Source organism: Equus quagga, chromosome 8 (assembly GCF_021613505.1).
Source record: "Equus quagga isolate Etosha38 chromosome 8, UCLA_HA_Equagga_1.0, whole genome shotgun sequence".
NCBI classification, from domain to species: Eukaryota; Metazoa; Chordata; class Mammalia; order Perissodactyla; family Equidae; genus Equus; species Equus quagga.
In genome coordinates this window covers 80,490,611-80,562,699 of record NC_060274.1, presented here as the reverse complement: position 1 = coordinate 80,562,699, position 72,089 = coordinate 80,490,611, and the positions used below count along the sequence as shown (strand labels likewise).

At 41.2% G+C, this 72,089-nt stretch overlaps 1 protein-coding gene across 1 annotated transcript; it reads right to left on the bottom strand.

Annotated features, from left to right (window-relative positions):
• Nucleotides 1-26,359: 26,359 nt before the first annotated feature.
• On the bottom strand, nt 26,360-33,603 carry NPY (neuropeptide Y). Its single transcript, XM_046670684.1, has 4 exons — nt 33,538-33,603; nt 32,435-32,622; nt 28,385-28,465; nt 26,360-26,492 (listed from the first exon to the last, which is right to left on the bottom strand). The coding sequence occupies exons 2-4, from the start codon at nt 32,620-32,622 to the stop codon at nt 26,468-26,470; spliced, it is 294 nt and encodes a 97-aa protein (XP_046526640.1). The 5' UTR covers nt 33,538-33,603; the 3' UTR covers nt 26,360-26,467.
• Between the last annotated feature and the right edge of the window lie 38,486 nt (nt 33,604-72,089).

The following is a 72,089-nucleotide window of genomic DNA, read 5'->3' as shown; positions in this document are numbered from 1 at the left end:
TACATTTTTAACATTTCACAGGAGTGCAATGATGAGGAAAGGGCAACCCGAGCAGGCTCAGGGTGGAAACTCTGTGGTCAGCTCAGTGCCCCCTCCAGCTAGGCACTCAGCCCACAGACCCTCCCAGCTGTCCAGGGAGCTCGTCCTCAAGTGGCCGGTCAACATGGACCCAATAGTCTCCCGTACACACTATTAGTTCCACTCGTTCCACTGATAACAATTGTGAAATAACAGAGAGAACTCAAAAGGAAATGCTTTATGTGCAAAGCTCTTTTGTGTAAATTCAGCCTCAGTGCAGAAAATGCCTCAGGGAATTTCAGTTTCTTCAGCAGTAGTATCAACAGCTAAGAAAAAAGTGTCTGGTAGGTATGGAGTAGCTATCTGTGTCAGGCGCTGTTAGGTCTATTGCAAGCAGTAGCTCACTTCATCTTACCACAGGCCAAGTAGGAGGCCTTATTTTTAGTTGGGTTTTTTTTTTAAAGATGTGGAAAGGAGGATCACAGCACTCATGAGGGTGAAGCTGGAAGGTCAGCTCAGCGTCTTACCTTCAGTGCCCAAGCTCTCAGCCACGGCCACGGGCCCCAGGGAGCAGCCAAGGGCGGATGAAAAAGTTATTTAGGAAAAGGTATCTTTTTAGAGTAAATTGAAGCACCATTTTTTTAAAGACTTTAGAACAACAGAAAACTTTGAAGAAACTGTAAAGTCTCCCGCTGCTAAAAGAAGTAAAATATACCATCTTCCCATTTTGTTTTTGAAGCATTTGTAAAGAAAAAGATCAGAGAGAAGGACGCTTGACCGGTGTAAGTACTCGCAGGTGCTGGGGATTCAGGAATGAGTGAGACAGACACGGTTCTGTCCACGTGCAGCTTCTAGTGTAGTAGAAAGATGTTTACAGAATACTAACTGAAAACGGCAGGTCACAAAATGCTATGTAGAGTCTGAACACGTTTTGATTTAAAAAAGAAAGAGCCGTGTGTTTGTCTCAGTCCATTCGGGCTGCTATAACAAAATACCACAGACCGGGTGGCTTACACACAACAGAAATTTTTCTCTCACAGTGCTGGGGGTCAGGAGGCCCAAGATCAAGGTGCTGGCAGATTCACTGTCTGGTGTCCCATTTCCTGGTTCATAGGTGGCTGTCTTCTCTCTGTGTCCTCTGGCAGAAGGGGAAAGGCGCTCTCTGGGGTCTCTTTTATAAGGGCTCTCTTCTCATTCATCAGGGCTCTCCCATCATGACCTAATCAGCTCTCAAAGGCCCCACCTCCTCATACCATGATGTTGGGGGTTAGGATTTCATCACACGAATTTTGGGGTGTACACAAACATTCAGTCTATAGTAGTGTGTGCCTGAAAGTGAAAGAATATTTATTTATAAAAATATTCTCATCAGGTGGTAAAATGGAGCTGATTTCAGCTTTATTCAATTTGCTTTTATGTAATTTCTAAATTCTGTAGAATAAATGAGTGACCAGGAACTCTCGAGGCAGGAACTGAGTCTTCTTCTTTGTACCGGCAGCATGGAGCCTGGTGCTGGATAAAGTGGGCACTCAGGAAGTGGTTGTTGACCCAGAGAATGACCTGCACTTTTCAATGCCCACCGTTTCAGATGGCCCGTTCCCCAGTGTCCACGCAGCTGGAGCCGAGTTGTATACAATATCTTCCTTTCTTTTCCTGGCTGGTTTGTTTGAATGTGCTGGGTGGATTAGTTGTCTGACCCAGGCAAAAGCAGAAGAGAAAATTCTTACCACTGCATGAGGCTCTGACTGGGTTGAATCTTGCTATGACTCTGGTTGGTTTCCGGAGTTTTGGACTCTTTGCCCTTCACACTGTGGTGACTGTTAAATTCTGCTGAGATATGGTAGGTGTCCTGAAGAAAGGGAGATTGCATTGGACTAATAGCAATGTTAATGGATTTTGTCGCTTTGTTGAGTTCCTCAAATTATACTATTAGGTATAGAACATTATTTAGAAATGGTTAAAACATATAATTTTGGTCCATTGATTTTATATTATCCATACCCGTAATTTGTATTACGGATTTGTTTTGTTCTTGTGCAGGCTCTTTAGAGCCTGGGAACAGCAAAGAACAAAGTGTTATATATGCACTTGCTGGTATGTGAAGGGCTGTGAAACGTAGTCTGGCTTCGACAGATAAGCCAGTCAATTTAAGTCAAATAAAATGAATTCACTTTTTAATAGAGCTTTAATTTCACCCTGGTTGGAAAGGGGCAGGGATGATAGAGTGAAATTTTAAGTCTGTAACAGTTTCTTTTTAGGACATGCTTTTCCAGATTTGGGTCAGGAGGCAGCACACGATGATCTATCACTGTCAGTGCTGCGGGGGTTAAAATAGAATCTCAGTCATTTACATCAATCCCAGACTTTCTCCTTCCCAAATCAGGTTTTACCTGGTGTCTTCTTCTCTCTTTTAATTCCTATGAGTTTTTATAAAGCCTTTTATTTTTAAATTTTATTATTGACTGGTGATCCACAAACAGAAAAAGAATTGTGCGAGTAATAAGTGTGCAGCTCAGTTAATTAACCCAAAATGAGCACACTCATGCAATCATTACCCAAGTCAAAAAGTAGAATATTACCAGCAGCACATCAGCCCCCTTCATGCCCCTCCCAATCACTCACCCCTCTCTTTTCCCCAAAGATAACTGCTATCCTGACTTGTAACATCATAGAATAATGTTGCCTGATTTTGAATATCAATCTATTCATCCATGTGGTTGCGTGCGGCTGTAGGTCATTCATTTAATTGCTGAGCAGTATTCTCCTATTGCTTGGCATTAGGTCTATTTCCAGCTTGTGGCATTATGAATCTTCCTGCTGTGCACAATTCTGTTCGTGTCTTTTGAGTCTACATGCACACCTCTCTGTTGGGTACATATCTAGTAGCGGAATTACTGAGTCATATAGTATGTTTTCATTCAACATTGCTACGTGATACCAAACAGTTTTCCAAAGTGGATACAGTCCCATATACTTTCCAGTAGTGTATAAGAGTTCCCATAGTGCCTCATTCTTGCTCATGCTTGGTCTTGTCCATCTTTTTAATTTTAGCTATTCTGGTGACTTTGTTCTACTACTTTGTTGTGAGTTTAATTTGTATTTTCTGGATTACTAAGGAGGCTGAACACAGTAGAATATGTTTACTGGCCACTTGGAGTCACTTCTCTATTTTTCTATTGGGTTAATAGATCCATTGTTTTATAGGATTTTTTATGTTCTACACATAAGTTATATGTGTTGCATGTTACTTCTCTCACTCTGTGGTTTTCCTTTCTACTCTCTTAATAGTCCTTTTCTGATAAACGAAAGTTCTTAATTTTAGTGTAGTCCAGTTAATATTTTCATTTATTGTTATTTTTGTGTGTCCTGTTAAAGAAATCTTGGGGGCTGGTCCAGTGGCATAGTGGTTAAATTCTCACACTCCTCTTTGGAGGCCCAGGGTTCATGGGTTCGAATCCTGGTTATGGACCATGCACCACTCATCAAGCCATGCTGTGGCAGCATCCCACATACAAAATAGAGGAAGATTGGCACAGATATTACCTCAGGGACAATCTTCCTTAAACAAAAAGAGGAGGGTTGGCAACAGATGTTAGCGCAGGGCGAATCTTCCTCACCAAAAATAAAAGGAACGTAGAAAAATATTTTAGAAAATATTTTCCCGTGTTAGCTTCTAAAAGCTATATGGTTTTACCTTTTGCATTTAAATCTATGATCTTCCTGGAATTGATTTGAGAGTGTGATATGAGAGAGAATTTTGCAAGCTATATCAGGCTTTGGAGGTCCCACAGCTAAATAGAAGCTTGCTTTCTATCACTTAGAATTGTTATTTTATACCTGCTGAAAGAGATCTTTTGGATATACTTAGAGAGATTTTAAAATTGTGTATCACTCTCATGTATTCATAAAAACAAAAATGTAAGTAATATACAGGTTAGTGTATAGGTATCTACTGCTCGACCCTCCAATTCACCTTTTACGCTTTTCATTACTGCTCTATGCTCTAGGAGGCTGAACTGTGTGGATTTTATGAAAGGGCTGCTTGCCATTTGGATTCTGCTCAGGTCAACCAATAGGCAGCACCAGAGGGAGCTCAGAAAGTGGAAGGTCCATAAGGGTGGAGTATTTATTGTCCCAGGTCCCTCCCTTCTAGGTCCCTTTCTTCTACCAAAGGCCACAGCCTGCCAGCCACCCTCTCCATACTACCTTCTCAGGGTCTAATAACCACTTCCTCTCCTTGCTGCTTCAAGCAAAGGGGTTGTAACTGCCCTCTGCTCTTCTGGTCCAGAGGTACTCCGCTATCCTTTGCTGTTGTCCTAAACCCTGCCCACACGTTTGTAAACTCCTCCCTTATTAAACTCTCCTCAATTCCCCAATTTGAGTGTACTATCTGGGCCCTGCTGGGACCTTGGATGATACAGTAATGGTATTCCCCAAACTTCTTCACCCACTGAGAATTCGACGCTTCTGAATCACTTTTCAACTTGTAGTCATCAATATCCATGCTTTTCACTGTAATATCATCATCAAGTGCGGGCCACCAAGGGGATTCGGGGTGCTGCGTTTCTTAAATGAGAGCTCCACTACAGTTTCTGGGATTTTCTTACAAGCTGCTGACACCCATTTTGCAAGTTTTGATGCAGAAACTATGACAATCACATCACAACAGCTGTCTGGCCAACAGCAGCTGTTAGATGCTTCCTGATTACAGAGATGTTAGAGTTTTTTAAGTGTGTATCTTATTATCAATGAAATACTATAATGATGATGATGACCACAAAACCTACTAGGATCTTTACATACACCATTATCTCCTTTAATGCCAATACCAATCCTTTGCGGCAGATATTATTATCTTCTTTTTACAGGTAGGGAAACAGACTCAGGAAGGTTAAGCAGTTTGCTCAGGATCACACACCTGGGCATGGCAGAGCTGGGATTCAAAGTCAGGTTGATCTAACGTCAAAGCCTGTAGTCTGAACCACTTGCCTCTGTGGCTATTCAGCCACCTAGAGGTGATGAGGGAGCATGGTGCATGTAATGAACTCCTAATGAACTGGCTGATCCCTTGAGTTCCTTCCTGAAACTCCCAATAGCCCCCACCCCCAATTCTAGCTCTTCTACTTTAGTGGCTTTGTCATCAGCTCTACCAAACAAGCCATACATGAGAATAAAAACTGGCTGTGACAGCATTTGCTCTCATCATGTGGCAGCTCCCACAGACCCTTCACTCAGTGGTTGATATCCCTCAGGCCAGATGGACCCAGGCACGCTGCTGCCTTCCAGTGTGCCCGCAGTATTTCCGACTTCCATAAAGGCAAAGCATCGTTTCAAGCAGCCAGCTGGGAAGCAACTGCCCACCATGAGAATGTGGAAAATAAAGGCTGTGGAAAGACATGGCACAGCTCTGAACTTGGATAACCAACGTCAGCCCCACTCATAATGTCTTTGAGCAACATGTAGAAGGGCTTCTGCTCTGGGAGTCACAGTGCAGGTTCTGAGGAGGTGGTTAAGTACCACTGAACAGAATGAGTACATGTTCCCATCACCGATGGTTCTCAAGCATCACACTTGAAAACTGTTCTAGTCTCAGCCCTTCTCAGGTACCCTTGAAGCCCTTGACATCTCTTTCTTCAGGAAAGTTGGGTATACAGCAGTGCTACTCAAAGTCAGGACAATGGACCAGCAGCAGCAGCATCTCCTGGGAATTTGTTAAAAATACATATTCTCAGGCCTGATCCCAGATCTGCAGAATCAGAAACTCGGAGGGTGGGGGTCTGGCAATCTGTTTTAATAAATCCCCAGGTGATCCTTGTGCACACTAAGTTTGTGAAGAATGGATATACAGTAATTTGTGAAAATTTGGGGGTCTGTATGACTTTAGTATACTTGCAACTGGGATTTAATTATTAGATTAAAAAAAGAAAATAAATATTTATTTTTGCACATTAGATGTTACAAAGATGTGTAAAATTCATCATTTTCTCCTCTCCAGTTCTGATCTTCAGAGGTAACCAAGGGTTTAACAGTAGGCAAGAATCCATTCACACCAATCTGTGTTTATTCTCACATATACGAACACATATACTCCTATATGGTTTTTTTCTCCCTTTCTTTCCACTTTTTTGTTTGCTACAAAAATGAGTTCATATGCCAATACACACACTACTTTGCAATCTGCCCTTTCGCTTGGTATAACATGGACATCCCTCTGGGGCAGTACATGTAGTTCTAATTTTTTTTTTTAGGAGTTGTAGGATATTCCAAGGCATGAATGCTCCATATTTTAATCCAATCATTTTTCATTGATAGACGTTCAGTATATTTTCAATTTTTCATGGGTTAAAGTAGGGGGCTGTCACTGTGAAAGTAATCAGCCTTGGATCCAGTCATAGGCTGAGTCTGAAGCTGAGAAGGCAGATATGTAAGAGTATGCTTGTGCATAAAGAAGGGCCTATAAAGACCACCCGAGCTACTCAAGCCGGGTACCTCTGTCTTCCAGCTTTCAGCAAGCACTTGTCACTGTCTTTTCTGTGCCAGGCATTTGAGCTAGTTGCTGGAGATGCAATGGTGGATCTTGATCCTCACAGAACTCACTCTCCAGTGGGGTGATATATAGGCACAAAAGGCAATTATTGCAGTGTGATAAATGTCAAAAGAGGTGCCACATTCCTGGAGGAGATGCCAGGTAAGCTGAACAGGAGTTAGTTGGAAGAAGGAGGGGTAGTCTTCAAAATAGAGGGAGCAGAATGGTGAGTTTGGAGGAAACTCCACTAGTGTGAGGGGAGGAGAGACAAAGGTAGAAGTACAAGGAGGATCCTAGTCGTGAAGTCACTTGAAAGTTTCAACATTTCCCCCCCCCAAAAACAAGGAACTCTTTTTACTATAACAAAATGGTAGCTGTCCCTTCTATTATATAAGTACTTCCATTAGAAATTGGAAGAACCGTGTTAGGCAGAAAACTGAGGCAGGAAAGAGACTTGGACACATGAAGTTGAGTGTGATGCCAGACCTGAATACATAAGATAAGGGACATTCAATAAACCCAGGCATGGAGAACCCTCATCATGATCGTGGGTTTAGCCTAGAGTCTAGGGAAATCTGTGCTGACGTGCCTGTTGATTGTCTCTCACTGAAAGTACAACGTCTAAAATGTGGGAAAAGTACTTCCGAACAATATTTGCTGACTATCTACTGGGTGTTAGAGTCCAGGGATGAGGTGTAGACTTTTATTTGTCGTATTCCGTGGGGACATAATTCTCCTAAGAAGGACAGATCACATGTCTTGTGGACCCACGCCATGTGTAAGCTGAAGTATTAGGTGAAGAATGAAGAACATGTGAGACCACGTGTCTGTGAAGGAGCTACACGAATGAGACAGAAGAGATGACGTTTAGCGGCTGCCGTGAATGAGACAAGAAGGTAAAATGGATTTCCAGGAAGTCTTTTTTGTAAAACTCTTATACCATCACTTTATGGACAACCACAGTAAAAGATCTCTGGTATTTCTCAAGATTTTTAATTTGACCTCTGTTCATTTACGTGAGAAACTGCACTGAGCATGGGCCAGAAGGTGAGCGTTATATTTGGGTTACAGATCTGTTTTCTCATTTAAGCCCAGCCAGACATCTTTTGAATAGCCTGAAGTCTAAGTGCCCCGTCCCAGGGCAGGAAGTCATGCGATGAAGAGGACTACACTTACAGACCAAGGTGTGCTCTGCCCATTGCATCCTACTGTCTCCCGCCCATGTGAGAGCATCCCCATCTATCTACCCCCCACAGAGGTCTGTGACATGGCCTGAAGCTTGGCAGGCAGTGTGCCTGTTTCCGCAACAACCCATAGGACAGTTACACTCCCTCCCTACTCTCATCTCTGTCTCCAGAAAAGAGGCCACAGAGTTCCCTAATTGCATGCTGCACTTCTCAGTTCTGAGTACAGCCTCTTAGAAGAGGTTTCTTTCTCATGTTTAGCTAATATGTGCCGACTATAAAGCATTCAAACAACATAGCAGGATATAAGTTCACCGTGGGAAGTCAGGGCTCACTCCACCCCCGCCCTACTCTCAGAGGTAACCAATTTGATGCCTATCTTTCTACAATTGTTTCTACACATATATATTGTTGTTTTAGTGCCATCCAAAACATTGCAACTCCTAGTGACCCTGTGTACAGCAGAGCAAACCCTGCTGGTCTGTTTGCTCCATCCTCTCGCCTTCTGGCGCTGTATCAGACAATACTCTGCCGCTGTTCATAGGGTTTTCATGGCCAATATTTTCAGAAGTGGGTGGTCAGATCCTTCTTCCTAGAAGGCTGGAAGCTCTGCTGAAACCAGTCCACCATGGTGCTGTTTGAAATACCAGTGCCATAGCTTTCAGCATCACAGCAACACGCAGCCACCATAGTACGACAACCGACAGATAGTGGTGCAGTTCCCTGACCGAGAACGAACTGGGGCTGTGGCAGTAAGGGCGTGAATCTCAACCATCAGACACCACAGCTGCCTACACATATATAGACAATATACATTATTTATAACAAAAATAAGATTTTACTATACATTCCATGAGGTAACTGCTTTTTTTGAAACTTAATGTATCAAAGATATCTTTCCACATCAGTATGGGTAAAACTACCTTATTCTTTTTAACTGTTAGACATAGTATAAATGTACCAGAGTTTAATGAATCCTCTGTTAACGAAATGTAGCTTATTTTCCACTTTTTCTATGCAAAGGTCTACGGAGGTGTGGCTATAGCATCGTGAATGAATGCAATCTATTCTACAGGATAAGTTCCTCATAATGGAATTAATGGCCCCAAAGGAAAGCATTTAAAAACCTTTCCCCACACTGTTGCTCAAAGTGGACATTTCTAGTTAATCCTTTTCATCTGTGTCTTGCTTAGAGGAAGGCCTTTCTCACACCAATGTTATAACAATTTTCTCTATATTATCTATTATTATTATTATTTTTTTAACGCTAATGGTTTTCTAATCCAGAGGTCAGCAAATTACTACCAAATCCAGCCAGCTGCCTGTTTTTGTGAATAAAGTTTTATTGGAACACAGCTACCCCTACTGCTTTCGTGTTGTTGACGACTACTTTTGCATTACAATGGCAAAGTTGAGTATTTGCAGCAGAAATTGTATGACCCAAAAAGCTGGAAATATTTACCCTCTGGCCCTTTCTAGAAAATGTGCAAACAATGCCTGGAATTTACTTTATTGTTTGTTTGTTTCTGTGAGTCAGGAACTTACCTTTGTTGTATCAATTGATCTTAAACCATTCAATGAACGGTCCATCTTTACTGATAGGAAATGTCATCTTTGTCACATAACAAATTTTCATATCTCCATGGATGGGTTTCCTCCAGGCTCTATTCTGTGTCATTGATCAATTGGTCTTTTCCTGCAGAAATACCACACTCTTCATTTCTTTAGTTTTATAAATTTTTCCCCATAGTTTTATATTTGTTTTTATGTTTAGTAGGGCAAGTCCTTACTTGTCCTGTGTCAAAGAGATTTTTTATATTCTTTTTTATTTTCTCTTTCAGATAAATTTCAGAATCTGCTTGTGAAGATCCCAGTGGGGTTTGTTATCAGTATTTCATTGACTTTAATTGAGAGAGAATTAAAATCTTTACAATATACTGTGACAGTGACTCCTTCCTCATGGCCTCACCCACATCAAATATTATCATTTTTTCACCTTTGCCAATTGATGGATAATAATAGTGTTTTATTCTAATAATTTATAATGGATAAAAGCAGTTATTTTTAGCTTATTGTTAATTTTCCTCAGCTTTTTTTTTTTTTTTTTTTTTTTTACCGTTGATGTTAATATGAGGCATTGCTCTTCAACTGATAGAAGCAAAAGACAGAAATTTCACTACTTGGCCAGGGGTGCAGATAACTGTGCTCTAAAAATATTTTTAACGATTGGTCAACTGAAAGACATTGATCCATAAAAATCAGATCTTTAGCAAACATCCTCCCTCTTGACTCAACATTGCTGCTCCAAACGGCTCCACCATTTCCTGTTGCCTAAATAAATTTTTAATCAGCTACATGCTGAGTGAACAAGTACAAATAATCCTCCTCCTTATGGAGGCCAGGCCCACAAAGGGCGGCAGAGAGCAGCCGCGCTCCAGCTCCTCCATCTCACACACGAGGATGGCCCTGCTTCCCCGCGCTCTTGTGCTCACCAGTCAGCCTGGCGGGGCTGGCAGGCGTGTCTCGGGTTAGAATCCCTGACAGCCTCTGGGATGGAGATTTTCAGGCAGGAAGTTCACTGGGCAGTGTTCTTGTGACTGGACAGAGGGAGAAACTAAATTACCAGACAGTCACCGAAAAGGCCTCCACCAGCCTGCCGAGAGTTCTGGAGCTGGAACGGCCATTTAGAGTTGTCCCAAATTAAGGCAAGGGGGCCAGGTCTTTATACCTCTGCATTGAATAGCTGTGGATGGGGGCTGCCCCCAGAGAAGGGACATGACCATGTGGAAAACAATTCTCCTCAGCTAAAGATAATGCCCATTGAGAGACTCAGCTGAGGGCCATCATCCGCCAAGACGCCCAGCACCTAGAGAAATAAGCGCCTCAGTCCTGCAGTTGGGGGATGGGCAGCACAGCACAGCATCCTTACAGGGTGTTCTTGACCTTTCCTCAGACCTCCCAGCTTTCTTTTGAGCTGAGAACTCAAAATACTTTCAAGTGCATTGCTCAGCTTTGGTATCTAACCTTTCAGGCAAAACTCTCATGACACATGTCGGTAACATTTCATTTCTTCCAAGTGCATCACCAGGATTCAGAAGACAAACCTCAGGGACCAATGGCTGCAGGATTATGTTTTTACCAAAACCCCAAGATATATTATTCAAATAAATAAGAAAAAAGTATTCAAATTTTTTTAAAAAGAAAACCTTATACAGTCGATGAACTAGCATTATGTCATGTTGCCTTGGCACTTTTTTACATATAATATATGAAAAAAGTTTACAAATTACAAGGACATTTTGCAATGAGTCAAAAAATAGATCGTAAAATCACTCATGTGGTCTTCGATAACAACAACATTAATAGTTGTGACTATCATTTGTATAGGGCTTTAGTGTTTACAAAGTACTTTCATATCATCAACCTGCTGAGTCCCATGAGAGGCAGGAATTATGATGAAGAATCTGAGGCTTAGAGAGGTGCGGTAACCCCAGCCTCGTGCAGAGTCTGCAGTAGGCCATGGATGCTGCAAGTCTGGTTCATCTCTAGAGCTCTCCTCCTGCCCCCTCCTCAATCCTCTCCTCCCCAGCTCCACCCCACGCTCACCTGGTCCAGGTTCCAGGCTCATTCTCCGTTGAAACACTCTAAGCACCCATACTCCCCAACCAAGATCTTCCCTCCTTGGGAAGGACCTGTGTCCTGCTTTATCTTTTTCTACTTGTCTTATTAAACCTGCTCTCAGCTGGCTGTCCCTAGAAAAGGGACTCATAAGTGATTTCACACAAAGCTATTAATGCCCAACAATGATGAGTAAACTGCTTGTTGTACCCTCTCCAGGTATATATTACCCCCAGGTGTATATATGTCCCTAGGGATATATTATCTGCATTTTAGGAGAATCATATTATGTTGGCATAAGGAACAGGCTACTGAGGGAGACATTTTGGAGAGAGGATCTTTCCAACTGCCTGCCCCCCTCCCACCCCAGTTCGTGTCATTTTACTGCTCTAATGATGAGGCATTAATCATGTAGCCCACTGGACTTTGAGTCAAAAGAATTGGATTTGAGCCCCTGCTCTTGGGGAGATACTTAACTTTGCCTTGACCTCCTCACCTCCTATGTGAGAAGGTTGGATTGATGTTTTACTTTGCAAGGTGACTAGAGAGACCAATGGGCACAAAACTCTCAATAGTATAGCAGTTTTGTCAAAACTCTGTGGCTAGAGGAACTTGGAGTTGGAGTTGGTCTAGGGGTAATGCCAAGGATTCACTGCCCCATGGGCCTCACCTCACTGGCCACTAGGGTCCCAGGAGGTTCCCCTGGCACATGTGAACCGCACATGTGGACTGTGCTCTGCGAGCTGCATCAGCTGATACTGGTGACCAGCTCTCCCCTGTACACACAGTTGTCATTCTATGTTTTCCTTTGCCTTGTCCTTGAATGTGTGTCAGGGGCAATATCACTGAGATACCTCCTGAAGCATTTCTCCTCTCAGCTGTCCTTTGTCTTAAGGTAGCCCCTTCTGCCAGGAATGCTGTTTTATGGCTCTAGGGGAAGGGGAAGGTGGGTACTTCCCAGAACAAACAAAGTAGAAAAAAAGGGGGGGGGCATAGGGGCAACAGATAGGAAGGGTAAGTAGAGGTCTTTTGCCATTCAGATGACTCGGGTTCAGACGCTGCTGCTCTTTGGGGTTAACTCAGTGAGTATGGGAGGAGCTGGGGCGGGTGGTGAGAAATACAGAAAACTCAGAAAGACTGAAGGAGTTTGCAGGATGTCCTTCTCAAAACAGGTGTCCAGAAGTAGAAGACAAGCGGTAATATAGAATATTTAGGGGACAGGGGGATAAGACAATCCCCTCTGCTTCCCTGTGTTCTGAGTATGGCAGGGAAGGGATCTAGAAGTTCTTAAGCCACAGGCAAAGCAGCTGAGTACACTGGCTGGGACTCGTGTGCTAAGGTGAAGGGCAAAGTGTCCCTCTAGCAGAGGATTGAGAGTAGGCTGTTCAAGCTGCCAGTTGAATGGGATTCACAGCCAGGCCCCAGTGGGTTAGCAGCACAGGAACAGGCAAGTGAAGGCTCGGTCAGAGGGGACCCACCACGCTTGGACCACCCTGAGAGAGATCACGAGTTACTCTAGCCAAGAACACTTCAACAGCGGATGGAGTGAGGGCAGAGGCCACTGCTGCCCAGACACCAGTGGAAATAAATTGCAGCTTTTTGGGGGGCAAGGAAAAGGAGAAGGATGGCTCTTGGGCGAAGAGTCCTTACTCCAGCACCAAGCTTCTCGTTGCACTTAGATCATATCTTGGAAGGAGGAAGAGAAACCTTTGAAGGAGAAAAACAGTCCAGATATGGAGTTCAAAATTCAAATTGATTATCTACCTAAAGCAAGGCAGAGGAGATTGAATTACCTTTAACTGGAAAGTTTAACTCTCCTCGCCATCGTGGGAAGGATGCATGGTGAGGAGACCTGGTTCCAGTAGGGTGGAATAAAGAAATCCCCACCCCTCCCCCTGCCCCCCTATTTTTTTAAAATCTGGGACACAGTATGTGTCACAAATAAATTTCTTTACTAGAAGAGAAAAGCAGCCCACTTTTAACATTCTGGCAAATCTCAATCTTAAAAAATACAGTGTTAACAATGTAGAAGACCATTTTTAGTTCTCTAGTATTAGCAGTTTCTCTATAGCAGCTTCATTGTGCTCCTCCAGCATGTAATTACTATTCGTCCTATTGTTGGGAAAACCCACCAACCAGGTCTGCTAGGAACAGATACCAGGAGCAAGATTTGACAATTCCCAACAAGTTAATGATTTCTAAAGTCCCTTCTAACTCTTGATCCTTGTGGAATTCTGACATAGATTTTGTCAGCATGAAGGAATAGCCAGGGAAGTGTCTGTCTTTTCCACTACTGCCTCCCTTCATCCATTAACAGCTGAGATGTGCGAGAATAAAGGCCACATCAAGGAGAACAGCTCTACAGTTAAGCAAGGGCTTCTACACAGAACTCATTATTCCTTGATAAGATCAGATTCAACAGGAGTTTAAAGCAATGACCCCATTCAGATCTTCCAAACACAGTGATGACCAATTGTGTTAGAGAGATCTCATAATCTGAGACTCAGCACTTGTGAATCAGCAATGTGCTGGGTACTGTAAGTGAGGGACCAGTCAGGGTTTGCATCTTTATTGATCTTTTCTTTCCAATTGAATCCTTAAGTACTCCAGATTTCTAAAGGCCAGATTGGTTTTGCATCTAAATTAGCTGCTGAAATCCCTTGTCAAACCGTCTCTAATTGATGATATGACAACACGCACACCTATTCTCTCTGTCTTGGTGGAGAGAGGGAACTACAATTTATTGAGCACTCACTATCTGCCAGGTATTTTGCCAAGTATGCGCTCCTTCATTTTATGTACTCCTTCATTTAATTCTAACAGTTAGGCCGGGTTGATATTATTATTGACTTTTTCAGAAGCTGAAAGTAAGAGAGAGGTTGTGGCCCGCTCAAGGTCATCCAGGAGGTTAGGGAAGGAGCAGGAATATAACTGCAAAGTACCTCTTTTGTCCTCTATTTCATATTTCTTCTGTAGGAGCTGATTTTCTCACTACTCTGTGGTTTCCTCAAATATTTGAAGTGTAAATTTATGTGCATCTTCCTTTCTCTTTGATGACAGTCTTACTGATGAACTAGTCTAAATATATTTGTATAACTCTTTCACATATATGCCAAGGGATGGCTGCTGTTTTGGGCACACAGAGAACATAGCAGTGAGTAGAGTATTAGCATCTGCAAGATCCAATTCAGTCAAAACCAAGTACTAAGATGATGCAAACAAACAAGAAATGCTGAATAAAATATATAATTTAAAAAATGCAAAACAGAGCTCACAGAAAAAGGAGAAGAATTATCTAGGTACCAGAAATGAAAAAGAAACTAAAAAGCAAAAATTTAAGCAACTGTTCTTATGCTTCATCCTCTTTGAGATTGTATTGGGAGTAAGTTCAAGTAAACTAGCAGATTTGGTTTCAATGCCTAATGAAGGCAGTTGAATAGGCTTTCAGCCCAGGTGAAGTTGGAGGTGGAACTGAGAGTTTGGCATAAATACAGGACCCTCAAATAGCTGTTTATTGCAGATATAAGAAATAATGAAAAAATGGCATAGGAAAAACTGTGCCCACTGGCTTAGCTTGCTTACCGATGTCTAGGCTCTGGATGGGAAAAAAACGTCTCCACAGAAGTCTAAAACCCCAAGTTGTACATCATGTGGGTTGGAGAGTTAGATTTATTTTAACCCTATAATCCAGGAGCTACTAAGATAAGAAAGTCACATACACTGGGTGGTAATGCCCTTTGGGGCACCTGGCAGATGCAAACACAAATCTACTCTGAAGGAACACTCCCTCCCATCCAAGATCTATGGGGTTTCCATAGGCAAGAGTGACCGAAAAACAGGAGTGAGAGTGAGAAAATCCAACACACTCGGGCCGTAGAGCCTCAAGGACTTAAAATACAAAACAACATCTGGAAGGGTACATATATAGGATATTTAAAGTAATCAGAGACATAAAAGTGAATCAAAGTCCCAAGAAAAGAATACAGCAATATGAATAAATAGAAAAGATTCATAGAAACAAAATAGAATTTCTGAAAATCATAATTAAAAAGCTACAGTCATTAAAATTAAAACCCAATGGATAGATTAAGCAGCAGATTAGACTTGCTGAAGAGAAAATTAGAAATTAGAAGGCAGATTTGAAGAATTACAGTGTAGATAAATGACGGGAACTAGGAAAGAGATTTAAAAATTTGGAACATAGAATGAGAAGGTTTATTCAGCAGAATTTTAAGAATAGAGAAAATAAGAGAGAGGCAATATTTAAAGAAATAATGTCTGTGAGCTCATAAAAGACATAAATTCTTAGATTTAAAAGCACAATAAATCCGTAAAAGTATAAATAAAAAGAAAGTTTTACATCTGAACACACCATGGTGAAATTTTAGACCACCATGACAAAGACAAATTCTTAAAAGCAACCACAGAGGAAAAGATAGATTATCTACAGAAGGAAACCAATGTGAATAACTACAGACTTATGAAGATCAACAATGGAGGCTGAGAGTCAGTGGAACACTAGCTTCAGAGGTTTGAGAAAAAATAACTGGAGATGCATAATACTACATCCACCTAGAGGGCCGTTCAAGAGTCAAGGTGAAATAAAGATATTTTCAGAAAAAAATTCAAAGAGTTTACCACATTAAGACCCTGCATGAAAGAACTACTGAAGGATGTATTTTAGGAAGAAGGAAATTGAACCCAGTAAGAAGAAATACATTGAAAATAGCAACAGTGAACAAAAAATTGGAAAACATGGGTAAATATAAATGGTCATTGACTAGATAAAAGTACAGAAATAATAATGGCTAGCTTAGGAGGACAAAAACAAAATGGCTAGAGAGGGTTATTGGACTTGAACTCATCTAATGTCCTTATTTTGTTCAGGATAGAAGATATCACCTGCAAACTAGTAGAGGAAAAAAGAGGAGTAAGAAAACTTGATTTATTTTATAGAAGGCAAGAAACAGGAAAAAAGATGTGACAAAAACATGGTAAACAGAACAAAATAAGATGGTAGAAATAAATCTAAAGGCATCAGTAATCACAGTAAATGTAAATAGTCTAAACTTGCTAGTTCAAAGAGCTTACTACAGGCATACCTCATTTTATCATGCTTCACAGATATGCGTTTTTTAAAAAACCCTCTACTAGCAAAAAGATGACAACTAGCTGAAGGCTCAGAGGATGGTTAGTATTTTTTAGCCAGAAAGTATTTTTTAATTAAGGTATGTACATTTTATTTAGACATAAGGCTATTGCACACTTTTAATAGACTGCAGTATAGTGTAAACATAACTTTTATATGCACTGGGAAACCAAACATTTGTGTGACCCACTTTATTATGATATTCACTTTATTGTGGAGGTCTGGAACCAAACCTACAATGTCTCTGAGCTATGCCTGTATTTACTTTTTAAAAATAACTATTTTGTTATAAGAGATACAACTAGAATTTAATGGCTCAGAAAGGTTGAAGGTAAATGGATAAAAGAAGATAGTCAAATACCAATTTTCAAAAGGCTAGTGTAGCTGTATTAATATTAGGCACTCTAGACGTTTAGGCAAAATGCATTTTGGGGATAAGGGTGTTATTGCACAATGATAAAAGAATTAAGTCTTTTCTGACACCAAAGTCTATCTTAGCAGTTTTCTGCGCTGCCTGTCGTTTATGACCATTGTGATCTTATATAATGAAACAGTGTGTTGGAATTCTCCTGAGAGGCACACAATGATTTACAATCCCCATAGGTAAAAAGATATAATGCAAAGAACATGGGCTATGTAGTCAGACTGGCCTGGGTTGGATTTCCAGCTTCACCACTTGTCAGCTTTGTTGCCTCATTTCCTTTTACCTCTCTGTGCCTCAGTTTCCCCATAGGTAAATTGTGGTCAGTCATAATTGCCTCTCATGGTTTGTATGAGGATTAAAAGAGTTAAAGTAAATGAAGGGTCAGTTTACACTAACTTCTCAACAAATGTCAGCTCCCTCATACTCTGTTTGTCATCACAAAAAACAAAACCTGCAAAACTTATAACCACAGAAGGCAAATAGCTGTTTAGGATTTCAAGTAGAAACCATTTTTCTTATAAAGAGTCAATTATCCATGAAATTAAATATTTATGCATTCAGCAACCAATGTATTTATAATGTTAGAATATGAAAGTGGCTGGTCTAGAAATTACAAGACATTCTTAATGTCTTCACAGCTGATGTTTTGCTATCATGGGAATATTTTAAAATTACATTTTATAATTATCTAAAGAGACTAGTGTCCCATAAGGTTGATTAGGAAAATATTGCACTATTGAACATTTTTATTCAGGTGTGTAAATGCTGATGGCTGGTGCAGATGCTCACTTGTAAGCAGTTTGGCACCCAAAGCATATTTTTCCTTGAAACAAGATCACAAATAGTGGTGTGGGGAAAGGTTTCCTAAGTTGGGCGACCAACTGTCCTGGTTTGCCTGGAACAGAAGAGTTTCTTAGGATGCAAGTCTTTCTGTGCTAAACCTGGGAAAGTCCTGGGAAAACACAAATGATTGATCACCCTACCAGGCCAGCATCCCAAAACTGATCTGCCTGCATCAGCCACAACCACTGGAGCCCTTTGTGAAAACTGTGCTCTGCCAAGTGCCAGTTTCTCCTGTGGCTCTGCTGGGCATGGCACTTGATCTCTGACGGTCACCCGAACTCCCAGGTACTAAAGTTACTCCGTGGTCCGCATGTGGGAGAGAAGAGAATTGTCTCCTCTCTGTTATTCTTTGTCACTTAGACCCCAATACAGCCTATCCTATGCCAAGAATATCACTTCTTTCAAAAACATGGTACTTTTAGCTTTGTGTACTTACTCTTCTCATAATGTTACCCAAAATGAGTCTCTCCTTTCAGGATGGAGGGATGAGCATTAACAGGAGATCAGAATCCACCCTATCCCCTCCTTGGTCTTCACTGTCTCATCCCACCTCCCATGTGTATCAATTAAGACAATCAATGCTCCTCCAAGATGGATGGCCAATCACCCCGTCCCCAGACAGCCATCAGAAACCACCTGGACCTTGCTTAGGCACCTGCACAGCCTTTTTTCTAGGAATATAACATAGTTAATAATGACCTTGAGATCCACAAAAGTAAAGAGCAGCATACTGAACAATTGCCATTCACCAAGATCCACTTCAAACCACACTCCCCACTCTCTACACACTCCAGTGGAAATGATTTCTGCCTCCCCTGTTCTCTCATAGCAATTACTTTATGCTTCTGTTTAAACTTCAATAATGATCTGCCTTGTATTATAGTCACTTAAGCATGTGTCTATCTCCTTCATAAATTGTTAGGTCTTTGAGAGCAGAGAAACTGGCTCACTCATCTTTATATCACTCTTAGAACCAAGCAGAGTACCTGTCACAGATAGACTATTCAATGAATGTTTTAGGAATTGATAACATCTTTGAGACTTGAGAAACTCATCAGAGATCAGCTATCTCCATTTTAACTTGGTCAATAATTCAGTCTTTAGGAAGAATGGCTATATTAAATATGTTCTGCCAACATTGCTTATTCTTGCATTAAAGTTCACAGACCAGTTAATTTAGTAGGTCGCTATAAATTGGAAAGATTTGGCAGTGACAGAAAAGATGTAGGTATTAGAATAAATAAAGTTCAAATTATTCCAGGCAAACTTTAATTGAAAAATCATTTGAATGATGCTGTTCTCTGTAGTAGAGAGTACCCAAATAGTAAGATATTACTTAATGAGACAAAAGGGTAAAATGTGATTTTTATATTCTACTCAAAGGCTCTCATTTCAACTTTAAACCACCTCATGATACTATGGTATAGCAGCCAAATTCATGAGTCAAGTGAAGTTTCAAATACATACACTAAACAAATCAAGTTTCTAGCTCAATTAACTTCTGGGAAAATGAAAAATCTTAAAATTACGACTAGATTGGCAATTAAAGGAGTCCATATCTTGTAGATAAAACAGTTTTTAAAAAAAGACCCAAATTCTTTACAAGTTTAAATATCAAAATAATTTGCCTAAGGACAAAAACAGCTGTAAGATGCTCTCCAAATTAGAGTCATTACACTAGTAATATGTGTAATATGCTAAAATGACATACTAGTAATATAATAATTTACAAGAACTCCAAAATTATCATTAAACTCAAAGCCAGAGAAAAGTTACAAGTGACTCAAAAGTTATTTGAGGGGGTTTGGTTCCACAATATTCAAGGTCGACAAAAAAACTTTTTTATGAACTTCATACTGAAGGTAATCAAAGGTAATCAAACTTCTGAGATGAGGAGAAAGAACTGTCTCTTCAATGAGCAACTTGGAGAGCGCCAGGAAGCTCTGGCGAAATAAACTCCTGTGCTTTTGTCAAGGCCCTGGATAAATGGTAGCTGTACCTCATGAAAGGATCGCAAAGAATCCTTTGAGGTCGTTCACCAAACGTTGCATTTGTTCTGGTTCCTCTGAGATCTCCCAGTCGTCACCACAGCTCTCACTGAGCACCAACTACACATCAGGCGACAAGGCAGGGATCAGCACACACGATCACCCCATTCCCATAATTGCAAAGTGTTTTAGTCCTGCAGCAACAGAACAGGTTTAAATTGGTAGCTATTACTTAGCACAGTAAAAAAATGAGCCCGGATGACACATATAATTAATTACATGTTATTCCACTCCGATTTTAAAAAGAGAGAAAGACTCTGTGTGATTTCACATTGTACTAATTTTTCTAATAGGCAGAAGAAAAGGCAATCATTTAGTTGTGACAATATCATAATCTTCCTACCCACGAACCACAATAAAAGTATATTCCACTGAAACATCTCATTCAAAAGGCTGGTTTCCTTTATGATGATAGAAAAGGTATTTGTTTAGTTCTGATGATATCGTGACTGATTCCAATGTTCTGCATGGAGGAGAAAAACCATTTTCTGTTGCCTACATGGCAACAAGTAACCATATCAACAGAGTGCATGTGTGTTAGAAAGAAAGAGGGGGATAATTAACTGCTGTTGTATTTACTTTCCTGTCTTCAGTAGCCACAGGGTCTGCATGTGCACCCAGCTTCGGAAAGGTGTCCCAGTCATCTTTACTTAATGGGAAGCGCTGTGCCGTGATGTGGAACTCCCAACCAGTGCTGATTTTTCCTTCTCTTTATATCTGCTCCTCTGTCCTGACCCTTATCTAGGCAGGGGAAAGAAGCTGAAAAATATTAAGGATGCTAAAGTATTGCAAAACAAATAGTGAGTCCCTTCCTTCCTGAATTAGGGATAGAACCAATCCCACAACATTTATTCTCTGGGCTTGTGAATCTGTCCACAAGATCATGGTTAAGAGATCTCAGGCTGAGAAGTCTAGTCGTGGTTTGGCTGAATGAAAAATATTATTAGAGGGGCCAGTTTGCCCCTGGAGCCAAGACTATAGGAAAAGCAGATGAGACTGGGGGACATGATTTCATCCCAACTGGGATTTTCTCTTTAGAATAGTAAACTTGTGGTCCAGGCCTAGCACATAGTCAAATTCAAAATATAGGAATCAAGAATAATTAAAAAGTGCTCAAAACATGTATTGCTGTCTCATATCTGCATGTCCTCTACCTTCTGTCTCACATTCTTCATCTGGCAATTGGCGCTCATCCTTCAAACCTCAGCTCAAGCATCAGCAGCTCCAGGAAGTCTGTCTTGTGTCCTCTGCTCTCCCCAGCCTGGGGTGGTGCCCCTTCATGGCTCCTGTATCACCTCGTGCCCACTTCTTGTCAGGGAGGGAGGAGATAGCTCTGTTCCTAAAATAGGGAATAACAGCTTTGAACACATTGAATTTGAAGGGCTTAAGTTTTAGCCTTGGTCCAAAGAGGTTTCGGACCCCTTCCTCTCTTCTCTGTTCCTATCTCCCTCTGCCTCGGAGGGGAGCTGCTGTTCTGATTGACTCATTAGACCACACTGCACCGTGGACAGGGACGCTGTATGTGAAGGGTATGCACAGTCATGAGTGCCCTTCTCTTCTTCCATCTGCATCCGGATGTGGCAGGCTGGCTCTTGTTGTCTATGTGGCTGTTTGGGTGAGTGGATTTGGGAGGCCGCCTCACAGACCTCAGTGCTCCTGTCACTCTCTACAAGGATGCAGAGATTTGGTATGGGGGCAGGGTTACTCTAGAGGCTCGGGCCTCAGCCAGGCACCCTGACTCAGCTTAGGGCAGCCCTGCATTTGGCCTCATTGGACACTTGCCCATCCTGCACTTTGTTCCCCATTTGGTAATTGATTCACATATTGACAGATCCTTTGTCAGGAAACTGACAAAGGGAAGCACGATGAGGGGGAAGGAAGCACCTGACTACATCCCAAACTTCTAACACTCCCATCTCTGTGCTTCCGACAACGCACAGTAATTACCTGTTTCCCTCATTAGGTGGTAAATTCCCTGAGAAACTACTATTGATCTTTATATCCCCAGTGCTTAGTACAATATCCAATACATATTAGATGCTCAAAAAATGTCAAGTGAGAGAATGAATGGGTGAATGAGTTTGGCGATTCCTAGACCTACTTCATCAATCCAACCTCTGGCCACTCTGCCTCTGTTCCTGCTGGGTAGACCCCTGGACTTCTCCTACACAAGCTGTGGCTGATCCATCTCTGCGTTTAACCCAGCTGCTCACCTCACCCAAAATGTCCTCCATCCCAGCTCAACATTCACATTCTCGATTAAGCCTCTTGCAGCTAATTCTACCCACATTCACTCCCTTTTCTAAATACCTTTTGCACAGTTTAGTACTTTGTTATTGTCTAATTTGTTTTAAGTGGGCCAGAGTTATATTCTGAACTGGATTATATCCGACCTGGTCTTGACTTACATCTTCCACAAGACATCATCAGGCAGGGCAAAGTCTGCAAGTAGAGGAGCTGCTGTCTAGTCTCTCTAACTGGAATGAGGTGGAGAAAGTCATGTATTTTTCCTAGGCCTCAGTTTGCTCATCTGTGAGAAAAGGGGGAATAATTATTTGCTTGAATGTGTCATGGCATCGTAAGGATCAAAATAAAAACACAACGTCATCTGCAAAAAACTTATGCACAATTTATACCTCTTAGAATGTAGAGCAGAGTTTGGATCAGAGGAAAGCTAACAAATGCTTATAGATTTACTTGCTAATGATTATGTTGCTTACAGGCATCTCGTTAACGAAGGCTGAGTCACTCTTGTTGTAACTTCAGGGAGGATTATTATTATTATTTGCAATGACAGGTGGGTGATCTGGTGCCTTTACACCTATTCCAAGGAGGCTGGCAGGCTGAAAATATTTGAAAAATGTGACTAGACAATCTTTTGGGATGTAGTTTTACAATTTTTAAGAGTTTACCATTGTTGTACTTCCTAAAGAAAATTCCTGCTTATTAGGGATATCTTAGTCTGTTCAGGCTGCTATAGCAAATTACTATGGATAGATAGCTTAAAAACAATATGAATTTATTGCTTATAGTTCTGGAGGCTGATAAGTCCAAGATCAAGGTGCCAGCAGTGTCTGGTGAGAGCCTGCATCCTGGTTCATAGATGACCATCTTCTCACCGTGTCCTCCTATGATGGAAGGGACAAGAGAGCACTCTGGGGTCCCTTTTATAGGGCACTAATCCCATTCATGAGAGCTCCACTCTCATGACCTAATCACCCCCAAAGGTCCCACCTCCAAGTGGGGTTTAGGATTTCACCGTATGAATTTGGAGGGAGACAAACATTCAACCTAAAGCAAGAGATTTGTAATCCAACACAGGAATCATCAAAAATTTCTTCCTTATCCACCTCCCTCCTATTACTTACTCGTAACATTATCTTAACTTGAATTTTGATCCCAATGTAGATGTGGAAAGTTGGGCAGGATTTCTCCTTGTCCAGTATTTTCGCTGGAAGCTTCTTTGCCACAAACATCTTTGCCACAAGCATTTTCATTGCAAAGATTTTCGCCATATAACGATTTGGCTGTAAGGCAATTTTGCCATAAAAGACAAAATAACTGGTTGACAGTTTGGTGTCATTTCTCCATTGATGCAGTACTCCCATATTTATTTTATATAAATCTTAGCTCCACATTTCCCACAAAACTCTGGAACATCTATCAACAGACATGTGACAACATGCTGTGGGGGCCTGGAATTGGCCACCACAAGATATGTCTCTTTGACATGATGATTATTTGGGGCTGGTTACTTTGCAGACAGGAAAGCAACTGAAAAGTAGAATTTACTTACCCTTTGTAAGAGACATTTACACTGTAAAGGAAATCTCCATCTGTAAAGATGTCTCCCCCTCTGTACCAGGAAGAAGGGGGGGATGACCTTCTCTCTAGAAACTCTTAATCAATGCCAAAGGCAAGGACTTAAATCTGCATTTGTTTGTTGTGCTTGTCTGGTAACCTCCTGTAACTGACTCCCCCCCACCCCCAACATCCTCCTTTGTCTTTAGCTGAAGATGATATTTAATGTGGGGGCTTCAGCCACTTTGGCTAGTTGCTCAGCTTGCCTGAGCCTCTCCCATGTATACATGTTATAAAGCTTTGTTTAATTTTCTCCTGCTATTCTATCTCAAGTGAATTTAATTCATTCTCCAGCCAGATGAACCCAGAGAGGGTAGAAGAAATGTCTTCCTCCCCTAAAATGCCAAGAACAAACAACAGAGTAGAAGGTTTTTCACAGTTCAATGCAAAGCTCTGTCACAAATATGCATCTTAGTGTTTGGAAATTGATACCTCTCTTAATGAAGAAAATTTTAGCAAAAGAGAAAAAGTGCAATGGATGCCAAACAAGGAGATGAATCAACAAGCAAAAAAACATGAATCAACAACAAAAAAAGAAAAACATGTACGATACTGTAAAGACAGACTTTGAAGACAAGTGCTTAGGTACAACCCACAGAATAAAATCGGTTATTTGGGCTGTATTGCCATGAATCTAAACACATTTTAAATGTATTCAAATATTTTATATTTCGCAATAGTCTTTTTCATTTTGATATTCATTTTTCATGTTTTATTGTGTCCTTTTTTAATGTTCTTCTTTTATTTCTCATCATTTTGTCTTTTATGTCAAAATTGCCTTATGGGAAATTGGTTACGTGGTGAAAATGTTTGTAGGAAAGACACTTGCAGCAAAGATATCCATGGCAAGGATGTTTATGGTGAAAGTACCCAGAACTGGATGTGTTATCCCCATTTCGTGAATGAGAACTCAGAAATTTTTTAGTGAATTTGAAGGTCAGAGAACCTGTGAGCCACTGACTCAGGACCAAAGAGCTCACATGGTGTGAAGGCTCAGTTCTTTTTCTAGGAAGATGAGGTGAATAGGCGAGAGACCAAGGCCTTAATTATTGGTACAATGTAGGCTGTTTAATGTTTAGCTTTCAGGCTTTTATTTGATGAGATAAGAAGTTTAAACTTTTGTTTAAAATGAAATTCCTGGATTATCTTTCAATGGTTCATATACCTTACTCCTGTTTGCTCTGAAGAGTTCTGTATCTGGTGCTGAATATTCAACACATCTGTGCTGACAAATGAATCTTTGAGTGAACTTTCTTTGCATAATACTAAGTTCAATATAGAAAATCTCCAAATATACTAGGTTAATATACTAGGTTAATAAAGAACTTTGACATTGTGTGATAATAAATTGTGACTGACTCAATATCTTAAGATTTTAAAAAATGCTTTACATATTGGTATTTAGTTCAAAGCACAAATAAACAAAGATAAGGAGAAATTTAGGAAAATCGCAGAACAGTTTTATCTGTTTCGTTAAAGGAAATTATGTTCCGCAGCATCATTGACTTCATTGGCTAATGAAACATTAGAATTCTTTATATGGAGAGAATATTTTATATACTATAAGATTCCCTAAGTCATGATGTAAATGTGGTTTTTGTAAGCAATTTTAAGACATCACAAAAAAAATATTTGTGCAGATTTTTTACAATGTGATTCAAAGTACAAATATGGATGAGAATATGAAATATCGAAAATGGATGAGACCCATTTTCTTTGACTTGGAAATTACGTGTAAGAATCTAATAACATCAATTTTATTTAATTTTATTTTTTGTGTGTATGTGAGGAAGATTAGCCCTGAGCTAACATCTGTGCCAATCTTCCTCTACTTTGTGTATGGGATGCCTCCACAGAGCAGCTGATGAGTGTAGGTCGGCACCTGGGATCTGAACCTGCGAACCCAGGGTTGCTGAAGCAGAGCGGGCAGAACTTTAACCACTTGGGCACAGGGCTGGCCCCAATGTTAATTTTAAATGAAGCCCATGCAAATAGACACATGAAGGAAGGGGAAAGTTTAATAACCTTTAGCCAAACTAATTAACATGTCCCATGCTGTGTGAAAAGGTAATCATCCTACTCAGTGTATTTCTGTTTATGACTCAAATTCGAAGAGGAGTGGCCTAAGTAAATGCATTGACATGAGCTGTCTGATGTGGTAGCCTCTAGAAACATGTGGCTATTTAAATTAAAATTCAATACAATTTAAAACTCACCTCCCTATTTGCACTAGCTGCATTCAACTGCTCAAAAGCCACATGAGGCTGATGGCTCCCCTATTACACAGAGGAGATATAGGACATTTTGCAGAAAGTTCTGTTGGACAGCAATCGTTTCTGCTGACGGCATAGGCTAAGGAGGATTCCACGTGAATGGGGCTGGGGGTGGGAGTTCCAAATTAGCATTTCCCTGCTCAACGCTTCCAAATACTTCTATTGTTACACACACACACACAAACACACACACACACACACACACACGAGTCTTGGTCATCATGAATCATATCTTTATATCTTCCATAGCCACTACTATAATATTGGTGAAACACACCTTGAATCAGCTACTTGAATAACTTAAAATAATTCTATTTCAACAACAGATTTTTCAGAGGAGCACACACGTTCGAATGCATGGTATTTTATTTAAATGCACATATATACAATGACGACAAAGGGAAACTCTGCAGAGTTGAGCACAGGGGCTTCATGCATTGGGAGGACCGGCAGACTCTAGTTTTACAAGATGAAGTATGGGTTGAAAAATAGGCAAAGACCGGAGAGCAAGTTTCATTCCCCATCACCACATAGAAGGGTCTTCGAGCCTGTCAAACATAGGAAGCAAAGCATGTAAGAGAAGCTTCCCAACTTCCTGGGAGGCCTGCAAGAGTGAGACATCCAGCTCTGAACTGAAAGATGATCAGAAACTGTTGAAAACGCTCCTGGTGGCATTCTAAATAGGACGCCAAGTATAACATCAGAGCGGGAGACAGCGGCATAACGTGCAAGGACCCAGCTGAGCAGCTTTCCCTCATGTTAACAGGAGGCTCCGGCAAAACTCAGAGGGAGTATTTAAAAGGCTCTGTATTTATCAAAGAAGCGGAAGAACGCTGCAATATTTCTGAAGATCAGAACTATGGGAATCACACAAAACTGCAACAAGAAAGTTACTGTTACTCAACTCTGAATATGCTTCCTTTGTTTTCCTGCAAGGCTTTTTATGTAGTAAGACGCTATTTATTAGACTATAAGGAACACTTTTTAATAAAATACCATTCACAGGCAACTTCAGAGCTGTCAACTTTTGTCTCTAACTGCACGTGATTGAGGCCGTCCATCAGGGTGCAATTAACTCTATCTCATGCACCAACCGTGTGACTTTGGGCCACAAAACAAAGAGGAGCAGCAAGGTTGTAAGCAGGTCTGGATGGTTCTTTTTCTGACTCTAAGTAGATATGGCTTACCCTAAACTTTTTACCGTGGCAAACATCATATACATGTCAAGGAAACATTAAAAAGCATTTATTGCTTAGTGTTTAATAACAACCTGTATGAATTTTCCACCTGCTTCCCTTGTATTTGCTGTTTAAGTCTGGGCTAGTATCTCCAGGGGCAAGAGTAGTGGAGTGTAATTCTAGTCTAAATTGTTGTTTCCTTCAGAGATAACAAAGCTGACAACTCTAGACTTGCACCTTCACCCCGGCTTGCCATTTCACAAGAGAACAGAGGGAGGCTGGGAGGAACCGCGAATGGCTCCGTGGGGCATCTGCTTAGTCTCTCCGGAGAACTCCAGTGAAGAGTGACACTCCAACACGCTCACTGAGCAAGTGTTCTAGTGACCTCTTCTGGGGAACTTGGTTCTTGACGCTGTGGAGCTCTGAGTTTAGGGCAGATGTGCTACCCCCAAAATGGATGACCCATATGTGTCTGATTTTTACTGGAGGTAGACGCAGGAGGCATCAGATGGAAGAGCCAGTTATGGAAACAGAGGATCAGGCTTTTTTTCAGGAGCACTCCTCATCCAGGTGGCACCAGAGGATCCTAGCCCAATGTTGGACACCTGGATTTTGGTGGGCACCTCTTCTCAAGACAGACCCACACTCCAAGAAAACCCCAAGGTTACAGACAAGCCTCTAAGAATAATATGTTGTTCAACATTCATTCATTGAATGCAATAAATTACGATGTGACATCAGTCAAACTAAAATATGTCCAAAAGTAAACAGAAGCACCCCTTGATTTATCTACAGCTTCACGTAAAATCAGGAAGACTGGAGGGAGACCCATGAGGAACATTTCCTTGGATGTTTAGACACTCCACATAGTGTATAAAAACCAAAGACTATCCCAGCCAGAGATGCACGGTTGGTGATTTCAATGTCGAGATGGGGACTCACTCTGTGCTCCCCCAATTCTAGCCCAGTTAGCAATTCTCTACAGAGTAACTTCTGACATAAAAGTCACTTATATTTAATTTTTTCAAAGGAGCATCAAATAATTCAAGCTGGAAAATACTACCCCACAGAAGTTTAGAGGTTTGCAAATGAGTACGTGAAAGAAAGGTCCTCCCTACCTTGTTCCTCATCCCCATTTCTGCCCAAATCCTACCTGGTCTGGAAGACCCCATTCCAACACCTCCTCCCTGGGCAACCCTCTGATTTCCCTCCCCTGGGAACCTTGAGCTCCACAACAACGTCCCACAGGAGCCTTTTCATACCTAGTTCTGGGAACGTTTTCTGTGCTTTCTCTCATCAAGAGGTCTGAAATCAGTGTCTCAGGGCTAGATCGTTTTCCGTATCTAAAAAAAAAAAAAGGGAAAAAATCCTTTAAAGCAAGTTTGGAGGAGTCATAAAGTCCTTTAGAAAAAAAGAAGATTTGGGGTATTAAGTCTAAAACATCTTCACTTGGTCATCTGCTAAGAAGTAATCTGGGTGTGTGAAGCATTCATTATAGAGAAACAAATATGATTTCAAATTATATATATATATTTTAAACTTTGCTTAAATACTTAATAAAAAAAACTTAGCAGATCATTTAAACCCAACCAAAATTCCTAGTCAAATTCTTGCCTTTTTATACTATCACAAGCAATACATATATAGGTATAATTTTGTAAGTAGGTGATAGGAAATAAATGAAAATGCACTGAAGTATAGTTTTAAATGTTTCCGTAATTGGTTAACTGGCTATAGTTCTGATGATACACAGCCGTTTAAATCTTAACCAAGACACCAGATGATATTTGGTCCGAAACAGCCCTTGAAAAAAATTAGCAGACTAAAGGTCTAGACCCAGCCATGCCTTTGAATCTCAGTTTTCTCATTTGTAAAACTAAAATTGTAACTCCTAATTTAAATCAGTCTCTGTGACTATCCAATGTGAGTCACAATACTTTGAAAGTGACAAAGTGATGCACAAAGTCATGTTACTGCTGTTGAACTGCACCCATTGTTACAGCTACCAATAGATCCTAGGTCCTGTATTTTCCATATTTATTTGGGATGCCAAAAGCCAAAAGCCTTCTCTCATACTGCGAGATCTGCCCTGTAAATATAAATGAATCCTATCAGTCCACAGAAATGTGCTTGGTCTTTTCTTCCCATAGCAGGATATGGAGAGGACAATGTATGAATGCAAGGTTATGCTTTCCTCCTGAACGGTACACACTACTTGCTCCAGGTGGGTGTGTACACTGGTGTGTGTCTGTCTGTCTTTCTCTCTCTCTCACTGCTAAAGGGTCTGACAAATCTATACCAGGTTGTATTTTTTTGAAGAGGCTATCTTTCTCTTTCTCAGAAAAGGCATTGGACACCAGCAGCCACTTTGTTCACAAATGAAAAATCAGCCTGGTATGGATTGATTAGCTAATAGGTAAAACAGGAGAACAAAGCTGCCAGAGGGTGGACTCCAACCGCCTATCAGGAACAACTACATCTAAGTTTTTTGGAAAGATTTCCTATTATTGCTCCTTTGCTGGGGCTCAAGAGAAGCAAAAACAAAGCAAACTCCCCCACCCCCATCATGTGTAGGATCTCCTCAAAGATTTTCTGCTGGAGTTGTGATATCAGACTCTAGGCCACTACTTATACTTATTTATTCTGTCTGTTGATTTTACTCATCTTAAAACTCTTGGGCAATCTTAACTCATTTATCTTCATCACGCTCTAGAGAAGGAACGAACTGGCAAATATTTTCTCTAATTTACCAGTAACGGACCTAAATCTATAATAGCAGGATTTGCACAGTCATAAAGCATTGTTTACTAGTCCCTTCTCTCATTAATTCTGTATTACCCTTCTTCCCTATAATTCTTTAACTTTCAATGATAGAGTCTCTGGGAAGCTTTAAAAACTACTATGCAGTCCAGGCCCCACCCCACTCAGTATATTTTAAAAGCTCCCCAGGTGATTGCACTGTGCAAGCAGGATGGAGAAACACTAGCCAAGGGCTGAGTTTCTCAATCTTGGCACTATTGACATTTTGGGCTGGATAATTCTTTGTTGCAGGGGGCTGTCCTAGGCATTGTAGGATGTTTGGCATCATCCCTGGCCTCTACCTATTAGATGTCAGTAGCACCCACCCCTTGTTGTGACAACCAAAAATGTCTCCGGACACTGCCAAATGTCTTGGGGAGCATAAAGTCAGCCCCATTTGAGAAGCACTGATCTAGAAGACTGTATGAGCAAATGGTGCTGGAGTCATGCTCTAGAACAGACGATGCAGCTTTCAGAAGCAATGAACCAGGAGTGCATAGCTTAAAAACACGGGCTGAGTAGAACAAAGGAGGAAAGAGAATGATATCAGACTACCATTTATGCCAAATTAAAACATATGTTCACAAGTGACACTGTAATTGTCAAAAATATAAACATATGCATATGATTGGGTGTGTGCGGTGGGAAGGCGATGAGAATACAGAATGGAGATGATGGGGGCAGATTATAAACCTCTGATGGTTTCTAAGAGGGAACTTACATGAAGATGAGACAGGGAACTCTGCCTCAGGATCAACTCATTCCCACCTAACCTGAATCTCTTCCCATGAAATTCAAGTCCCTTTCCCTTATTTTTTCTTCATCAAAGATGTTGGAGATCGCACTGACTGCTGATGGTGGCAAGAATACCTAAGGAAAACCAGTAGGAAGGCTCCAATTTCATCACCCCTAAAATAAGTTTTCACGAAATGTTCTTAGTTTCATGATCTGTAAAATGGAGATGATTATACTCACTTCAAAGCTTTGAGGTAAACTCTGAATGAAATAATGCTTAGGAAAAACATCTTGAAATGCTAAAGCTCTAGATGACGGTAACGCTCTATAGCAATCATCTTTGCAGAAGTAAGCTCTACTGTGTGCTGTAACTGACAAACTACATAATCAGCAAAGGTTTTCCTAGAAAAATAATAATTAATATATTTTTTATTTGTACAAGTTCTTTTCTCTGGTTTATATGATAGCACAAGCAAAATCAGAAGCAATTAACTTTCTGAGAAGCCTACTAGGATATCAAACATTATTGCTTTTTGTTAATTTAAATGATCAGACTTTAAGGATCACAAACCAATACTATTTAATTCTGGCATTTTCATATATTTCTGATTCTATATAAACTGGGACTTTTTCAAAAGCTTTTAAGGATGTTATACCCCTTTTTGATGAAACAGAAAAAAGAAAATTTTATTTAATAAATGTAAATTCTCCCCACTTTGGATCATTTTCAACTATTCCCTGACTTGTAAACAGTGAAAATATGGTGAAAACAAAATTGACACTTTACAAAGCATAACTTAAACATGTTAACATTAATGCTTTGAAAGGGCTCCTTCTTTTTAGATAATAAGGTCATTTGATCTCAGCAATTAAAATAAGATATTGAATGATTTGGAACTAAGATGAATCGATTTTGGAAACAAATGTTAAATCCTGTAATATTTGTAAAATAGTTTGGATTTGATTTTTTGCTTAACATTTGATGTTAAGAGTGAAAATGTGCCATTTCATTTTAGCTTTCTAGGGGTTCAGAATAAAGTTTACGATTTCTCGGGTTCCATGTAATTCTTGAATTCACCCTAGAGTGACTACACCAATCTAAGTTTCTACTTAATAAAGCACCAAGTGGACACTTTCTTTTCAGAACTCACCTGCTGCAAAATGAGAAAAGTCTCTGCATTTTAGATCAATTGTTTTCCGCTAAATTTCTTTTTATTGGGGCCAGAATTTTCAAGTAAGGGCCTGAGACTGCAAAAAACACTGCACAGAAGAAAAGAAAAATAGCTCTATTTGTCTTTTCCTAAATACTGTCATTCAGTTCGCTCTGGGCAGGATGGAAAATCTGGCAAAGTCTTCAGCAACCGAGCTGCTTCCTGGTTGTTTTGGTTGTTTTTCCTAGACACCCTGCTCACTCTCCTCCCTCCACCGCTTCCCTGGCGCTCCCCTCACCCCTTTCACTGGGAACTTTCCCACCCAGGTTTCCAGACAGGCCCCCTACTGCTCTGAAAACAAAAAGACGAGGGGGTGGATGGGAGGAGACGGCCAGCCACACAGCCTAGGGAACCTGAATCTGAGGATCACGATTTTACGACTGCAGTTGCGGAGGGAAAGTACTCAGTGCCCTGCGCAAACATTTACTGAGAGCCAAGTATGTGCCCGATACTGTCCTGTCCTGTGATACAGCGAAGAAAAAGAAATGGTCCCTGTCCTCTACGATGCCAGGATCTCCGGGTGGGCGGGCAGGGCGCTCCGGAGTCAGTACCACCGAACCGACCCACCTCTGCCTGGTGATGAGGTTGATGTAGTGTCGCAGCGCCGAGTAGTATCTGGCCAAGTCCTCCGCGGGCGCGTCCTCTCCCGGGTTGTCAGGTTTGGAGGGGTACGCCTCGGCCAGCGCGCCCAGACACACGAGCAGGGACAAGGCGAGGGTCAGTCCGGACAGCCCCAGTCGCTTGCTACCCAGCATCTGCGGACACAGCAGGCGCAGCAGACGGGGCTTGGGGATTCAGAGGACGCACGCCCCTTCCCTTGCTGCCACCCTCTACCCCCAGTCCGCGCTCGACCCAGTCCCGCAGAGGAAAGAGGAGCGTGGCGAGCTCCGCTCTGCCTCCCCAGGGCACGGTCTGCCCTGGCCTGGCCCCTCTGCTCCGCCGGAAAACTCCGCGCAACTCGGGTCCAAGTTGCAGCGCCAAAGAGTCGCCGGGCGAGAGGCGCGAGGGGTGGAGGGGTGGGAGCGCTGGCGCCAGTTTAGACGCTTGAAACACAGAATTAGAAGTTCCTCCCGCTGGGTTGAGGGATTATCGCTTTCCTACCCTCTTCCCCAAACCTCTGTCAGAGGAGAAAACTTTCTTCGTTCGTACTTTTGGTCTGCCCGGCTGCAGGAGCTCGACAGCGATGGCTGAGATTACTTCGAGGTGGCAATTTGGGGAGAGGGGAGAGAACTGCTCCCCGGGCCAGTCAGTCTCAGTTCTGACCTCAAGGATCCCGGGAGGTGGCAGGGCGCGGGGCTTCCAACTCCGGGGATTCCTCATTCAGAGGGCGCTGCCTGGGAAACCTCTCTCCGGGCAGCGACCTCGGAAGAGACTGTCAGCTGCCCTGGGCTGCAGGTCGTGTTCCCCCTCAATATGCGCCAAAATATAACCCAGAAGGACTGCCCAGCCGGGAGAAGGGCAGATGCACAATCAGAGGGGACCTGAAGGAGCAAGTGGGATTTAACCGCCCAGAGAGGCTGGCGCGCGTCGGAGCGCGGCGCGCAGGGGTTGGGAGCAGGGCGCGACCCTCCCAGCGTCCTAGGACTCCGCATGGCTTGGACAACGCCCCGGGCAAGTTCACCGGCGTCCCCCCTTTGCTCCCGTCTGGCGGAGCCGGTCGCGGCACTCACGGTGGCAGGCTGGTGGGCGGGCGTGGCTGGGCGGCGGGTGCTCTGCTGTCCGGCGCGCCTCTTGGAGCGGTGAGAGCCGGAGGATGGGGTGTCGAGAGCGGGTTGCAACAGGGCTTTTATGGCGCTCCCTCACCGCAGCAGGAGGGGGGCCTTGGGCAATCACGCTCGGGTGACGCTTACCCCGCCACTTCCCGCCCCCGAGTGGTGGGGGACGCGGGGAAGGGGCCTGGAGCTGCTGTCGCACGAGTGTTGGCTCCAGGTGCCGCCCACACCCCAACTCTCCCGCCCCAAGCCCTGCCCCAGGACTGGGGGCTTGGCACGGGCGAGAGAGACAGCGCGCTCCAAGGGCGCCGGACAAAGCCAAAGCGCCAGTCTCTGCCCTCCGGCGGCGCCCCAAACCGGCTTTCCTTCACGCCCCGTCCAGTCCTCCCGGAGACAGAAGCAGCCCGGATCATCTTTGTCTCCTGTCCCCCGGACAACCAACCCGTTGGGCGCCAGGGTAGAGGGTACCTGAATCCCCTACGTGGTGGAGCATCCCCTGGACGCGCACGGCAACGGCTCTGACCACAACTCCTGAGCGCGTTTGGAGAGACAACTTGGTGCACAGATTTTCCTGCGCTTAAAGCAGGTCCGAGGCGCCTGCCCGAAGTCCGGAGCTAGAGGGTCCAGAATGCCTCCCCTCCTCCCAGGGGCTGAGAATGGGCTTCAGTGGCTTCAGCTCCCCTTTCCTCAGCTTATTTTTCGGGGAGATGAGCCCTCCCCAAGTACTCGCCCAAATGCGGGGAAGCCGGCTCGGTCGTGACCTGAAAGAGTGTGGCGACTGAAAACTCCCCTGAGGCGGGAGTTCCATTTCCTTGGTTTACTGGAAAAGTGCCATGTTTGGACCCTCGAGAGACCCCTTAAAGCGCAATCAAACCAAAAATTTTGGTCCAACACTACCCATAGTTAAATGAACAGCAATTTCTCTGTCTGCTGGCAGTTGTTAGTCCCAGATACATTCAGTGAACGTTGGTTGAGAATGTGGGTTCTGACTGAAATTAAAGAGATCAAAAACGTTCATCATTAATTTGCACATCGCGATAAACCTGTTGAATAAATATCAAAGATACAGAAACTGTTTTTACAGAATCAGGATTTTATGTAGTGGCCTGCATCTTAAAGTTCCCTGAATGAATGCTCCTAGAAGTCTGAATCTTTCTAAATAAAATGGCACGTTAGGAAATTAAAGCGTTAAGTTACACGTTATTTTAATGCTGAAATGACAAGTGAGTCTGTTAAACTGACACTTTGTTTTTGTGCTATTTCAGCCCCATTGAATTAAATATCAATTACTGTGCAGTAAGCACTCCTCTGTGTGTGTGTGTTTTGTGTGTGTCTGAGTGTTAGAAATTTTGAAGAGCAGCATCCCTCTCACTAAGGTGCCAGCTTCTCTTTCCATGTTACACAAACGTGTGCCTGAGACACAAACATCAGGGCTCTCAGCATCGCTCAGAGGTTCTTATAGGAAAGAGCCCTGGATAAAGTCAGAGCAAAGCACCTTCTAACTTAGAGCCCTTTCCTGTTAAGGAGAAAGGCACTTCCCACTTTTCAATAAAATCATCTTAGTTTTAAAGTGTAAGTGTATCACAGATTCCTATCAGTTAAAACCTAAACTCGGAAGGAATCCTTGAATTTGGGAGAAATTACTTCTAAGGAGACACACCACTGTTGAGTGGGGGAGATGTGGAAATTTGATTAATTTGGCTTAATGTTACTGGTATCCAAAAATAACAGCTTATTCTCAGAGTTTGGCATTTGGAGAATTAAAAACTGAGCTGTGTACCCTACACGTGTCCTCACATCCATATCCTCTTTCTTTCCAGTCCAAACTGCATCCCTGGCCTTGGGTCTGAATGTTCTGTTTCTTCTCTCTCAAGACTTTGCTCCATTGATCGGGTCCTCTCTTTCCTATAGTTTTCTATGCATACAGATATATAAACTTATAGCCTATAAATTTGCTTGAGTTTGTTCTATAAAAGACACAAAGCAAAACAAAACTCTTCAACAAACAAACAAAAACAACTGTCACTCAACCCAGCATCTCCTTCTAACTGCTAAACCATTTCTCTCCTTTGTTTCAAAATCAAGTTTATTTGTTTACTTATTCTTAGCAGCTTTATTGAGATATAACTGAGAAATACCAACCTACAAATGTTTAAAATATTCCATTGGATATATTCTTACATATACATATACCCATGAAGTCATCACTGCAATCAAAATAATGAGCAAATACATGCCCGCCAGAAGTTTCCTCATGTCCCTCTGTAATTCCTGCCTCTCCCTGCTCCCTTCCTCCACTGATGTGCTTTCTCTCATTACAGATTTGTTTGCAATTTCTAGAATTGTATATAAATACAATTCCATGGTATGTTCTCTTTTGTCTGCCCTCTTTCATTCAGCATTATTATTTTCAGATACATCAGTGTTTTTGCATGCATCAATAATTCATTCCTTTTTATTGTTTGGTAGTATGCATTCCATTATATGGATATATTTTAAACTTTTTTTTATCTATTCAACTGCTTGTGGACTTTGGGTTGTTTCCAATTTGGACTATTACAATAAAGCTTCTGTGAGCATTTGTTACCAGTCTTTGCATGGACATATGCTTTTGTTTCTCTTGGGAAAATTCTTAGGGGCAGAATGGCTGGGCCATATGGTAGTTGTGTTTTGTCGCACGGTTCACTGATGGTCTGTTTGATTTTGTTGTTGTTTTGCTCTTTTTTTCTGTTTTATTGGATAGTTTCTATTGCCATGACTTTGAGTTGACTAATCTTTTCTTCTGCAATGTCTAATCACTACAAAGACCATTCAGCTTTCATCTCTAGAATTTCAATTTGGATTTTTTTTTATATCTTTCATGTCGGAACATGTTCAATGTCTTCTCTAGCTTCTTGAATGCACGTTAATAATACCTTGTGTACTGCTTCTCTCATTTGTGCGTTTCTGTGTCCTTCGGGCTGATTGCTTTTCCTCTCCTCCTGGCTCTGCTTTCCCTTCTTCCTGGTCCGGGTGGTAATTTTTGATAGGACGTCACACGCTGTTCGTTTACCTTGTGTCTGTTGGATGTTTTGCATTCCTAAAGCCATTCTTGAGCTTTTTGGGGGGGCACAGTTAAAAACTCGGGAACAGTTTGATCCATTTGAGTCTTACACTTAAGCTTTTTAGGTAGCACCAGAGCTCGTGTTAGTCTAGGTTTCCTTTTTCCCCATTTCTGAGGCAAGAAACTTCCTCTTACTTTAACTGATAACTGATGCTCTCGAAATTGTGACGTCTTCCCCTCTGGCTGTTGGAACAGGCACTACCCTCTGCCCTTGGTGAGCACTGGACACTGTTCCCTCTCGTCCTTTTGTGTGGTTCTTTTCCTAGTCTCCAGTGGTTTCTTCAAGCACATGATCGGATCAGAAATCCATCAAATACTTGAGCAGGACACTCTGCAGACCTCCAGAGTATTCTTTCTTATCTGGTACTCTAACTGAGAATTTTAGCTGATCTGGCTCCCCACGCTTCCAGCTCCAGCTCCTCTGTCAGACTGTGTCAATTCCTCCCTTCTGCTCTGCCTCTTGGATAATTTCTTCAGGCAGTGAGCTGAGATCACTGTATGGCTGCCCTCGTCTGATTCCCATCTCTAAGAGATCACTGTCCTTTGTTGTCAAATGTCCAATGTTTTGAGTGTTGTTTCATATATTTTTGTGCTGTGTTTTAGTTGTTTCAAATGGGAGAGTAAATCTAGTTCCTCTTTCTACATCTTGACCAGGAGTGGACGTCTCACAGCAAGGCTTTTTAAAAAAAAGATGTTTCTACTCACTGCCTCTGCGTCTTCACCTTTGATTTGGTCACAAAACCACAGCAATCTAGGTTCTGTCTGAATCTAGCTACTGAAACGGCTATCGGTAAGACCTGGTAATTGCAAGCTGCATAGACCTTTACTAGTTATCTGACTTCTCTTGACCTCGCCTTCGCTGGTCTCCTCTAGTTCACCTCCTTTCTCTCTGAACTGGGCACAGGCTCCTTTGCTGACTTTTCCATCTGTACCCCAAGCGCCAGCCTTACCTTTCCATTGCACACACTAACCAAGCAATCTCGTCTACTCCCATGGCTTATGAGTCTGAAATCTCGTAAATTCAGGTCTCATACCTGGTAATCCAGGGCTATATGTCCAACTCAGAAAATCTTGATCAAGAGCCTTAAATTTAGATTAAACAAATGGAGCTTCCATTAACATAATTTCCTAATTGTATGTCATATGAAGTCCAAAATATTTTCAAAATCCTTAAATTGCACTACAAGGCTCACATATTTTGAGCTCTACCTCCCTCCTCGGCTTATTTAATGTAATTTTTTCCTTTACAGTCTATATTCCTGTCCATTAGCCTTCTTTCTGCTTTTTATATATGTCAATCAAGTTTTCTCTTTGGGCCTTCATTGTGCTATGTCCTCTCTCTGAGATATTCTCTCTCTCAACTCGACCTGGCCAACACCTCCACAGCCTTCTAATTTTACCTCAAAATGTCACTTCTTCATGGAGGATTTTCCTGGTCCTCTGTGTTGGATTAGGTCCCATATTATAAGTCCTCAGAGGACCCTGAACTTCTCACTAATTGCACATAGCTACAGTTGAATTTTGTATGAGTTATCTAGTTATTGCATTGATATTTCTTCAATATCTGTAAATTTTAATATCTGTTTACTCCATAAGAGAAGGGGTGACACATTTTTTACTTACTTCTGCATCCCTAGTGTGATTCCTAGCACTAAATAGATTCCTAATAAATAGGTCCTGATCAGAATAAAAATTTATAACTGAATTTCAGAGGGGCCTGTTATAATTTAGAACAGGGATCAGCAAGTAACCTCCGGGCCACCCCCCATGGATAAAGTTTTATTAGAACACAGCCAAGCCCATTCATTTACACATTGTCTATAGCTGCTTTCCTGCTACAATGGCCAAGTTAAGAAGTTATGACAGAGACTGTACAAAAGAGACTGATTTTTGCCCACAAAATTGAAAATATGTACTCTCTGGCTCTTTATAGAAAAGATGCAGACCTCTGATTTAGAACTCAAGTATTTTACACAAATCACAAGTAAGTGAACATAATAAATAATTTGAGGGTCTGTAACATGCCAAACTACTTTCTGTCATAGGGCCCTTGCACAAGCTTTCTCTGCCTGGAACGCTCTCCCTTCCCTTGACTCTTTGCTGGCAAACTCCCATTTCTCCTTCCTGTTTTGCTCTGCATGTCATTTCTCCGTGGTCCTTCAGTCTTTTTATGAAGGCTTCATCACATAGGCGTGGTGGATTTTTAACTCAACCTCTAGCCCATCTCCCCTCCTTGGGGGATGAGGGAGGTGGGACTGAAAGTTTCAAGCTCCTAATCTTGCCTTGGCTTTCTGGCAAGTAGCCCCCATCCTGAAGCTACCAAGGCTCCCCCAGCCACCAGTCATCTCATTAGCATACAAAAGACACTCTCTCACTCCAGTGATTCCAAGGGTCTTAGAAGTTCTTGTGTTAGGAATTAGGGTCAAAGACCAAATATTAGAACAAAAGATCTTCCTAGCACCCTTATCACTCAAAATTACAAGGGATTTAGCAACTCTGTGCCAGGAACCAGAAACAAAGACCAAATATATTTCTTGTTATAGCACAGGTTGTCAGGTCTGGTCTTGTTGAGGAGGTGACACTGAGCAAAGGCTTGAAGAAAGTGAGGGAGTGATCCATGCAAATAACTGGGCACCGCATCAGAGGCAGAGGCAGAGGTGAATCTGAAGTAAAGCCCCTAGGGCAGCTGTGCGCCTGGCATTTTCAAAGATCAGCAAGGAGTTCATTGTGGCTGGAGCAAAGTGAGGGAGGAAGAGAATACTAGACAGTGAGGTCAGAGAGGACTGGAAGAGGAGAGATCATATAGGGCTTTGTACATATTTTGACACTTGTATAATTGAATTGGAGAGTCATTGCAGGTTTTGAAGCAGAAGAGTGACGTGATCTGACGTATTTTTGACAGGGTTACTCTGGCTGCCGTGTTGAGAACCTGATGTGGAAGCTTGGGAACCTGCGTGGAAGTGGGAAGGCCAGTCTGCAGGCTTGTAGAACAATCCATTAGAGACAGCATTGCGACTAGGACAGAGGTAGCAGGGGAGAAGTGAGAAATGGTTGGATTCCAGATATATTTTAAAGGTAGAGCAAAGAGTGTCAAAGAAAGGAGAGAGGAATGATTCCAGACTTTTTGACCTGAACAACTGAAAGGATGGTGTTGCCTCCAACTGTAATGGAGGTAACTGCAGGTGGAGCAGGTTTGGGGGTTGGCACTGGGAACTCAGTTGGAGATACGCTAAGATTAAGATGTCTATTGGACTCCAAGGGGAGATGTCAGTTGTATGTGTGAATCTAGAGGTGAGGAGAGAGATCTAGCCTTGACACACAATTTCAGGAATTGTTTGCCTTTAGGTCATATTTAAAACCATGTCAATAGTAAGATCATCAAGAAACTGAGTAAAGAACGAGACAAGAAGAGGCCTGACAAATAAAAATGGCAAGCAATAGGATATATTGGAGTATATGAGGAAGACATTTGGTGTAAACCTAATTCGGCCTGACTTTGTTTTCCCAAAAGGGCCTGAGCGAGGCCATTGAGCATGCACTGTATATCTGCTTTAGATATTCCCTATGGCAAGAACAAAGGCCCTTGAGATAAAGGTGCAACTTCCCTCCCCCTCCCAACCGTTGGCATTTCCTTAAGGATTAAGCATCTTTCCTTAGGCTAGGAACTGATTGCTGCACTCATCTATGAACACCCAGCTCGAGACAACAGACCTGCCACCCTGCTGTGTTCACCGAGACAGCAGACCTATCTGCTGTTTCCATCAATTGCTGTGCCAACAGAGCAATCTCGCGACTATTGTAAAAGGGACATTTCAATCCTATGTGAAACATCCTGTTTGGGGGTATATAACCACTCTGTGCACCCTACTTCTTCCGTGCCCTTTCTTCCTTTGAGAAGAAAGGCCCCAGGCCATGGTCCTCAGATTTCAGCTCAGAATAAACTCTCCCAAATTTTCATTTATAGATTGGTTATGGATTATTTTTGTCGACAGGCCCAAATTGACTCCTGCAGTGAGCCAATGTTGAGGGGTCAGGAGATGAGAAAGGATGAGCAAACTAGCCTGAGATGGAGGGACCAAAGAGGCAGAGGAGAACTGAAAGAGTCTGCTGTTTGGTGTCCTAGAGGCCAAGTGCAATTCTTTTTTTCAAGGAAGAGAAAGTGAACATCTGCATCAACTACTGCTGAAAAGTAAGTAAGACACAGGCTGAACTGACCACTGGCTTGAGCAACGTGGAGGTCTCTGCGAGAGCAGTTTTGGTGGACTGGCAGGGTTTGAAGGAGAAAGGGAAGAAAGGTGCTGGAGACAACTCTTTCCAGGAGTTTCACTGCAAAGAGGAGAGGAAAATGGAGCAGCAACTGGTGAGGGAAATGGGGTCAAGAGAAGGTGCTTTTACGATGGGGGGAAAAGGAGCATGCTGACCTGCTGCAGGGAAGGATGAGGGAGGAGGAAAAAATGACATTGAAGGAGAGCGTTCTAGAAGGCTTTATATACTAGGGATTTTATCTCTTTATGAAGTGAGTTGCCAAGATTTATTTGTGGTTTGTCATTTATCTTTTTACTTTGCTTAATGTGTTGTTTTTGCCTTGTAGAAGTTTTTCATTTATAGTTGAATACATTAATCTTTTTTGTGTGGCTTCTGGGTTTTCGGTCTCAGTTTAAGAGACTTACGACACTCTGCAGCCGGGATTTTTAAATATGGCTCAAGCGCCAAATCCAGCCATTCACTTGTTTTTGTAAATAAAGCTTTACCGGAAAATAGCCAAACCCATTTGTTCACATAATGTTTATGGCTGCTTTCTCACAACAGTGGCAGAACTGAGTAGTTGCAACAGTGACCATGGGGCCCACAAGCCTAAAATATTTACTATTTGGCCATTTATGGAAAACAATTTGCCAACCCCCGTCCTATAGTAAAAAAAAAAAAAAAAAGAAGAATTTGCCCATGGTTTTTTTCTTGTGCTTTTATGATTTCTTTCTTTCTTTCTCTTTTGTTTACATTAAGACCTGGAATTTATCCTGGTATAGTGAATAAATTAGGGTTTCAACTTTATTTTTCTCTACGTTGTCTCTTGGTTTTCTCAATACCATTTATCAAAAAGATAATTTCCCTATAGCTTTGGGATGTGACGTTTAGCATATACAGTAATAAATTCTTATAAATATCTGTATTGATTTCTGGACCTGCTGTTTTATTTCATTGGTCTTTCTGTTTATATGAGTCCTACACTGCTTTAGTAATGTGGGTTTAATATGTAGTTAAGGCTTTAACCTCTTCATTGCTCTCTTTTTAGAGGTTGTGATTTATTAGTAACTTTTTTTGCTTTTTGTTTTTTTCTTGGTGAGGAAGATTATCCCTGAACTAACATCTGTGCCAATCTACCTTTATTTTGTATGTGGGATGCTGCCACAGCATGGCTTGACAAGTGGTATGTAGGTCTGTGCCCTTGAACCCTGGGCCACAGAAGCAGAGTGTGAGAACTTAACCACTGCACCACAAGGCTGGCCCCTTATTAGTAATGGTTTTTGTTGTTTAATATTCTATCATCTTATTTTATTTTATGGGATTTTTTAATTTGTTTATTTTAATAGAGACTTGCTATTTCCTTTGTTTTCTATCTGTTGCCTTATAATCTGTGATAGTTATTTCTTATTTCTGGCAATTTGGGAAATATGTGATCTGTTTTATTTCATCTAGTGGTTCTCTTAACAAATTTGAATAATTTGAATTGAACAATGTCTGTTATTGTGGCTGCCCACCTAGTTGCCACTCCTGCCTGCTTCTTTACTAACAGATTCTGGTTGGTTCTGACATCAGTATTTCCAGTCAAGGGGCTGAATTGTGATAACTCTCTTACTTTTGCCAGTGTTGATTTAGAGGCGAACATGTGACCCATTTCTGGCCAATGAAATACCAGAATAAATCAGCAGGAGGTTTTTAGAAGCGCTTCCTCTCTGATAAAGTTATCCTTTCCCACAACTCCCCTCTCCTCCTGTTTTGGATGCTGTTGAGTGCAGATGTGAATCTTTGAGCTGTGGCAGCCATCTGTGATCATGAGGGACAATATTGCAAATACACAGAAACCGACAGAATACAAAGATCAAAAGATCCTAGATCCTTGTGAAATCAGTGAGCTGCCAAACTACTCTTGGGGCTGCCCACCATTGGATGTCCACTTAAGTAAATAATAGATGTCCACGTGGTTGAAGCCGCTGCTAGCTGGGTTTTCCGCTACTTGCAGCCAAAAGCATTCCTCATTAGCAACTCAACTTGTAATGCTTGGTTTTCTTTACTTTTTTCCTTTCTTACTTAGTTATTTTCAGGTTATTTGTTTTTTGGTAAGGGAAACCTCTGTTTCAGCCTTATATTTATCTTTCTATTTATAACACATTTTCCTTGATTCTCCTTAGGCCTAACTTAGGCCTGTTATATTCATGGGTTGTGTTACATCTGCTTTTCTGTTGTCTGAGAGGGTGGCAAGGATGGGGCTGAATGCGGTCTGGGAAGTAAGGGTGGAACCAGGACTGTGGGTATCACTGTTGGGAGGTTTGTCACTGAAGACTTTCTCTGTAACTGGTTGAAAGTGCTGTACTGAGGTTTACTCTGAATAGCTGAGGGTTCATCTGATCCAGGGAGAAAAGCCTTTGGCTTTCAGATAGTTCACCAGGTTCCAGGCAAACCAAAGCCTCCTCTTCTCTCAAAGAAAGCTACCTTAGATGACAATTTCCTCCTCTCCCCTCCCTGCCTGTCTCTCCTGCTCCCTCTGGGATATAGGTGGAAAAGGTGTGAAAAATAGGCAAACTAGGAGTTCATCACATTTGTCCCTTCCCTGCTTATATCTTGTGTTTCTCCCAGCGAGTAAAACAAACAAACAAAAAATACAATTCTTAGACTTTCTTCCCATCTCTAATGAATGAATATCTATTTTTCTCTCATGGTGGAGCGAGGCAACCATTTAAAGAGACTCCTGACATATTTCTTGGAGTTTCCTTTCCGAATCCCATCCCTCACACCGTCAGCCCACTTCCCTCCAAATTAGGGGTATCAGTTAGTTGTTTCAGAACTTTATTTCTCCACGTTTTTGTCCATTGTGCTGCTTCTGGAGGAGTCAAGTTGAAGCTATAGTCAATTTCCAGAATCTTCTCTCTGTAGATGATGTTTTTAAACTGTTTCTTTATAAGGCTGTGCTCCTTCCTTAGTTTGGATGCTTCTGGCTTATTTATTTATTTTGACTATTCTTACTTATTTGTGTGCATTTTGTTACATTTTAGAGAAAGGAAACTTCTTGATCCTGTATGTTCTTTACCAGTTTCTCCGTGAAATTGAAACAGGGTTCACCAACAGCCCTCTTCGATGGCTGTGTATTTGTAGCAATGTCTAGAAGTACATGTGCAAGAGAACTGGAGAAATTATAAAGATTATTTGGACCAAAATTTATCTGAAACATCCAGATAATTGCAGGAAAACATAGTTTTTTAAAATTTGAAAGTATTCTGATAATAGCTGTGCTTCTCTCCTCCACTTTGCATACGCAGGCACAAAGTGCAGATTCTGAAACAGCACCCATCGTGCTGAGTTGGGACTGGCTTTGTGTTCTTCCGACCAGTCACAGTTTTTTAAAAAAAACGTATTATTGTTATTAGCTCAAGTCCCATGCTTCTAATCATGACAACCCATGCAATAACGGAATGCTTATTTTGCTGAGAATAGAACCTTAAAGTGACTGTGGGAATGACAAGCATATTTTGCCACATTGAAGGGGACTGTCTAGGAAGATATTGATTTCCTCTTGTGTAGACGGTTAAAATGCTGTGTAAAGCTACCTGCACCTCAGGTGATAGCACTGACCACCTGATAGGCTTATAGAGGAACCTTAACTTCATTTCTGATAGGTTTGGTTTTGAAGAACGTTCAGGTTCTGGTGTGAGGATGCATCATTCCTTTTTAGGCATTGTTGTGGACCTTGTGCATTGGATGTCCCTAGAGACCCATTGCAGGACACTTCCAGCCTCCCAGTCTCCAGAGGCTGAAACGAGGCCATCCATTCCCCAGTCTGATGTGCTGCTGTGGTTCAGAAGTGATTTAGTTCAGGTCCAGTTGCTTGAGAACTTAGTTCAAAATTGAGTTATAACAAAATGTCCCATATTCTCTATGTATGCTATAAAACATTTTTAAAAAAGTTTTAAACAACCCTGAGCTAGGAAAGCACTAAATTATGTGGGGAGAGAAACAGGCTATGAATACCTTCTTCATAACTAACTCAAACTGAGGTACAAGCAGTGTGGTCTGGAGCAGATGGCCCTGATGGAAGATTCCAGATTCTGCAGCTTCCTGACTGAGGCAAAGGTAGCCATGTTCTCGGTGGCCTGCTTCTGTGATGAGGTGTTGGGAATTGTTTCTGGAAGCTCAACCTAGAGTCTGCTTTTTTAGCACTCACTCCCAAAGAGTCTACCCTTTACTAAATCCTTTTCTGTGTGAAGTAACTGGAACTGATTCTGAGAGCTAAAACTAAGAATTCTGACCACTTGCGGGACCATGGGAGAGACAGAGCTAAGTTAGGGATCTTGCTACCACAAGTTGGGTCTCTTGAGTCTCAGAGATGGGAAATGCAGGCCTCCATGAGGTGTTTCTCTCATCTAGCTCCTTCCATGGGTCCATTTAAACTGGTGGAAAATGGTCACGTGGGAAAGTTGGGCATCATTCTCAGAGAAGAGAGCTATTGGAATGGCAACTGACATCTCAAAGTATGTAGGTGCATAGAGAACCATAGACCTCGCTCAGCCTTATCAATAGGAAGGTCATCTCAGAGCATTTTTCCAAAACTTCCTTCTCAAATGATGCTCTCTTTGCATGGTTTGGCTGAAAGTAATGGAGAACTCAGGTTCGGTTGTCTAAAATCATGAACATAATTCATAATCTCACAAAATAAGAAGCCCAAACATAGGGCATCTCTCCTACAAGTTAATTCTGCAGCACACTTATGTCAACAAGACCCGGGTTCTTTCCAGCGTTTGCTCCACCATCTATGTACGATACGCTTTGACTCAGAGACTTGCTCCGTCCAGGGTTGTTAGAGGTTTGCCCCAACTCTGGCTGCATCCAGAGATATTGACATCCTTTTGAAGAAAGTAATTTATTTATTCTGTCATTTCTTGATGAACATTTACTTTTGTCTCCCCTGTCTCCTCCTACTATAAAAAAATATAGCAATGAGTAACTTTGGATGTCTGTCTTTGCCCATGTGTGCAGAAGTAATTGTTGAATTCCTAGAAATGGAATTTCTTGCTCAAAGAAAGCATGCGTTTGAAATGTTAATAGTTCTCGCCAAATTGCCTTCCCAACAGATGTGTCAATTAATAACGTATGTGAGAGCATGTCTCCCCAAAGAGAGTGTGTGCTTTTACAGAAGAGGTACAGGGGCTGCTTCTGTGAGTGGTGGCTCGGAGGTCCCTGAGACTAGGCAGAGGAATATGCCTGCATAGATTTGTGGTCCCTCCATCTGGTCTCAGGACAGGATGGAAAGGACTCTCTTTCCAAAGTGAGAATCCACGTTTGCGCTTGAAGCACCTTTTGCTCCATAGTAGGACTGGAACCAAAGGGAAGTGGAAACTAACTGAGCCACAGGGCAGAGCAGGTTAATGGATGGACCCAAAATGAGGCTAGAGAATTCTTGCTGCTTCTATTAAGCCGAAAGGAGTTAACAGGAAAGCTGTTTTCACAGAGCTTTCAAACTCTGATGAGCTCACCAGAAGTGTTTTTCAAAATACCCATGGTTCTAATTGTTTCAGTATTAGTTCAAGGAAAGTTCTTTTTGTCTTCAAATAATTTGAAAGTTCAAATTTTGCAATACGACTCTTCCCCTTATGGAATTCTGAAGGTTTTGCGCTATTGGGAAGGAATGACTTAGGTTTTACAAATGTATTTTGGCGCCTTACAGATGGAACAATCTGCAAGCTTTCTCAGAATGTCAATGCATGATGTTCCTAACTCTATTTTTTTTATTGACCTTTTTCTTATTTGAGAAGTTAAGATAGTGCTTTATGTTACATTTGGAAACATTTATTTTAACTGTTCAAAGGCCCTTTTTCAATTCAAATTCTTTTCTTTTCTCTTGTTGGATTCTGGTGGAGATCACGTAAAACCAACCAGGTGAGAAGCCCTTTGGGAATAACTGAACGGAGCACACCCTGTGTGAAACTTCGGCTATCCTCACTGAATTTTCAGAGGATCCTCTCTGACTCAGAAACCTGCGGCAGCCTCCTGAGAGGACTTTATCCCTTAAACTCCAACACTCCAGCTAATACCAGCTCACAAGATAATTGTCTCGAGTGGAATGAAATTAGGCCAAGAAACCCAAGTGCTGCAGCCTCATTCTGATGCCTGTGTTTTGTCCTCTCTCCTGCCAACAGGCCCCGCTGTGACAACATTCCTAGAGTAGTCTGGTTTGCTGGCACATTTTTGCCTCAGTCTTTCCTTTCCCACACCCTCTGGTGGCCATTTTATTTCACTTTTAGGAGAGGAATGAGGACAGATGGCCCCAAATACAGTAATGACATCCTTGAATCATGGTGCCTTGATTCATTTATGTTGGAGAGTTATCCAGCTAAGGCACATCCACAGGTCACGTTCTGGGCCTTCAGAACCACTCCGTACAAACTCAGCATTTCATAGCTGGAGAGTTCTCTTATCGTCTTTAACTGGGCCTCTTTGCTAACTCATATTAGCTTTAAACTCAATTAGCGTGTGAACTTACCCTACTGAAATGTGTTTTAGCATGTATTTGCCATCCTTGAGTCTGCTTTTGATTCACAGACTGAAATACGCGTTAGGATTGTGTTTGACACGAGTACCATAAAACCTGATGAATGTGGACTTACACAGGGAAAGGATTTATTTATCCCATGTGAGAAGAAGTCTGGGTTTAAGTAAATTAGGGCTAGGCCAGCACCTCAAAAATGCCATTGTGGGACCGGGCTCTCTCTCTTCCTGCCCTTCATCCTGAGGATGACTGATATACCTCCAGCATCAAGCTCCAATTCCAGTCAGGAAGAAAGAAGAAGCCGACGAGGCAGACCCAGCCAACCTGAGCTTATTCGTGTCTTATTCTTCAGACCCCACATGGTCTCTCCTAGCTGCAGGGGAGTCTGGGAAGGGAAGTTTTAGCTCTCTGATTTCTATGACACAGGAAGGCATGGAAGGGGATGCAAATGGATTTCAAGTGAGCCAATTGGTAGTGTGTACCTAGTAGGTCTGTGCTTCCTGGCATCTGGTCCTACTCATTCCAGATTTGGTCTTCATTGTTCATCACTGAGCAACCACAGGTACCACTTCCCTTTCTGCTGCTGAGGTGGGCAATGAAAGCCAAGATGTAAACAGTCTTTGTGGTTTGCGTAGTTTTGTTTTTTTTTTTTTTTGATGAGGAAGATTGGCCCTGAGTTAACATCTGTTGCTAGTCTTCCTCTTTTTGCTTGAGGAAGATGGTCGCTGAGATAACATCTGTGCCAATTTTTCCCTATTTTGTATGTGGGACACTGCAATAGCATGACTTGATGAGCGGTGTATAGCTCCGTGCCCAAGATCCGAACCAGTGAACCCCGGGCTGCAGCCAAAACAGAGTGCATGAGTTTAACCACTACACCACCAGGCCAGCCCATAGAATTTTTTTAAATGATGGAAAGAGCACAATGATCAGATGTCAGAAAACTCGATTTTAGTCTTATATTACTTATCCTAAGATGTCTCATCTCAGGCAAATCACTTACCTCTGAGTCCTAGTCTCCCATCTGTAAGATGGAGGACTGGGCTTAAATCTTCTGTTCTTCCCTCTCTTAGGATCTCAAATGTCTGTGAGTAAACCAGCTCTCACCCAGATTACCATGAGGGCTCAGAGAGGCTGGGCCCAGAGAGGAGGCCTCACTGTGCTGCCCATTATCCTCATCTCCCCATCTCTCCCAGCCATCTCTTAGGACCTCCCAGCACATGGACGCGGAGAACTGAGAAGCATCACAAGAGCTTAGGACCTGGGTAGTAAACTACATTTCTCATTGACCCTATGTGACTCTTGCCTTAAAGGTATGAACTAGTCCAATCTTAGTTATTAAACAACAATTTCCCCTTCGGGTAGTTGTGGCTTCTCTGGGATCATAAGAGTGACCTAGAGGTCAAGCCATTGAAATGGTGTCATCTGCCAGCTTTGAATTGCCTCTTGGCCCAGCATGGCCCAGGAAGTTGCCTTAGAGCCATGTCCTCCACTCTTGATGTGACCAGCCTTCTCCAGGCCCACGCCTGTAAGCACAGCACCTACTTCAGTCTGTAAAATGCTTCCACAACTTGTTTAAGTGTCCACAATCCTGCAGAATCATTGAAGATGGAGGTGTCCAAGGATGCAAACGAATGCATCTATTATAACTCTTCTAAATAACTTGGCCCTCATCTGGGGCCATGGGGTTTATGGTTAATTTTCAGATATTTTCTACAACTACTGTCACTGATTTCTTTTGACTTCATTTTAGCCCAGCATCTTTTGCTTGGCAACTAGTTTACCTATATCACAGATATAAAGTGGTGGGTCATGTAATTTCTGTTTAGTCTAACTTGGGTCAGAGAGTAGAATTCTCCCTTTAGGCCATGACTATCCTGTAAGATGTTCAAGCTCCTTCTTCTAGTGGGTGGTCCATATGAGAAGGGGGTGTGCACAAGGCAGACTATCGAGGGAGTGACCAGAGAATGTGTCTTCACATGGTATGCTCAATGGGTAATAGGCTGACGTTGTGTGTGTGGGGCTGGGGAGAGGTCCTCCACAGTCATGGCTTCAGGGAAAGCTTGGAGTGAGTCAGCTCTCTTGGAATCTCATAGAATGTTCTTCCAATCTCCTAAAAATAGGGTGGCTCCACTCCCTTCTCTCTGGCCCATTATTCTTTATCTAGAATTTTCCATGGTGTGAGAGGAGAAGTGAGTAGATGGGATAGATCAGACTCTTCTGAAACTATGCATCTCAGAATTTTAGTCTCATGCTGTGTTTGTTGTGTTTCAGTTGCAATAAGGCTTAGGAGATAGAGAAGGGAGGAGATCCTATCAAGAGTTCTTAATAAGGGGCTCATAGAATTCAGGATGTCTATGAACTTGCATGAAAAAAATACATCTTTATTTTCACTACTCTTTAACTAAAATTTAGTATTTACTTCATTTATGAAAGTGGGCAATGATCATGGCCGTGTTAGCAATACTTCTGACTTTGACACAAATAGAAATTACAGTAAGTTTCGTGGCCAAGTAGTTAAGTTTGTGCGCTCCCCTTCGGCAACCCAGGGTGTCCCCAATTTGGATCCTGGGCATGGGCATGGCACCGCTCATCAAGCCATGCTGAGGCGGCATCCCACATACCACAACCAGAGGCATTCACAACTAGAATATACAAATACTGGGGGGCTTTGGGGAGAAGAAGAAGGAAGAAAAAAGATTGGCAACAGATGTTAGCTCAGGTGCCAATCCTTAAAAAAAAAAATAAAAGAAATTACAGTAAGTTTCACATCACATTAACGTTAACGCAGAAACCTCACAGTATCACTATACTCACTGAAACTTCAACAGTGTGAAGATTATTAGACCCACCTCTAGGTCTTGTTATCTAATGCATTGATAAAGAAGGATATATCTTATATCACATTAAAATATTTTGATATTAACACTTTCTTTGTAATCGTTTGGTTTTTTGTTATGCATTTAAAAACGTTTTTCTAAGGAAGGGTTTCACCAGGCTACCAAAGCAGTTCATGGCTCAAAAATAATTTTTAGGACCGCTGCCCTGGGGATACAATTTATAGAATATGTATAGAACAGAGATGGGGGAAAACACACCTTACAGTTTAGACAGATTCCCTGCTAATTACAGCACAAAAGAATTAAACATAAAGCAATGTGCAAAGGTCATTTCCATCTGACTCGTGTCGCTCCAGGCCTCATTAGCCTGTGGGTACAAGTGGGGTCATGTTAATGCTAACAGCTACATTTCCCTTGTACCTACCAGCTAACATAGTATCTCCCACTTTTCCCCAAATCTCTGTTTTTATGGGAATTCCTGAAAGTGTCTTATGTAAGTTCATCAACAGTTTTCTCATATTTTTCCTCTTATTCATATCTCTGCCCCAGAAGCCTCTGGGAGGGGGGAGGTGATCAACACTGCCCCTACTCTGGGTACCTTCTTTGAGAACCAAAGGTTATCTCCCGAAATTGCTAAGTTACAAGTCCTCATTTGGCCAGGGAAGTGCCACATATCCTAGAAATTTCCCCCCTTACTTCAGTGAAGTAGGGAGCGTAGTTCCCTCCTCACTCTGCACCAAAGCTCCAGCAGGGGGGGCTTCCGCCACTCAAATTGCCAATTTGGGGTTTAGGGATCAATGAAGAGGGAAGGTAAGATTGAATGAGGGAAAAGTAGATGGGGATGGGATATTTCCCTTGTGAAAAGTCACTTCAGCTTCCTCCAGCAGCCCCTTCCTTCTTGAGGTTCACACCTGAGTCCAGGGGTGGAACTCCAGGAAACCACATGCCAGACGCCACGCTGTTCCATCCCCCACCCCCATCCTCTTCATTCAAGTTCGCTAAATTAACTCATTCAGAGAGATGCTTGACAGGCCTCCTGATCCATCAGACCCACTAACACCTGAACTAGCAACCCCCATATGCTAAACATTTCTCCTCTGCCCTCCAGACCACAGCTCCATCCTTCTCTACTCTGCTCTGTGCCAGAGGAGGCTGAACGATGTTATGAACAGCATCAACAGCGCCCTTGTCCTCTGCCTTCCCTTTGATTGAGTTCAGCTGTCAGGAAGTACTATCAGGAGATATATAGGGGGAGGAGGAAGAGGCTGGGGTCTTTATGTTCTCCATGTTGCTCCCTGCCCAGTCACTGTGAGCTAGACCCACCTTTACTGAAGACGTGGCTTCTATTAGGTGGCTCTCCCTTAATGCTACAGGCATTGTCTCCCAGTTCTAGTACCTCCTTTCTCTTAGGCTTTGGCCTAGTGGGTAAGAGCTCTCTCCGTTGCTGGCCTTGGAGTGTTGCACTGGCCCTTGTTTCCTTTGACCCTGCCCACACCTACGTAAGCAGTTGCTCTACTGAGCTTTCCTCAACTCCCTTTTTGAATGTGCTGTCTGCATCACTTTGGTCCTGAATGACAAACTCTCCATCTTGTCTCTGTTGTGTAGGAGAGAAACAAGAGAAAACAATATTGGCCCACCAGTTCTGTGATACTGCTCTGTCCTTCATGATAGACGCTGTAATCAAAACGGGAGCAACTACCGGTACATGCCCTGCTCGGAGACCTGTAAGCACGAGCCAGGCAGCCCCTGTGCAGAGGACTGACTCCTGGCTGGGAAACCCAGTGACAGCTACGCAGGTTTGCTTTACCCTTACCTCCTTCCCTGCAGACTCATCAGCATGGAAAAGACAGAACAAGACCTCTGACAACAGCTCAGCTGCTGAGGCCACAGAGGGAAAATTAGAAAGATAAAAAATATAGATTATAACATCATCAAAAAAGGGGCATTAGGCCAGGAAGGAGCCTGCTGAGTGTTATGGGAAGGACTTCACTGGAACCTAAGACAATGGAGAAGAGATCTTTAGAATATGCGTGCCTGAGTCAGCCCCAGCAAATGGTCATGCTGCTCAGATAAGCTTGTTTCTGGAAGCACATTGCTTGAATTATTCACCTTCCAGAAATCTGGTTGCAAAAGTGACCATTCCTATCACCATTCCGGTCCTCACGCGTTATTGACACCCCCACTGCGGGAAAGACACTGTGATTGGTGTTCCCTCAGGGTAAGAACATCTAGGGAAAGCTTAGTGCTGCCCAGATGGACTCTGGCGTCATTGATCAAGTGAAAACAGTAATGTCCCAAGCAAGACAGGAAGAGGAGGCACCAAGAACAAACATTTCTTTTAAAGCAGTAATCTTTATGAAATATGCATGATACAGCGAGCTGCTGATATAATGCCTGTTACAGCTATTTCTCGGCCTATTTGCAAACCCATCAACCACACTATGAAGTGGCACTGTGGACAACACAAAAAGGAATAATGACAATTAAATAAGGCCCATTGCGTATTAAGCATTGCACTTGAACTCATCCAATTTCAACAACAGCACTATGAGAAAAACATTATTATCCCCTTTTTACCAAAGAGGAAACAGAAACTTGGAGAGATTATAGATGTGTTCAAGTGCACATGATAAGGGACAGGGCAGAATCTAACCAACAGTATTAAACTAAAATGACTGAGTGGACGCCCTGGCTATATATTTGTGAAAGTAGCACTGGGCATGACTGCATATTCATATACCAAGTGCATAGTCAGTAAAAAATATGACTGAGCCAATACAAGGTCCAAATGGGGGGTGAGGAAAATAAATGTAAGACTATTCAGAGAGAGAGGGAGTCCTTATTTCTGGGGCAATCACCAGGGATGTGAGATTTGAACTTGACTTTGAACAGTAGGGAAGTTCAGGTGGGGCAAACGGTGTGGGTCAACTCACAGGCATGGAAAAGTATCAGTTTTGAGCACGTATAGCAGTTTGGCTGGGGGCAAGGGTTCATACAAGAAAGTAAAGGGGAATTAACCTGGAAAAGAAGATTGAGAGAGACCAGCTATGAGGGAAATGACTATAAGGCTACAGGGATTAGACTTCACGCTGTTAGAAAGGAGATGTGAGGTGATTAAGCAATGTTTCAAAAAGATCGACCAGGCAGTCCAATGACAGGTGCCTGGGAAAGGCAAGTGACGGGATTTATGGAGCCCAGGAAGAAGGCCACACTGGTCACCAGGTGTGGAGTGACAGGGGCCTGGATTCAGGTGGTGGCAGTGGGCGTGGAAATGAGGGATAAATGAAGAGCCATTTAGAAGGAAAAATCAAGAGGATATGGCAACTGACTCATAATAATAACTAACGCTTACTCATTTCCACAAATATTACTTAAGTGCCTTCTTTGCACCAGGCATACTTCCAGGCCCTGGGTATATAGCAACGAACGTGACAGACAAGGCTGCGTCCCTCATGGAATTCACATGCCAACGGAAGAGAAATATAATAAATAAATACAAAATAAATAGATATACAATAAACAAAGAAATGAAGTGTAATTTCAGGTGGGTAATTTGTGCAATAAATACATACTACAGAGGGTTAAGGGGCTAGACAGTGAGGGGGTCGGAGCTTAGATCAGAGGAGGTGTCCCTGAGGATGAGATGTTTGAATGGAGACTTGAATGAAGCTGCGGGAGTGGGCCATGTGAATAACTGAGAAAAGCATTCCAGGCAGAGAGGACAGGAAGTACAAAGGCCCTGAGGCAGCTGTATTCTCCCTGTGATCAGAACAGCACAGCCAGTGTAAGCAGAGGAGAGTGAGAAGGAGGAGAGTGGGAGGGAGGCTGAGGGACAGCAGGAGCAGAACAGTCAAGAGCCCAGCAGGCCATGGTGAAGACTTTACACTGTACTCCAAATGAGGAGGGGAATGACATGACATGCTTTCTATTTTTTAAAGATCACCACTTGACGCAAGCTGACGATGGCGGAACAAGAGGAGAAGCAGGGAGACCACTTAGGAGGTCATTACAACAATCCAGGTGGACGATGCTGGTAGCTTGGACTAGTGGCAAAGGTGATGAGAAGCAGTAGGATTTGGGAGGCGTTTTGAAGATAGAATGAACAGGACTTGGTGATGGGCTGTACGGAGTATATGGAGTCAAGAATGAGAGAAATCAAGAAGGCATCAGATTCCAGAAAACCTATATTGGGGTGAGAATGACCGAGTCTTTGATTCTCTGATTTTCCTACATTCCAATCATCTAATCCATCGATAAGTATAGTAGAGTCTATACCCAAAACCTATCTTGGATCTGTCCAGTTCTCACCTGTTCCCCACAACCACACTGGTCCACAGAGCATCATTTCCTTCTTGGACTATTGCCAATGCCTCTCAGCTAGCCTCCCTACTTGTGTTCTTGTCTCTTCCCTGATAGGTAATTCTGTAGAGAATCTTGGATTCGATTAGCCTCTGCTGAAATCCCTTTAGCAGATTTTTGGAATAAGAAATACTTAGAATAAAATCCTAATTTCTCAGCCTGGTTTATAAAATCTTACATAATCTCATCCCTCATAGCTTTGCCACCTGCATCTCGCCACGCCTCCCCTCCCCCAGTGCACTCCTAGTCACTGTCAGTTTCTCAGACACACCAAAACTGTGCACCCCACAGTCCTTCTGATTGGCAAGCTTTTTCTTTGTTCCTGCAAGGGCCAATCTTTCATATTACTCAGCTCTCAGCTTAAATGTTACCTCCTCAGTCAGCCTTCCTGATCACCCAAGTCACTGTTCACTTTGAAAGGAAGCATCTAATTTCCTTCCCCTTGAGTCTGTGCTGCCCTTAGTGACTTGCTTGACCAACAGAACACAGGAGAGGTGACGTTGTGGGACTTCTGAAGCTAGATTCCTTGCAATGTCTGCCTGGACCTCTTGGAACAGCCCCACTTGGAGCCCTGAGCTGCCACATATGAAATCTGACTGCTCTGACATTGCCATGCTGGACAGCCACGTACAGGCACTCCAGTCAACAATCCCAGCCTTACAGCCACCCCACCCAGGCACCAACTATCCAGACAGGACCAGCCATCAGCTGAATACCACCCAGATAACACCATGCGGAGCAGAAGGCTCACCCAAGTGAGCCCTCCCCGAAATTCTCACCCACAAAATTGTGAGATAGCAAAGTGGTTGTTACTTTATTAAGCCCCGAAGTTTTGGGGAGTTTGTTACGCAGCAATAGGCAGCTAGGACACTGTCTACCATGGTATTTCATTGCTTTCTAGAACATTTATCACTATCTGATATTTTTCTTGTCTATTTAGTTACTCTATGTGCCATCTATCTATCATCTATTTATCTATCATTTATCTATCTATTTACTGTGTATTTTACTTCCACTAGAATGTCAGCTTCATGAGAGCAGGGGCCGTATCTGCCTTGTTTATTGCTGTATCTTTGGCATCTAAATAAGCTCTTGTACATAGCTAGATGCTCCATAAACATCGCTGAACAAATGAATGTCTGTGTTTCTGAATATCCATCTCTTAAGGGCAGCAAGGGTGAAATGAGTACAAAATACACATACATACACACATACAAATGCAGAGAAGAAAACCTGGGTAAATATCTCAAAATATTATCCTCCAGGTTCACAGAACTGGCAAAAGGCAGAGCCTGGGTTTAAACTCAACTTGATTTTCCATCTGCACACTTAAATGCTATGCTCTTCTGTAAAAGAAACAAGAGGGGCTGGCCTGGTGGTGCAGCGGTTAAGTTCGCATGTTCCACTTCTCGGATCCCAGGTGCGGACATGGCACCGCTTGGCAAAAGCCATGCTGTGGTAGGCGTCCCAAGTGTTAGGTGGAGGAAGATGGTCATGGATGTTAGCTCAGGGCCAGTCTAGCTCAGCAAAAAGAGGAGGATTGGCAGTAGTTAGCTCAGGGCTAATCTTCCTCAAAAAAAAAAAAAAAAAAAAGAGAGAAAGAACAGTCAATATTATTTCCAAGTTTACAAACCTTGGTAGAACAGGGAAGAAGGAATGGGGAGAAGCCGGATAGGAGGAAAGGAGATCCGGGGCATGTCTCCCTCACTCCCACTTTTCATTTCTAATTTATTATTTCTAGGGCAGATGATTGCTACAGATTTAAAAATAATTATCTGATCAATTTATTATTATATCTTACTTCCAAGTCTTCTTAGTAATTTGAATACATTTTGGCTTTCTGATACTTTTCTTAGTGAATAATCATATTAATGATGAAAATAAAATTTTTGGATTTTCCTATATGTTTACTGATAATTTCTGTTCCTTGTCTTATTGAATTAGTTAAAACTTCCAAAAATAATACCAAATAATAGTAGTGATAGCAAAGATATCTGTTCTAGTCTTGATTAAAATTCCCTCATTTATTACGACATTTGCTGCCTGCTTTTGGTAAGTGATCTTCATCAGTTTTAACGACTATAGTTTTATCCTTTTTTAAATTTTTTTCAAAAACTACGAATGGCTCCTAAAATTAATCAAATGTCTTTTTAGTATCTATTAATCTTGCAATTTTTATTCTTTAATTTGCTAATATAATGAATTATATCAATTGATTTCTTAATATAATATTATCCTTACATTCTAGAATAGATTATATTTTATTCTATTATTCTTTGATATGATAATATTCTATTTGGAAATCTTGCATTTCTATTCATAAGTGAAATAGTTTTATGGTTTTCTATTTATGTTCCGTCTTTATAAGATTTAATATTAAGATTATGCTAGAATCCCTGTGGTCTGTAATGGTTTAACTAAATAGTTAAATGATTTGTCCTTTAAAGATTAGCTAGAACTCAGCTGCAAAACCCTCTGGTTTGGGTTCTTTTAAATAAAGGATTTTAATTATTTTTCCAGTCTTTATTGGCCTGTTCTCATTTTATATTTCTTCTTCAATCAATTTTAATAGATTTTTTTAAACCAAGAAATTATCAGTCTCCCCTAGATTTTTACGTTTATTGCCTTAAACATACTATTATCTGTTAATTTCTATAATCTTTTCAGGATACATGATTCAGTCTGCTTTCTCATTTCTCACATAGTATATTTTTCATTTTATTAATCCTCAATCAGACCTGACAGAAGATTATTTTCCTGTTCTTCCAGAAAACCAACTTTTGGTTTTATTTTTCCTTTCGATTATTTTTCTGTTCTCTATTTTGTGTATTTCTGCTTTTATCTTTATTATTTGCCATATCCTAGTTTCTTTTGTTTCATTTGGTTGTTCTTTTCACAACTTTTTATGATTGAATAATTGCTTAATTTACTCAGATTTTTATTTAAAAATAATTTGCAGCTCTAAATTTCCCTTTGATTAAAAATTTATCTGTGCTGATAGCCTTTTCTATGAGCCATTTATGCTTTACATTTTTCTAGATAACATACAATTTTAGTTTTAACTTTCTTTTTGATCCAGCGGTTATTTCTCATTATTCTTCTTTTCCAAATTAATTTGGAAGTTCTACTCTTTTTTTTTTACTTCTTCTAGTGGATACTTTTCCTTCTTAGCTATCAGGATTCAACTTTTTTTCTCTATTAATACACCAAAAATGCTACTCACTACATCTCTCTCCAAGATGTTTTACTTTCTCCCTTCTCAATACCCTATTTCGAATGATGTTTGGGCCTCTCTCAATGCTCCTACGAGAAGAGATGAGAAAGGATTATGAGTTGATTATTAAATCCATAGCAATTGTCTGCCCTAGAAATGATAAATCGGAAATGAAAAAGTAAAGGTGAGGGGGAGATCCTATTCCCTATATGACAGATAACTGTGACATTGAACAGAAAAACTTTAGGACGTATGTGAAAAAAATTATAAAATCTTATTGAGGGACACAAAATATGTTCTGAACACATGAAGAGGCATATTATACTTTGCAAATTAATAAGTGAATTAATTGTTATTTCTATCATAATCTCAAAAGAATCACTTTGGGAGGCAATAGAAAAATGATTTGAGAGTTCATCTGGAAGAATAAATGACTGATGATGGCCAAAAACTGTTTTGAAAAGTTTTTGTGATGGGAGGCTAGTGAGGGGAGACTTTCCTCTCCAAATATTAAAATGTAATAGAAAGCTAATGAAATCAAAACAGCATAATACTGGCAGACAAATTAGTGGAACAAATAGAGAATCCAAAAATAGATCCAGAAGTATGTGGGATCCTAATATAGGACTAAAGTAGTAATACAAACATAAATTGTAGGTTGAATAAATCTCAAATTAAAATATAAAAACATCAGGGGCTGGCCCCGTGGCCAAGTGATCAAGTTTTCATGCTCCGATTCGTGGCCCAGGATTTCGCCGGTTCAGATCCTGGGCACGGACATGGCGCCACTCATTAGGCCACACTGAGGCAGCATCCCACATGCCACAACTAGAAAGACTTACAACTAGAATATACAACTATGTACTGGGGGGATTTGGGGAGAAAAAGCAAAAAACAGATTGGCAACAGTTGTTAGTTCAGGTGCCAATCTTTAAAAATAAATAAATAAAAATATTAAAAAGACAATTTTGAAGAAAGTCCATATAATAAACAGGAGTTGGGGGAGAGCTTCTTAAGCAAAGCAGAAAACCCAAAAGCCATAAAGGAAAAATAGACATATTTGATTTTATAGAAATTAGAGTATTTTATAGGCCAAAAGATACCAGGAATAAAGATAAAGACAAAAGATAGATTAGAAAAGAAATTCATATGACAGGTCAATATTTTTAATATCCAAATATGTCTTATAAATTAATAACAAAATTATCCCAAAAATGAGCAAGGAAGATATATGAGAAATTCACAGAGAAATGAAAATAACTGGTGAACTTATGGAAATATGCTTGGTCTTGCTAGTGTCACAGAAATGCACATTAAAAGAAGTTATATGTCAACCTGTTAAAATCACATAATTTCATTGTTTTAAATTTTTGAACTTTTTACAATAAAAATTAGAGGGAATACTATAATGAACATCTATATTCATTACTTAGATTGAATAATTGTTAATGTTTCGCCACATTCCTTAATCTAATTTTTGATTATTTTTGATCATGCTATTTCTCTCTAAATACTTCAACATATTTCTCTTAGAAAAAAGACATTTCCCTAAATAACCACAGTACCATTTCAACTAGCAGGATTAACAACAATTCTTTCATATTATCTAATACCCAGCCTATACTCTAAATTCCCCAGTTGACCCTAAGACATCTTTTACAGCTGGTTTGTCCAAAGTGTGGCCCACTTGAGGACCACTTATTGCATTTGGTTGTTGTGTCTCTTGAATCTCTTTTAATCTTGAATGGAATTCTCACCCTCGCCTTTTTTTCCATGGTAGCAACTTGCTGAAGAGACTGGGCCAGCAGAATTACAGAACGTCCCACCTCCTGGGTTACTTCCTTGTGGTTTTCCTTTTAATTCCTGTAAACTGAAGTTAGATCTAAAGGCTTCATTAGATTTGGGTTAAGTATTTTGGGCAAGAAGCTTTCACAGGTGACGCTGTGCTCTGGCCTGTTGTACCTCATCACAGGGCAGGTAATGTCTGGTCTCCACTGTTACTGATTCTAAGATTGTTCATTGGGTCAAGGTGGCAACAACCTGATCCTACGCTGTAAAGTTGTGTTTTCCCAGTAGCGACCAGTATGTAATTTGTGAAATGATATTCTGGGGACATGTAAATATCCAGTTCTCCATCCGTCTTTCCCTATTGCTTTAGCATCCACTGATGACCTCAGCCTGAATGAAGTTTTTCATTATGGGTTACAAAATGGAGATTTTCTAGTCCTATCTTTTGTTCAACATTTATTAGTTGGTGGTCATCTCTAAGAAGAGCTGTCCGAAATCATTAAGGGTATTGGGCTATGCTAATATGGAGTTCATACTGAAAAGGTAGGTAAGTAATTCTTTCTACTTCATAATCAATTTTCAGAAGAAGGAATTGACCTAATAACTATCTCCAATAATGACTCATGAGGTTGCTCTTTTCCTATTATTTTTTTTAACGTGGCTTCCTCTTTCTGGGTATCTATCTATCTATCTACTTACCTACCTATCTGTCTAGAAAATAAGGAGCCCCTGATGTCTGAGAACAATCTGACACTCCCGGCTAGGCCTCAGTGTTGTTACAGATTGATCTAATGCTTACAGCTAAGCAGTGGTGTTCTCCTGTTGGACATAAACAATCTCACAGAACATCCACTTCAGACAGATGTCACTATGCAACCCACAAAATACCAAGCACTCCCCACTCTTGGCTAATTTGAGAGACTTCTGCTGCTTTAGCAATTTCAGCTTTATCTTGCTCTATTCTGCCCTCCCTATAGATAACACTCACTGAGATGTTCTATCATAGTGTTATCTCTACTTTCTGACAACACTCAATCTAGAACAAACTTCCACTTCCTTAGGCCCTCCCCAAATAACTCAACCAAAACCAAAATCCCTGAATAGGTTCTTTCTAACACCCTTTTACTGAGATGATGCCTTCTTAACTGCCCCTCCTCTCTGCCCTTCCCCATAGTATACATTCTCCCTTACTGCAATGAGTGAGAAAAATAAATTCTACTTGTTCAGTTACTGGTGTTCCTGGTGGTCTTTTGGTGAAGGAAATTGAAGAAAAAAAAATATTTTATACGTGGTGTGTTTCAACCCATTACAGTTATTATTATTTTCAATGCTTAATTTTTCCAATTTTGTGAGTGGGAGACCCTTCAAACCGGCTTATGTGACTCCTTGGTAGAACACCATTAGTCTCTGAAAGCGTTCTGTGTTTTGGCATGAAGATGTCCCCTGCTCACCTAGTATATTCCCTGCCCCAGACCTGGACAGAATTTAAAAGAGTAATATGAGCCAGTGACTTCAAGGATGTGGGAAGTCAAATACTTGCAGAGCTTGCTGGTTGAAGTTGAACTTTTATAACATTTTGGGAAAGAATTATAAGATATTTCCTAGTACTTAAAGTATTCACACATATTGATCCCATTTTTGGACTCTAACAGAAACAAATAAAAGCAGGAGAATGGAGGAATTTATGTACATGGATGTTTACTGCAACATTGTGCTGGCAGAAGAGTGGAAACAGCATATCCACCAAAGAGAAATGGAGAACTAAATTATGCTCATAGTGTAAAGTATAGAATATTAGGCAGCTATTTTTTTTCAATGAGATAGAGCTATTGTAGAGAATATCCATGAAATACTGATAAACAAAAGAAACATATTGCAGTGTTTTATATATATACTGCATAGTCTTATTCAGAGGCAAAAAATCACCCTATGCTTGTGTTTTGTTGGCTCATGAAGAAAGAATTTTATCACACTGCTCACTCAGAGGAGTGGGAATAGATCCCAACCACCTTTGATTTGTTTTAATATGCAGCACATATATATTCCTTTTTCATTTACCAAAAAATTAAAACATGAGAAAAAAATAAGTAAACAACCAAACTAAAAAATGGAATTTGATTTAAATAGTTTCTTATTTACAGTCAATCTATAAGACAAAAGATAGACATTTTAGGGAGAGAGCTAGACAGTTTCTTAATGAGGGCCTTGATTTCTCCCAGGAGGCTATGTCATCAAAGCCTCCATGATAAAATACCGTCTGCCACGTTGAGTGCCAGGTCTTATATCTGGAACTCTTGTCGTACCTTGGATAAAGCTACTCGTAGTTCTTCACCCAATGTTAGAGAGAAAAGCACTTGACTCCTTTCTCCTGAGAGAAAGTTCACCTTGTAGCATCATAGACTGCCCCAGGACTAAAGTTTGCATTCGGCCGTCACCACAAAACGTACACACATATGGAAATTTTACGGGATGGGGGACAAAACCATTCTGGCAAAAGTACCTAAAATCATTATATTTTGGTGATTTAAAAATAAATTAACAGAGCTTTTCAGAGATATGGGCACTAAAGCTAAATGGAAAAGAAAGCTGAAATGAGAAAAAGGTTCATCCTTACCACAGCAGAAGGACTTTCCGCCCAAAGTAATTTCCGTTTTCCGGGTGAGTGGGTTTGCATTCTGGCTACACTAATGCAGTAGTTCTATGTATGAGTAATTTTAGAGTTCCACTCAGCAATTCTAGCTCCACCGATAAAGGCTTCGGGTGGATGAAATAGTATGTTTACCTTTATCAAAAATGCATTTCCATATGAGAGTAAATGGTGGCAAACATAAAAATATATTATTACTAAAGATGATATAAACAAACCGTGGCTCTGCTCATGGCCATGAGAGCTTTCAATAATCACATATTACATAGTTTAAGTACAATTTTCCGATGGCACAATAGCCTCGAGCAGTTTTTTTGTTTGTTGTTTTGAAGACATGAGGCATTATCTAGAAAGTACACTGCCTGTAAGCCTGATGTTATAGGAACAGGAAGGCTAATAACTCCCCTTTTTCTCCAAACACGCTTCTCATTTATCTCACTGGGGTTTCAACAGAGCTGAGAGGAGCCGACTCTCCCCGTGTTTAATCTCAGGACTTGGCTGTAAGGTCTGCTGTTTTGGGCACCCATTTGTCACTAGTTTCTGCATAAATACCCTCAATAATTTAAACACCTGGGGGTAAAAGTGGGGGACGGTGAGTATCAAATCTTCTCCCCAAGCAAAAATTTTAAAGTTTCCAGTTTTATTGGAGGGCCCAAGTACTGTCCAAAATGCACCTAATTTCTTCTGATTAGGTGATGGAGGTTGTTGTGTTACTTGCCTCCTTGCTTTAACTCTCAGAGAATATCCTCAGTCAAATAACTTTTGTCTTCTGGCAGGAGAAAAAAAAGAAGAAAAGTTATTTCTCTATCTCTGCTACCCTTGGGGCACACTATTCTCCCTTCTCTTCCTTCATGCTCCCCTCAGCCCAGGTTGGGGTTGATGATGGCATTGGACTGTGTGCAGCATTTCCTTTCTCTGCTTAACATAAACGCCCCTCCTTCTGTCCACTTGTTGGATGGAAACCTCTGTGTCAGGCTTGGCAAATACCTGGTAGATACATCAGGCTACACTTTCAATCGCCTGAAGCTGGCACATGAGACCTACCACTCCAGGTATAAAATATTTCTTCTTTTTCATTTTAAATGATTTTTAATATAAACACACATAATACAAACTGTGCTAGTAGGAACTAGCACAATGCCAAGCACATAGCAGACAATAAATATTTGTTAAACTAAATATTCTCAATCATAAATCTGACTCATATATAGAGTTTGGGGTGACGTTGCCGGCTGTGAATAGATGAGAAAGATGTGATAGGATGATACAGATTCATAAAGAGTCAAGGAACATGCAGGTGCTGCAATCAATGCGCAATTTATCAGCAGATGAATCACTTCCCTGTTGGAGAGAGACCTATTTTATCCCAAAACTGGTCCCCACAGGTTCTGACTAAAGCAATTGAAAGAAATGCACTCTTCGGATAATATCTCCCAATAGGTTTTAGGATCAATTCTATGACATGAACTTATCTAAGCGTCTAGAAAGTAAGTCAGGCACAGAAATAACTGCTCCCTTCTAGAAGTGGATAAAGATATACTCCGGATATGTAGAAGAGAGCAGTAATTTCATTCATTTTATCATGAGTCTATTTCTATAGACCATGACTGGCTGGTGGAACGTTCTTTCTGATTGCCTCTTGTACCTATTTACATGGATGTTCACAAAGAGTAACAACAGCAAGCGACGTTATTTCTAAAAGTTCAAGCACCTTATAGAATTCACAGTGTCAAAATCATGTTATAACTGACGATCCAAACAGGATGTGTTTTAGAACAAAATCCAAATGTTTTCTTTTAACTAAAAATGTTGGAGGTATGGAATTAAAATGGCTACAGCAACTTAAGTTCAAATTTCCAAAATGCCCAGGGAGTTGCACAAACTCTCAGAGCCTTGATTCCGAAATCAAAAGGAGATTTACACTCACGGGCTTCCACTGTGCCCTGGCTGAGCTTTCCTCTTGACATCCTTCCCAATTTAGCAAGACCTTCCTACACTCCCCAGGTGTGCCAGGTGGCTAAGGACTATAGGATTGTCCTCATGCTTTCTTTTCTTTCTGCCCTTAAACCATGAAGACTCCTGCCTCATTTTTTAATTTCTTATTTTGAAATAATTGCAGTCATAAAAAAATAGCAAAAATATTACAAAGAATGCCTCAATACTCTTCACCCAGATTTCTCCAAATGATATTTTACCAAAACTTCTTTATCATTCTGTGTGTGTGTCTATATACACATACATATGTATGCATATTATATATAGATATGTTTTAATAAAGACATTTGAAACTAAGTTGCAGACATGCTTTCCCTTTACTCCTAAATATTTCAGGCCGTATTTCTCTAAAAACAAAGACATTCTTTTATATAACCACAATACAAATTACCAAAATCAGGGAAAGTATCATTGATAGTATACTATTCTCTAATCTGCAATACCTATATAAATTTGTCATTTTTCCCACTCATGTCCTTTATAGCAAAAAGAAAAACATCCAGCCTATATCTCTTTAAATTCCTTTAATCTTTCACGGACTTAACAGTTTTGATGAGTGCTGGTCGGTTTTTGTGTAGAATGCCACTTAATTTGAGTTCTCCTGCTGTTTCCTCATGATTAGATCTAAGTTACGCGTTTTTGGTGGGGATACCACAGAAGCGATGCCATGTCCTTCTCAGCACATCATGTTGGGAGGCGCATGATTTGTATTTGTTCCATTACTGGTGTTGTTATCTTTGATTACTTAGTTTAGGTGTTGTCTGCCAAGTTTTTCCACTGTAATGTTGCTGGGTTTTTCCCTAAAATTAATAAATAATTTGTGGGAAGGTACTTTAAGACTATACAAATATCCAATTTCTCATCAAATTTTTATCCTTAGCATCCACTGATGATTCTTTTCTGCTTCTTTTTAAGTTTCTTCTTGCATCTCACAGTACTTTCTCAGAATAAACTGATAATATCCTTCTTTCCTTAAATAAAACACTCTGTAATGGTTTAGGCAATTCTATCAAAATGCAATATTTGCTGTAATAACTTTATTCCTCAGAATGTTGTGAGAATTTGGTAGGAAAAAATTAAAATGTTCCTCTCTTGCTTCAGGTGTATAATTATAGCAGATAATTCTAATACAATTAAACTAGTCTCATAATTCAGCAAAACTGTTTAAAGACTCACTGATTAAAAGGCACTAACAGTAATTACTTAAAAAGACATGCATTTGATAAATATCAAAATGGGCTTCCAGGGAAGAGGTGAAATGGAGAAAGTTAGAGATGGCCTGCGAACGCTGTTGTTATTTAAATTCCCAGTGACAGAGGTAGACCTGAATTATCTTGGCATATTTAGATCAAGATACACATTTCCTCCAGCAAAACAGCAAGTGAGGGAGTGAGGCTCTCAATTTGAAATTAAATATTGATGACGAATTCCTTTCCACTCTCTTTTTCCTTGAAGTCACTAGAGTGACTGTTTCTGTGTTTTACAAATGTTTATTTGAATCGTAGGGCTTTCTGTTTTAGTCTGCATAATCTCTCCACCTCACAGGATGTTCCTTCCCTGTCTTCAACTCCGGGAACGTAAAATTCGCTCATGAGTGGCAAACAGAGAAGAGTGGTAGAAAAAGTGATGGAAATCCTACTGGGCAGAAAATATGAAACTACTCACCCGAACCCTGAAACATATTTATTGAGCTCTCTCAAGATCACCTAAAAACTATTTGTGGCTGTGTTTTCTCTGAGGTTCCCACTAGGGTGTGGTTTTAAGAGTCTTCAGCAGTTGACAGCCTATATTACCTCAGTGACTTCCATGGCAGCTCTTTAACAATGTGCTCCACCCCTGTAAAGCTCCACTCAGTCAGCAAAATCACCATGTACCTGAGGGCACTAGCCATCAACCTTGGCTGTACATCGTAACCACATGGCTCCCATTCCGAGTTTCTGATATTATTGATCAGGGATGTGGCCTGGCATTCAGGGCTTTTGAAAGCTCCCAGATGATTCTGATGGGTAGCCAAGGTTGGAAACCTCTGCTGTAAAACGTTCTTATTTTCCCCTTGGCCTAAGAAATAAAATTCTAGTCTCCTTATTTATGCAGATTTCTGTGACTCGCTATACTTTCAAGATCCCCCTAGTAGTTTATTTCCACACATACGAGTGAACAGGAAAACCGTTTATCTAGGCTGCTTTGTACACTAGAGGTTGCTTAAAAATTTCAGAGACTGATGAGCTAAAAATATCTTATTCAGCTTAAGTTTCACCTTATAGAATAATGAATTAGAAATATCTCATTTTCCCCATTCAGATTCCACTGTGCATGTCACAGCACTGCTGCCGCCTTCACAGTTGTCTCCATCACTGTGATGCTTTCTGATCTTGGCAGTTGACCGAGCTGGTCCTGGGGTAGTTATGACATTATCATTTACTGAGTGCCTCCTAGCTACCAACTGCTTTATACATAACTTCTAAAAACATATTTTAAACAGAAAACCATCAGCTTTAAAATAGCTAGAAGAGAGCCAGGATTAAGTCCCAGGTCTGGGGGGCTCCAAAATCATGGCTGTCTCTACAGATGAAAGTTCCAGAAGGGGACACTTTCCCTCTGTTGATTAGTCCAAGCCATTCAACTCACTACTTCCCTTGGCAATTTTTATTGGTTTAGAGGTTCTAGGGTGTCCTGAAGAGAATAAACTAGATTCCATGGTCGAAGGGTAGCTTAATGCTCTCTCTCCTGCTGAATGGGAATAAGGAGCACGGAGCCTTGATCTCCACGGGCTGCCATTTTTTGACCTGAGGTAAAAGAGCCTTAGTTTGAAGGCAATGCTGAGAACAGCAGAAGGTTCCCCAATAGCCATCAATGGGACCAATACTATACACGGGCAAATAGGCAGCTGCCTAAATATGTGATTTTAGAGATAATGGAAGAACGCTCCCCAAACAACTCCTTCCTGCTCATTGGTGCCTAAAATTCCCTTAAAGGAGAAAGAAGCTTTTATTCCATATTTAGGATGAAGACAAAATGCAAACAGCTGGGAAAATGTAGCTCACTGATTCACATCCAGTGGTTGATGGAGAACTTTTTCTGGGAGCAGGTTTAAGGGTGAACACACATGGAGACAGGTGACAGGAAGGAAATCTAAAGATGGTGGGAAAGGGATGCTGGTTGGTCTGAGGATTGTCACCAAGAGAGACTGTGGCATCTCCTTCTTCAGCCATATATTCCAGCTGAAATGGTTTACATATTATCCTACTTGAAAGAACGCAGGTGGCCTAAGTGATTTCTCATGAGTTTTTTTCTTACTTTTTTAAATGTACATTTCTTCAAATTTTAAGATATGTATAGATTCATGTAACTACCTTCACCATCACCTCCATACAGCATAGTTCTATCACCTCCATAAATCATTAAATGCTCCACCTTTGTAGTCATCCCTTCCCCGACCTATAACTCTGGCAACCTCTGATCTGCTTTCTAGCATTTTTGTTTTGCCTTTTTGAGAATGCCAAATAAATGGAATCGTGCAGTATGTAAACTTTTGAGACTAGCTTTCTCCACTAAGCATAATATCTTTGAGATTCATCCAAGTTGTTGTATGTATCAATGGTTTGTTCCTTTTCATTGCTGAGTAGTATTTCATTGTGTGAATTTACCAGGGCTTGTTTATCCATTCATCAGTTGAAGGACATTTGGATGGTGAAAGTGGATATCCTTGTCTTGTCCTAATCTTAGGGGGAAAGCATTCAGTCTTTCACCATTGAGTGTAGTAATGTTAGCTACAGGTATTTATAGATGCCCTTTACTAAGTTGAAGAAGTTCTCTTTTATTCTTAGTTTGCTGAGAATTTTTACTGTGAATGGATGTTGAAGTTTGTCACATGCTTTTTCTGCAAAAATTAATACAATCATGTGTTTCTTCTTCTTTAGACTATTAATTTGATGGATTATATGGATTGATTTTTGCATATTAAACTAGCCTTGCATTCTTGGGATAAACTGTACTTGCCATGGTGTATTATTCTTTTTAGTCTATTGCTGGATTTGATTTTGTTCATGAACGTTGCTGGACTATTTGGTTGAGCATGCTTGTGTCTATACTCCTGAGGGATACTGGTCTGTAATTTTCTTGTGTTGTCTCTGCCTGGTTTTAGGGTCAAGGTAATGTGGGCTTTATAAAATGAGTTGGAGAATATTCTCTCCTCTTTTGTTTTCTGGAAGAAAGTGTGTAGAATTAATATTATTGCTTCTTTAAATTTTTGGTAGAACTCATCTATTAAACCATGTAGGCCTGCAGATTTCTTTTTCAGGAGGTCTTTAACCAAAAATTCATTTTTAAAACAGATATAGTACTATTCAGGTTATCTATTTCATCATGGCTGAGTTTGGGTAGTTTATAGTTTGTGAGGAATTGTTCCATTTAACCTAAGTTGTTGAATTTACGTGTGTAGAGTTGTTTATAGTATTGCCTATTATCCTTTTAATGTCTGTGGGGATTGTACTAATTTCCCCTCCTTCATTTATGGCATTGGTAATTTGTTTCTTCTCTCTCTTTTTTCTTTCTTTCTTTCTTTTTTTTTTTTGATCAGTCTTGCTTGAAGCTTTTCAATTTTATCGCTCCTTCATAAAACCAGCTTTGTTTCATTGGCTTTCTTGGTTTTTCTGTTTTCAGTTTCATTGATTTCTGCTCTGTATTATTTCCTTCATTCTGCTTGCTTAGCTTTTACTTTGCTATTGTTTTCTAGTTCCTTAAGGAGAAAGTTTATTGATTTGAGGCTTTTTTTCCTTTTCTAATAGAAGCATTTAGTGATGCAAATTTTCCGCTAAGTTACTTTTCCAAACCCCTCAACAGCTCCTCATTGTATTCTTTCCAGGTTCATGGCTGCATTCAGTGGGAGGCACATGATGGAATATGCTTACTCTATCTGACCCACAACAAGTTAGTCTTGTTTAATATAGGTTTTCCAGGAATCTTCTGGCAAAGAAAATGCCTCTGTTTCACATTATCTCATCACACATAAAATTCATTATTTAAACAACAAAAATGTGGCACTTTTCTGGTGATTTTCCAGAAGTGCATGCTTAAAGCTAGTGGTTACCATGATGAACGTTTTTCATGATGAGTGCTTGGCTTTTGCACAATTTATTTTGAATTATTCCTCCAAACTCATCTACTAGAGAAGAATATATTGTTAACTGCTCTTAAGAAGAGAGAAACAAGGCCCTCACAAGAGAAGACTTTTGGCTGTAGCCTTTATTGACATGTCCTTTAGCTCAGAGATTCCTTTTTCAGCCATGTCCAGTCTACTAATAAGCCTATTAAAGGCATTCTTCATTTCCGTTACAGTCTTTTTTATTTCTAGCACTCCTTTTTGGTTCTTTCTTAGGATTTTCCTCTCTCTGCTTATGTCGCCCATCTGTTCTTGCATGCTGTCTTCTTTATCCATTAGAGTCCTTAGTATGTAAATCATAGTTGTTTTAAATTCTGTCTGTTAATTCTAACATCCCTGCCATATCTGGTTCTCATGCTTCCTCTGTCTCTTCAAATTGTTTTATTTTTTATTTTTTTGCTTTTTGGTATGCCTTGTAATTTTTTCCTTTAGCCGAATATGATGTACCAGACAAAAGGAACTGCTGTAAACAGGTCTTTAGTGACGTGGTGGTGAGCTCTGGGGGAGGGAAGCATTCTGCAGTCCTATGATTCAGTCTCAGGCTCTTAGTGACCTGTGATGCTGGACTGTGAGCTTCTCAAGTGTTTCTCAGTTTTTTCTCTCCCCTTAGGTAGGACAGGATGGTTAGAGTGGGCTGGAGTTGGGCATTTCCCTTCCCCCAGGTTAGTTAAGTTTTGAATACCCTAGCAGGTTAGGCTCTGGTTAACTGGTTTCCCCTGAGGGAAGGCTTGTTAAGAATAGAGTGTTCCATGGTATTTCACACTGGTTCCTTTTCTTCTCCCCCTGCCAGAAGCTGGAGGGAAATTTTCTCCCATATTTGGCGTGGGAATCAGGTTGAGCTCTTGGAGGTAAGTCTCACAATATTGGGGGGGCCCCGTGTGACTGGGTCCCCCTGGAGTTTGTAACTCATGAACTTGTCTGCACTGGGCCTCCAGTAATTCATCAATTACAGTTCAGGTTTTCGTCCCCCAGCACTGGTTTCCGCCATGGTTGCTGCTCATGAGTCTCCACTCAGAGGAACTGTGAATCCCTGTATTCCCCTGTCTGTGCCCCCAGTGTTGGGGGTGGCAGTTTGCCCTGTGTCCTCTGCTCTCTTATGGACCCAGGAAGAGTTGATTTTTCAGTCTGTTCAGCTTTTTACTTGTTGTTAGGATGGAAGGGAGATTTCCAAGCCTCTTACATGCAGACCTGGAAACTGAAAGTCCTAGCTGGAGCCTCTAGAGGTTCAGTCCATGCCCCCAATTCAAATAGAACAAGAGAAAATTTCTTCCCCTGTGGACATTCCTGTGGCACGCCTTGTTCACTCCTGCATCCATTTGGCTGGACCTAAAAGTAGAAAGTGGACTGAATGGACTGAGGTAGCTGGTCTTATTGAATCCATTTATTTTCTGGTATTTATAAAGGAAAAATGTAAGGGGATGAGCCAGGATTATTCTTCCAAACCTTGAGACCACAGACTGTTGCTCTTTACTCTCCTTTGTCAAGGGTACAATGATACTTTATCACTCTCTCTTGACCCCAACCCCATGTTTTAATATTTAGTATTTGCATTGTGGGGGATCAGAATTGGCCACCTCCAAATGTGTCTCTTTGGCTTGATTATTTTTGAAAACAAAAGAGTCTGAAAGAAAGTTTGGCCTTCTCCCAGCTGCCTAAAAAGATTTAAAATAAAGGGCTGTCCCCAGGACAGGCCATCACCATAGATAAATCTGGGTATCCGGTAGACTGGGAGGATCCTTGCTAAGCCCTCTCTTGTCAAAGTTCTGTTTACCAAACATTCGCTTTTCCATTTCCATGTGAATCACCTTCCTCCCCTTTGAAGCCCCAAACCAAGCCCCCTAACATCCTCTTTTGTCTTTAGCTGAAGATGGTATTCAAGATGAGAGCCACTGCCATTTTGGTGAGTTGCTCAGTTTGCCTGAGTCTCTCCCATGTATACGTGTTATAAAGCTTTGTTTGATTTTCTCCTGTTGTTCTGTCTCATGTGCATTTAATTTGTAGCCCAGCCAGAAGGACCCAGAGCGGGTAGAGGAAATGTCTTCCTCCTCTACAGCATTTGCTAGGAAGGCATCATGCCTGCTCCTAATCTATCTTTGTGGTCAAGGTCAAGCTTCTCTTTATTAATTCACATATAAATCAACATAAACAATGCACTTCACTCAGATGGATGGGTGAGGCCCCAGTCCATCCATCATACCCTCAAATTCCATATTTGTCACAATGATTCAGGCTGCATACTTCCAGCCCCACAGCTGTACTTTGTTTTATCCCTTTCTTAGTAAAGATGGACAACAGGGAATCTCCTGTTTTTCCTTCCAGGAGTCATCACATTTTTCCTTCACTATTGCAACTCTGTGGTTTCATCTTCATGGTTGTAATCATAAGAGTAGAGCTTTGGGATTTGTTTCTGAACATTTGAATAAGCAAATTGAAATAAACCCATTAACTGGAGAGGTCCTGTTTGCCACTGGATAGCTTATAGAGAATCACCATATATGTTTTATACCTAGAATATCAGTTTTCAAGAATTTGAACCCTGAAAAAAGTGAATTAAGTCCTAAAATGTTTATCAACCTCATTTAAACTTTCTTGGGTGATTTATAAGGCTCCTGCGAAATCCTATAGCATCTTCATCATAACTGTC

Coding starts and splice junctions, on each gene's coding strand:
- NPY (XM_046670684.1), bottom strand. CDS start 32,622: ATGCTGGGTAGCAAGCGACTGGGGCTGTCCGGACTGACCCTCGCCTTG. Junction 28,466..32,434: donor AACCTCATCACCAGGCAGAG/GTGGGTCGGTTC, acceptor TTTTTTTTTTAG/ATACGGAAAACGATCTAGCC. Junction 26,493..28,384: donor GAAAACGTTCCCAGAACTAG/GTATGAAAAGGC, acceptor TATGTTTGACAG/GCTCGAAGACCCTTCTATGT.